At 48.1% G+C, this 69,929-nt stretch overlaps 3 protein-coding genes across 3 annotated transcripts in view; all 3 read right to left on the bottom strand.

Annotated features, from left to right (window-relative positions):
- IGF2 (insulin like growth factor 2) overlaps window positions 1-7,334 on the bottom strand; it is a 7,786-nt gene extending 452 nt beyond the window's left edge. Inside the window, exons 1-2 of the mRNA XM_062495008.1 lie at window positions 7,172-7,334; window positions 259-425 (exon numbers count right to left, since the gene is read on the bottom strand). Of these exons, the coding sequence (XP_062350992.1) occupies window positions 259-425; window positions 7,172-7,325 (321 nt within the window). The 5' untranslated portion in view covers window positions 7,326-7,334. The remainder of the gene's footprint in view (window positions 1-258; window positions 426-7,171) is intronic.
- A 27,457-nt stretch (window positions 7,335-34,791) lies between these two features.
- On the bottom strand, window positions 34,792-37,952 carry INS (insulin). Its single transcript, XM_062495590.1, has 3 exons — window positions 37,880-37,952; window positions 37,164-37,367; window positions 34,792-34,928 (listed from the first exon to the last, which is right to left on the bottom strand). The coding sequence occupies exons 1-3, from the start codon at window positions 37,950-37,952 to the stop codon at window positions 34,792-34,794; spliced, it is 414 nt and encodes a 137-aa protein (XP_062351574.1).
- A 15,208-nt stretch (window positions 37,953-53,160) lies between these two features.
- On the bottom strand, window positions 53,161-69,261 carry TH (tyrosine hydroxylase). The gene is made up of 13 exons (XM_062494605.1): window positions 69,172-69,261; window positions 64,572-64,775; window positions 61,536-61,710; window positions 60,661-60,749; window positions 60,378-60,445; window positions 58,604-58,654; window positions 57,636-57,781; window positions 57,135-57,270; window positions 56,935-57,004; window positions 56,577-56,633; window positions 55,904-55,999; window positions 55,607-55,740; window positions 53,161-53,320 (listed from the first exon to the last, which is right to left on the bottom strand). The coding sequence occupies exons 1-13, from the start codon at window positions 69,259-69,261 to the stop codon at window positions 53,161-53,163; spliced, it is 1,476 nt and encodes a 491-aa protein (XP_062350589.1).
- Window positions 69,262-69,929: the final 668 nt, after the last annotated feature.

Raw genomic sequence — 69,929 nt, 5'->3', positions numbered from 1 at the left:
ATGACCTTTAAAGGTCACTTCCAACCCAACCCATGCTACGACTCTGTGACCCAGCCCACCTCTGGTTCCCCATCTTACTGAGAGCTGACTTTTGTCAGGTTACTTGGCACGACTTGCCAATGGTGGCTGTCTCTCCAAAGCTCTGCAGAAACATCAGACCTTGCAGCTGGGGTTTGCTCTCTCCACCCACCGCCTTCCTGTCTTTTCTCTCTCTGTTTATTTCAGAGGAGGGCCACCACTCCTGCACAGCCTCCTCACCTTGCTGAGTGCCGGCAGGCCCGCCAGGGAGGTGGCAGAGAGGTCACGCTCCGACTTGACGGATTTGGCGCAGTACGTTTCCAGCAGCGCCAGGTCGCAGCTCCGGAAGCAGCACTCCTCCACAATCCCCCGGTTGATCCGCCGGTTATTTCGTCCCACCGGTCTACCTGCAACAGCAGAGACCCTGGCATTAGCCTCCAACCTGGGCTGGACCCTCTCCCCAACTCCTTGTAGACATCCCTCCACCACCAGCTACCAGAGACTGGTAGCTTCAAACTTCAAACACAGCAGCGCTTCTCCCAGGCCAGCTGACACTTGCCTGCAAACCAGCCAAGGCTCATGTTGACTTCCCCAGGCAAACACTTGATGCCAACACGTGCCTCCAGCAGCAGCCTAAAGGCACTTTAAATGATGGGAGTTTATCTCCCTCCTGTATCTCTGGCAGGGGTGGCCTTCTCAGGCACAGCTGAGGCTAGGAAGCTGAAGCCTAACCTGACCACCAGCACTGTGTCAATTACTGTGACCGTCTCTGATATTGATCCTGGCAAGCGAATTTTATTAGAAAGAAGCAGCACAGCATTGTGGCTGCCAACCTCCCTCTGCCGGATCAACACTCAGGTAGGTGAAGCAAACCAAGGCAGCTAAATTTTACCAGATGGGACAGCTCTGAGACAGCTGCAGAAAGAATACAGGCTCCCACACCCGCCAAGAATAGCTATTAAACTTAATCTTTTAATAAGGGTTCCTCTCCCATTTCTGTCTGCAGAAGGATGCAAAAGCCCATATCTGGTGCAGCAATGACCAAGTGCATTTCATATCACTGCTTAATGATGGCCAAAGTGCTCCAGGGAAAAAGCTTACATAAATTTTGCCATGTTTCTTCTCCCTCTTGAAATAAAAGAGACTGGTGAAGTTGAACATCTGATGCAAAGCAAATTTGCTTGGGAATTGTGCCTTCCAGTATGTAAACTGGCCCAAAACAAGTGGATTTTCTCCATGCTTTTACACATAACATGTTATGCTTTTGTGCTGTTGTGGGGTTTGCAGCCAGGCTTCTGCACACTGCCACGAGCACCTCTTCCCAGTGCAAGGTGCTCCGAGGGAGGGAAACAGAGGCCTGCAACAGTGGTACCACATCCCAGCCAGGAGATTTTGGACACAGGGAAAACTGAGAGCAAGTGCTGTAAGTGCAATGCCTAACGCTGCTCACTATGGCATGCTGAGCCCTCACCTCCCAGCTGGCCTGCAGGAACATACACGACTGTCCACACTGGCCCTGTGCATGACCCATGATCCTCACCCCCTGAACTCCTGATGAAGCAGGCACTCAAGTCTTAGGCCTTGGTGAAGACCTAAGGCTGACTTACATGGAGTTGACTGCTGTTCCTGGAGGGTATCCCACCACGGATGCCCACCCAAAGTGCCTCGGGACAAAGTGCAAAGCACAGTTCTCTATGGATATGGTGTAACCCCACATGTGAGAAGCAGCCCTAGATGTGCAGTACAGATATGCACATGGGATGCAGTCCTGTGCATTCAATGCAGCCCCACATGTGCAATGCAGACATGCATATTCAACACAGTTCACCACGCACAACGGAGCACTGTGTACACAATGGTGACATGCAAAACACCACTAAAATGCCTCACTGCTGCCTCTGTAATAGCCCTGGAGGCAGGGCACCTGCTCTCTGCTAAAATCAGTCATGTTCCCATAGGTCAGGAGCCCTCTGGTCGATGCTGGTGCATTTCCACCATGCTCAGAGGTCACACAAACACAGCATCAGTGTGCTGGCTGATGGGGCAGCTGACCCATACCATGGCACCTGAATTTGGCAGCCATTCCAAATGCTTTGTTTTCCACATCTATCCCCCTTGTGCCACCACCTTCCTTTTCTTTTTGTCTAGAAGAATTTCAGCCACAACCTTTAACCAGCCCCACAAGGAGATGAGAAGGGTGGTTCCCCCTAGGCAAAGATTCATCGAAGAGAACATTGTTAGGAGTTTAATTTTCTCTCTTGTTGTCAATAAACACACTGTATTGGACCCTCCCCTGAAAGGCAAGGCAGATGTGAGTGCTCACAGCTCAAATGATGCCAAAGTAGGCAACCTGGGTGTTGATGGCCAAAGGAGACAGGGCCAGGAGCCAGCTTAGTGCCAGCTGCATGTATTCTTCTCTGCATGCGATGCCCAGTGAGATCCATGGGAGAGGTGCACTCCAGCAACACCCTGCACCACATTTGCTCAGCTCCTATCAATCCCAGTGCCCAACTCAATCCATGGCAGGCTGCTGAAGCATTAAGCTGCTCCACAAAGGCATCCTGATATGGGCAGAAGGATGAGTTTAGAAGGGAAAGAGAAAAAATTCAAGTCACCCCCTCTTGCTAGCACATCCCCTAAGGGCTACATTCACACTCCCGCTGAACAGAAGGTTGCACAAGTGATGACACACATGGTTTGAGGAGAAGTTGAGGTTTTCAAAGGTTACATATCTCCTCTCAAAAACAGAAGTTTCCCACTTGCAGTTATGTGTTTCTTTGAAAGAAGAGGAGAGAAGAAAAACAATGAGGAAAGCAGGACTACATTCACCACTGTGCCTTCACAGGCAATTTCTGGCATGGGTACACCTGGGGAGATCATGTTCAGCGTGTGTCTGCAAATGCCCAGGTATGGCACCACCAGGGTGAGCTCCCAGCAGGGACCACCACAGTGACACAGCCTCTTCCTCCCTGGTAGCTGCCCCAGCCTGGCCATCAGGCACATGTATGGCCCCCAGCCCCAATGTGCTGCCCTTCCTCTCCCGCAAAAAGCTGCTGCAAGCTGTTCCCCTTGCTGGCACCACCGCCGGCTCCACCGTGACTCTCTGATAGGGCACGTTTCCCATTACATAATTGTCCGTACAGACCTCGCCAAATGCCACTACAACCCTCCGGGGGAGAGTTACTTTAGGAAAAAAAGTAAGCAAACATAACAAACAGGGATTTAGTCTCAGAAAGTACCTGGAAACTACAGGACATTGCTGGCAAACAGCAATATTGCTGCTGACCTGGATTGGGAAGAGCGTTTGTTCTGTAACACAATTTACACAGGGACTAAAGGTTGAATTTCCTGGCTTTTGCCCATGGGTGGCATCTCACTCTAGCGGCGCTGCCAAACCCAGGGAGAGCTTTGCCGCTCTGTCCCTTGCCCGCAGGGGAGAACTGTGTGGGCAGCAGGCTGCGGCATCGCCGGGGCACGCGAGCCACTTCCCATCACAGCAGCGACCGCTTCCTCCTGAGGAAATGCGCTTCCTCTTGGCCTTCAATGAATGGCTAGGCTCCCTTTTTCCCAAACTGCTTCACCAAAACCTTCTACAATGCTGCTCAGGGGACAAGCTCTGAGATCAAAAGTCCTGTGATGCAAAGCCTGTCAGTGAGAAGCCCTCCAGCTTCCTAGGGTTATTCCTCCCTAGGTATGGGCTCTCCTGACAGGGCATCCCAGAAGCGGCACAAAGCCGAACGCCTTCCTGGGAGAACCCAGAGGCCACGTACCTGCAGCTCAGCTATGCCAGCGTGCCAGAGGCAGTGGCACTGCCAGTGCCATGGGGAAAAGGAGGGTCCCTTCCCTGGCATAAACACCCCACTGCTCCTGGCTCCCCACTCTCACCAGGGCCGAACAGATGCTGCAGAAAGGGGTGCGTGGTGCTGGTGCCACCCTGGCTATGTCCCCATCTCGTCCGGTCAATCAGACGGCCAGCCGAGTGGAAGGGGACTTTGGGTGTAAACAGTCCCCATGCCCCTGTTGCAGGAATGTTGGGAGCAACAAGGGGGCCTTTGTGCAGCACCGGGCCCCGTCCCAGTGCCCCCGGCCTGGCCCTCCCCCACCCCGGCACCACACTTTCCCCCCTGCTTTTTCCTAGTATTATTCGGAGGAGCGGCGGGTGCGCAAGAATGTGCCCCGTCAGCACAAGCGGCTGCAAAGAGCTAAATTCTTATCAGCTGTTGGAAAGGAGGAAACAGGAGCTGTTGTTTACAGAGAAGTCGGCTGCCTCTCCCCCTGCAGCCCCTTCTCCCTCCCTGCCAGCGCTGCATGACAGCAACTTCAGGGCTGAGGTTTCCTCTCGACCTGCCCTGCTTTTCACTCCAGGCTGGACTCAGCATCCCTCCGTGGGCTGTGCCACTGTCCCTGGATGGGTGCTGGGGAGCAGGGCTGCCAACTTTGCCACAGAGCCACAGCAGGAAGCCACCTCCTTGACAGCAGCTGCTGGCCAAGCCAAAACCCTTGAAAGTCACAGAGAGGAGGCATCACCAGTGCAGAGCAAAGCACACTCAGATTCAGCCGCAGCTTGCCTATGCATGCCTGAGATAGATACAGACCCGGCATCACCATGCCCACCATGTCCCATGGCTAGGTAACCCCAGTGCTGCCAGCCCTGCCCGTTAGTGCAGCTCTTCTGCAGCCCCAGCTCTTAGAGGCACTTTCTACATGCTCAGTCCCAAGCACCTGCCAGCTGTGGTGCCTCCCAGGACACCATCTGTACATGCATCCCCCTTTCACTGATGCAAAGATTGCTGTATTTCACAGCCAGCTTCGCCAGCAAAGTGCGCTCTTACAAGAATGCAGAGCATCACAAGTTCTTAAATAATTGCTTCAGCAAAACAAACAAACAAACAAACAAAAAATGGATTTTCATACCATTTTTGTTTTTTCCAATATTACCAGTCATATGCTTCAAAAACCCTTGTCCAGCAAGCGGGCCCCTGGATACGCATAGGACAAGTCTCTCCAAGTCATTTATTTTCTGTGTGAACAGCTGCCTCAGCACAGGCTGCTCATCAGGTCACAATTCCCATGCTGTGAGGTGCTCAATACAAACCCAGGCCCGGTTTCAAGGCATAAACCCACAGTGGTGCAACATAATCGTGCCCTATTGGATCTACATGGTGACAACTGTGTAGCCATGTGGGTTTAGGAGCGAAGATGAACATGGTCAGAAATAATTATAATCATTTATGAGGCCAACTGATGGAGGTAGACAGGGAAAACTTAAGTGAAATAGGGATGCCCAAAACCTCCATCAAGTAAAGGCATGGCCCAAACATCTTCAGCCCTGCATGGCACAGGCCGGTCAGATCCTGAAAGGGTTAAAATACTGGACTATGCTTCATCCTCAGTACCTGGGCTCATCAGAAATATTCAAAAAGGTGAAGTGGAGAAGGGGGATGGGAGAGCACAAGAAGAAATAAAGCAAGAACCCCCTTGCAAGCACCCGACTGGCCAGTTGGCACCAAGAGACCTGTCTGCCTTCAAAAGTGTTTTTATCTTGGCCTGGGCAGCTGGGTTATTTGAGGTGAAAGGAGGTCAGTTTGACCTTAAAACAAAAGCCCCATTCCCTTTCATCCCCAGAGAGAGGGAGGAGGGAAGAGAAAGCAGGGAGGGAGACAGATGCTCTTCTACATGTAGAGGAAGAGCTGTGAGAGCAAGAGAGGCACTTTCCTCCTTGCCATGCTGGTAAAGGAAGGGGGAGATGAAAAGAGGAAGGACAGCTGACATGCAAATCCTTGATGCTTGGCTCCATCACAGCAAGGAAGTGCACCCAGAGCATCCCAAAAGCACCACCTCCCCTCTCAGCACCCAGGGAGACACGAGAAGATCCCGCTGCTCAGTCAGGATGGGGCAGGGGAATTGCCCCCCCAGAGAGCTGCAAATCTACCTGCAGCCCGACCACCTGCCCAAAACTGAACCTGAAGCCCTTCCCAACCTGACCCCTGCTGTGGCTGGATGGGGGATCCCCGTGCCTCTCTTTACCCAACATCAGCAGGCAGCAGGAGACAAGTCTGGTAAAGCATCCTGGTTGGGAAGGACATCCAGGTTGGAAAAGGACATCCTAAGTCGTTTCCTAACTTTGCAGCACCCCATTGGTCCCTGCACAGGCAGACTGGAACAAGAGGGAGGCTGGCTCTCAACTCCACTCCTCAAAAAAAACCACCCTGTTTACTTGAAAGTGAGTTTTTATTTCCTTTTCCCAAGGCAGAGGCAAGACTGCCAAAATCACCATGCACAGCTGGTATCTCCATCCTCTTCCCTCTCATTTGGCATTGTAATTTTCCTGTAGTTGGTCACCCTGTGGCCCAGTCCTCAGTGGGGAGCAAGACAGTGTTTTCCCATTCCCAAACAGAGGAGGGGACCAAAATACCAAAACAAGGTATCACACTCGGGGCCCATAGATTACTGAGCATCCATTGCCACTGATTTGCTCCTCATCCTCCCTGTTTACCAGCTAATCCATCATACTGCCAATGGTCCAAAGACCCAAAGCATCATGGTGGAAGGCTCACTGCAGTCAGCTGGCCTGAAGCCATCTGCACGCTGCACACAACAGCAGTGCTGAATTTCTTTGCATTAGCTGCACTGCAAAGGGGTAAGACATCACTCTTCAGCAACAAGTTCACCAGCAGTAGCTGGGAGGTCACGAAGCTATGTCACAAAGTTTTGGGAGCAGCCTAGAAGGTGCTGCTATACCAAAGGAGCGGAGAGTGCTCAGCTTCCTGCCTGCTCTCAGGATGCAACACTTAGGGAGCAAAGTCTTAAAACAAACCAGGACCCAAGCTCAGCAAAGTACTGGCTGCAGGCATCCTCATTATTGTAAAGACTTGCCTTATCACTCGTGAACCAGAATCACGCGGTGTCCCAAAGACATTGCAGTTTCCCGAGCATCATAGGCAGGACCCAGCTTCCCCGTGGTACCAGACAGTCCCCAAAACCAGTGCCAAGTGGATGCATGTCACCCTGATCATGCCCATTTTCCTGCTCCTCTCCTGGCCTACTGCCAGGAGAAATCATGAAAAGCACCAGGCTGGGAAACCCCTCCTTTCCCCGCCGTCCAGCTCTGCTGAGGCAAGGCATGGAGTGGGGGGCAGCATCCTGCACTTACTGAAGTAGAAGCCTCTGTCCCCGCAGACGAACTGCAGCGTGTCCACCAGCTCCCCGCCGCAGAGGGTCTCCGCCGTGCCGTACGCGGCGGCCGAGTCCAGCGCATAGGCCAGGAAAGCCAGGAGCAGCAGCAGCATCCGCCTCGCCGCGCACATCCTCGGCACCTGGGGACAGAGGCACAGCGTTAGCACCGCGGGACAGACCCCTCTCTGCCACGTCCCCCAGCCCGCAGCACGCCCGGGAGCTGATGCCCAGACATGTCGGGATGCTGCTGCTGCAGGGAAGGGCCGGCAGCGCTGCGACAGCCGCTGGGGTGAGGCCAGCTCCCTGCGCTCGGCCCGCCGGGCAGCGGCTCCGGGCAGACAAGGTTTGCATTGAAGAGGTTTTTCCATTGGAAAATCCCACTTCAGCCTACCTCTAAAACGCTTTTATTTTCCCTGCTCTTTCAACAGTGTCTTTTTTTAAATTTTATTTCGCCCCCCCCCCCCCCTTTTAAAAGGGAATTCATTCAAATTATTATCAGTAGGTTTTTTTTTTCCCCTCTTCTGATGACAGGTTTTCATGCCCTGTCTGAAAACATGTCCATACAAAGCAAAATCAGGTGAAGCTTCAACCTGTCCTAGAGCTGCTTTTGAGGAAAGCTGGGAAGAACAGTTTTTGTCCCGGGCATGTGAGAGAGATGAGGCTCAAGCAATCGAGAGGTTGATTGCACAAGCTGTGTTTGCTGGCAAGAGTTGGGACTGAAAAGACATCCCTCAGGAATAATGCGGTCCCATGGGAAATGCACCTCAGGCACCGCTAGGGAGGGTACAGGCAGTGTCAGACAGTGCAGAGCATTAAAAGAGAAACTCCCTGGATATTTGCTGCCTAGCCCAAAGACTCGCTCCAGCAAACAGCTTTAGCTCCATGTCAGCCCCTGCAGATGTAAAGCAAGGGTGCTATCGCCCCTCTGGATGGGGCCAAACCCATGAATTATTCCAGGCATTATAGTCCCTCAGTGATGAGCCTCACAGTACATATGCAACCAAATAATGCTGGGTTTTGACCAGACAGGTAAGCTCAAAATGAAGAGAAGCATGTCGAAATAGTAGACAGTGGGTTGCAGCCCTAATCTCAAGCAGAGCATCCTTTCTCTTTGCTAGTATTCAACCAAGACAGTAGGTTTCACATCCAACATTCATCACCATAGCATCTGAGCAACTCGAGAATAATATCAGTTAATGAATATTACCTCATCCCCCCGGGATGCTCGGAGATGGAACCGAAGCCCAGGATAGATTAAATGACTCGCCCAAGGTCACAGGGGAAGTCTGCAGCGCAACCAGGAAATTAGCCCAGCTCCCCCGAGGCCCCGCTATGGTCCTGCCAGCAATAAAGACACCCTTGCTCCCAAATTTTTAGTAGCACGTAGCTCAAATTGTCACCGCTAGAAATGCATCATGCTTACAAGTCATGAGCTCTACTGAGAAGCGGGAGGACAGGGATCAGCAGCAGGAAAAGCCAAAACAGAGGTTTCAAGGTCTGGGTGGGCTGGGGGAGGGGGGGGGAGGGGGGGCATTCCTTCTGCTTGAGTTTTGACAGCCCTAGTATTGCTCAGCCTGCGTTGGCAGAGATCAGCAAGACTGGCAGAAGCCCTCCAAAGCTCTGGACAAGAGAGGCAGCAGCCCCAGGAACAAACTAGTCTCAAATCAGCAAGTAATGGGACCAGGAGCAGCTTTTCCAGTAGCAATGGTCCCTCCAGCACACTGCAGGGGCTTTGCTCTGTAATACAGTAGGTGCAGAGGGATGGCAGCAGGCTCTGACACCATGCTGCCAAGCTGCAGTGTTTTACCAGCAGCACCTTTTTACCTCAATTTTTTTTATCGAGTGGTCCACAGGTGTTTTACTGGGTCTCTCCAACATGAACACAGCATTGCTTTCACTGCTGGAGTCATGCCCCTGGTGCTGCAGCATCAGGACCCAGCTCTCCAGCTGACAACAGACCAGCCACCCTGCTCCTGTCCCTTTTTCAGCCCTTTATTTTACGTGCAGATGCCAATTGCTGGTGTTGCCAGGTCTCAGGCTCTCATATGGGACTTCAGGGCACTCATATGATCGTGTCCCCAGACAGGCTCATGCTGGCTGTGGGCACTGTGGCTAATGAGCAGGCTGCATGCTGGCCTCCCCAAGGCAGAGCCAGCCCCGACATGAAGGGGTTGATTGGTGGCAGAGGTGACAAAACACCATTTTTCCTCCACATTCAGTCTAAAGAAAAGGTGAGACACTCTGAAGCAAGGAGAGAGAGAGATTTTGTCAGCAGATGATATTTGATGCTGGTGAGACCTGATACCTTTTGTGGAAAAACACTTGTGCTCCTCAGAAAATACCTGCTCCTGCACAAGCCGCACTGCAAGCCCCTGGCAGCCTTCCCTGCCTCCACTGCAAGCTCTTCCCAGGTGCCCACACACCCCCTAACTCTGGCCAGGAAATGCCCCTGAAGTGGCAGGAACAGGGAGAGCCCTGATGCTGTCATCCAGAACACGGCTAACGTGTAGGTGTAAAATGCAACTAAGTCCACCTTTGCCCACACACCAGCCACCAGTCCTTCCCTCTGCTGTCACCTTGACGTCTCCCTGCTCCTTCCAACAGCTGTGTAATGAGAAACCAGACAGCAAAGCAAAGAGCATCTTTATTTACTACCCCGGGCAGCAGTTTCTCTCCAGCTTGATGGAGCTGCAACCCAACCCCATAAGCCCTTCCATCTCCCTTTGGCCCTACTGACTCTGCTAATGAAAAGCCCCCAGACTTCACAAAAAGGTTACAGAGGCTCCCAGTGTGCCACCACTGACTAAAGCATCCCAGTAACCTCTCAGCTGGTCTTTCCCTCACAAGCAGGGATGAGCAGACCCATGCAGAAGAGCTCACACCCACCTTACCATGGCTGCCAGGGCAGGAGCTGCTCCCCCAAACAGGGTGTCATGGCACAGCTGGGTACCTGGCAGCCCACAACCTGGTTGGTGAAAGCATCATGCAACCATTAGGTTGCAAGAACTGAATGGATGTTCCACATGATGTGTCTAAACCCTGTGATTACCCCCAAGACTTCACTCTCCACTGCAAACATGGGACAGCACAGCTTTTGGGTTCTAGTTCCAAGCATTAGGACAGGCATAGTCTCCTCAGCTGTTGAACAGGAGAAAATTCACATCAATTGTTGGAAGAAACTTTCATATTTTATTAGAAAGCCTCTCTTACTCGAAACAGAACAGGAATAAGGCAGCATGAGGGAAGTGGGCGACTTCCCTAAAGGACAAGGTCCTGTCTCTGCTAGAAGAGTCTACAGCTACCACTGTCCCATTCTTGCCAAAGCAGGTTCAACCAGCCATGCTGACTGCTGTCATTCCTCAAGTGCCCAGGAAGAGCTCAAAGGGTTTAGGATGCAGTGGGAATGGCAGTGCAAGACATGCAAGATGTCCAACACCCTGAGCACCAAATTCTTCCTGAGGAGGGCTTGGACCCCACACAGTGTGCAAGAGGGTGATGCAAGAGGGATTTCTTGGTTGCGCAGGTGACCTGTATCATCCTGGGAATCACAACTGAAGCTCCTCTGAATAACCCTCCTCTGAAGCAGCATTATCAGTGCAGAACACGCTCAGACAAGGTATCAGCACAAACTTCTGGTCTCTCCCTCCCTGGAGAGGGTCTGCTTTTCTCTCCATCCCCAGCACCCCACACAAAGCCAGGCTGCCACTGGAACCATAAGCTCAGCCGTAAATTGCCATGTGCAGGATGCTCCTGTCTTGGAACCCCTGTGTATTCCTGCCTTGCAGCACACGTCACTGCACCCATGGCCAGGGACTCCCAAACACCTCCTGGCAGCTTCCAGCCAGCAGAAGTCCAACAGAAAGGGTTCTACCTGAGTGGCTGTGCTGTGCTGGGAGTGAGCCTGAGGGCAGGTCTGCAGTGGAGTCACCCTCCCACCCGAGACCACTAAAGGGTTTTTTTCAGGATCTGCTGCTAAATCAGCTGGATTACAGTTTCTGTCCAGCTGCTGGGGAGTCGGGGACCAAGAGGCCACAATGTGCTAAAAGGCCCAGTTGCCAAGTCTCAGAGTACAGCTCAGGCATTCCTTGTATCCAGGCTTGTGCTGAGCAAACCAAACCATGATGCCTCTTGGGCAACAAATATCTCCCCAAAAGCAGAGACAAAACCTCCTGTCTGACCTAATTCCTTCTTCAGTCTGGCCTTCATTGCAATTTAACATGAACAGAACAACGTAGGAGGGAATTGACAGATGGCCCAGTCTGTAAAATTTGGATTTGGACAGCAAAAAGAAAAAAACAAAAAATCATGCTTCTTTGTGGAGCAGTGCAGCACTTAAAAGGGAACATGGCAAAAGAAAAGTCATCAGCCCAAAGCCAGTGGCACGTGCCAGAGGGGAAAACCCCAGTTTACACATCCCAGCATCCCAACACTCCACCCCTTCAAAACAAAAAAAGGAAAGACTGATGTTTCCGTACTCTGACTATTGCCTGTGAGAGATGCTGAACATCTGCCTCTCTGCATTACTCCTCTCCGTGGACAGCCCCAGGAGAGTGGGGAACTGACCCGGTTCTGAGCACGGCAATCCTGAAGGAGCAGGATGTGGGCATGCGCCAACCTCACAAGTGCCAAGTGAATGCCAGCCCTGCCCACAGGGCAACCCAACCTCACACAGGGCGCTGGGCCATGATGCCCCAAGGTGCCAAGAAGCAAAGAGATAATAGAAGCCAATGTGAGAGGCAGGTGCCTTGGCAGTTGAAAACCACCCAGGAGCTGCATCTTGGGCAGAGGCATGGGGATGAGGTGCCCAGTAGTACCTGAAGGCAGAGGAATCACCTCATGTCGTGCCACAGAAGAGCCTCCCTTTTAACCTGAAAGACAAAGGTGATTTCCAGCCACCCACATCTTGGAAGAAGCAAGCTTCAAAATACCAAAATACAAAACTTCTGACCAGTGAGTTGTCAGGCAAATAGAAACTACTAAGGGGGACCAGGGGTTTTACTGTTTAGCTCAGGCTTGAAAAAAATAAAATACCTTCTGACTCTTGGCACCTGGCTTGCATGACATTCATATGGCTGAGGTTGGCAATACTGCTGCTATTTTTAGCCCTCACTTTTTTTGTCTTCACTGCTCGTCCCCATCAGCAGCCCGCTCCTCCCCACACCGGGGGTCACCTTTCTGCCTTCCATCCCGTGAGCCCAAGAGAGGCACCTGCCTCCTCTGCCTGTGGGACAGGGGCTGGGGCAGGCAGGGAAGCACTGTGCACACCCCATCTCTATACGTGCTGCAGGAGAACTACTGTGCCTGTGGAAAAATCAAGCTGAAAAAGGTGAATGGGGTATTCAGTACCATTTACTCACCCCACTGGGGAGTAAGAGTGTATTGCATAAATTTTGGTATGCAGCCCAGAAATATTTGATTTATTATATTAAAAAAAAAAGGAAATGCAATCTTGCTTAACTCTTCTAAAGACAGCTGGCAGGACCCAGGGAAGGGATTTAAGTCCGTTTTAGTAGCCTCACTTAACTCCTTTCTTTATTGTTTCTCTCTCCTTTCTGCATTCCCTTCCAAAACCTGGAGTATATCAGGGAAAGTTAACAGCAAGTTAAGCTGTTAAATCAGGAACTGTGGTGACTGGAGTCTACTGGCAAGTGATATTCCCACAACACGTTGAACTTGCTTTATGTCTTGGCAGAGCAGCTTTAACCCTTTCAGAGCCGGGCTGTAACTCCAAGGCAAACTTCCTCCCCTGGTGCCCCCCACCTCTCCTGACCCCTCACACAACCATGCCGAGGGAGGCCGATATCGCTTTCCCCGCGAAGACACTCATCAGCTTTTAAAAGCAAAGTCAATCCAAAGAAGGATCAGAGAGGTCAGCCCCAGGACATGAGCTGGGAGAGGGTGGGCCAGTTACAGTGCTCGTATGCACTGCTGGAAACACACCAACTCTTCGGTCCCTCTAAAAATAAGACCTCACCTGCTGTGTTTGCTTTATTTAAAAAAAGAAAAGTACAGAAATGCTTTTCTCTGGTGCTCCGTGAGGCAAGCTGGGCTCGTGCTGAAGCCTATAGGAATCAAGGGGAAGACACACACTGACAACTCCTGGTTGACTGGTCAAAGCAGCAGCCCTCCAACCAGGCTGAAAAAAATATCACCTGTCAGAAAGAGCGCTGGGACACACACGCAGACACATTTTGGCTCTCAAATTTCATGCAGTGGTGGGAGGGAACCCACAGTGTCAAATCTTTTATCCCTTAATGAATTTTCACAGGAGCTGGGATAGCCCCTTTGAAAGGCTGAGTGAACTTGTGTGGGTGTCAACAACACGGAGCAAGATTTACAGCTCTGACCCATTCACCCCCACCAAAATTGTCAAGTTGGGTCCAAAACAGCACAGTGGAACTCAAATCAGAAGTGTCAGTCAGTTTTATACCTCCAGATGTCCTTAGCACAAAGTCATCCTTAACAAAACCCCGCAACCCAGGCTCCTCAACTCCACTCTAAATCAAGGCAAAAGGAGAAATAAAAATCCCAACACTTAGAACCCTGTAAAGTAAAAGAAAAAAAAAAAACAAACAAAAAACAAATCCACATACACACACAACCTGACAATAAACAAACACAAAGAAAAACAGGCCCTAGCCTCCCAAGCACATCCCAGCATTTGGAAGAAAACTACAGATTTTGTATAGGAAGCCTGGGTTGAAAGCAGAGGCTCTCCATAGGTGCCTGTTTAAAACCACCCACACAAACCTTGTTTTTACACTTGATTGCTCCACACCACCCTAGCGAGACCTGGCTTATCATCAGCCCTGCTGAAGTACCCCTGGCTGGAGGCAAGGCAGCCACATCTGCTGGTACAGTTACGCTAAATCCGAGTTCCCTCGGATGTGCCCTAATTCCTACTGCTCAACAGAGTGCTAAAACCTTTCCAAGTCGCGCTCTTAAAACAATTACTGTAGGGAAAAGCAATTGGGAAGGAAGAAGAAAAAAAAAGAATTTTTAAAATCACAGAAAGTCGAAGGCTGCACGCCAACCATTAACTCTCACTCCATTTTGGCTTCACTTTCTTGTTTTTCCTCTCCGTATTTTTATCCCTCCCGAGACCAAACACACCGCAGTGTTTTGCAGAGGAGAGTTTAATCTCTCTCTCTCCGGAGCCGGAGAACCGCCGGTGACCTCCCCGCGCCTCTCCCCGCTCCCGCAGCCGCCCGGCGCGGAAGGAGCTCCGCGGGCAGCCGGGGGCCGCGCAGTCCTGCGTGACCTCGCATAGCCCCGGTCCGGCCCCCGCACGGCCCGGGCCGCCCGCACACGCGCGCTGCCGCTGCTCCGCCGCTCCCCACACGGGACCCGCCGGCAGCATCCCCGGGCGGCGGGAGCGCCCCCGGGAATACCCCGCGCACCCCAGGGCAGCGGGGCCGCCCCGGCGGCCGCGGCTGGGCCGGAGCTCGGGGTCCCTCTAGTGACACGCGTGGGGACGGCGGGCAGCGGGGCCGGCGCGGCTCTGCCCGGCGAGGCTCGGGATGGCTTCAGCGGTGCCCGGGGCGGCACGGCGCGGCGCGGCGCGGCACGGCACGGCACGGCTGGGCTCTGCCCGGCACGGCACGGGGAATCTCACCGTGCTCTGCTCGCGGAGCGGCAGCGCGGAGCGGCGCTTACCTTGGCACTGCCGCTGCTACTCTCAACTTCTTGCGGCGGCGGCGGGCCGGGGAGGAAGGCGGGCTGCCGGCAGCGCTCATCCGTGTGTGCCCCGGCGCTTGACATGCTGCTCTCCTGCCCTGGCAGCGATCGCGGCTCTGGCTTGCCTTCCCCGCGCCCTGGCACGTTCTCCTCGCCTTGCCTTTTTGGTATGTCAAGTCCCTGCTGGATTTTGTCTGAAGGATGTTATTTTGTTATGATCAGGTATTTTGTTATTCTAGATAAAGAGCGATCGTGCGCTTTCCTTTCCTTTCTTCCTTTTTTTTTTTTCTGGGTGGTTTTTCGCCCTTTTTTTTTTTTTTTTCTTCCCTTCTCTTTCTCTCCTGCTTTGGCTGCCCCTTGGGTGGCTCTCACTTTTGTGTTTACTGAGTGCGTCCCTTTGGTCGGGGCGAAGGGGCTGCCTGCCTCGCTGCCCGCTACTCCCGGCTGCTGCCCCACGAGCGAGGAGACAAGCAGGGCGCTCGGGCTTTTATACCTTTTATACACCCCCAATGGGCATGCTCTCCCGGCGAGCACCAGCCCGGCCACGCAGCCAATAATGTTGCAGAGCGGTCTAACCCCCTCTCTTCCCTCCCTCCCTTCCTTTCTTCCCTCCTTCTCCCTCGTAACCCTCCGGAGTCCAGCTCGGGAGGGAAGAGGGGACGGAAAGTTTCTGCCGCACGGTTTCTTTGCGTGCCGCTACCCGGGCTGGGGGCTCTCCCCCCTGTGCCGGCCCCGGGTGGGAGGGGGGCTACGCGCATCCGCGGCCGCCCCGCAGGTGAGGGGAACAGCCGTGGACTCGCACCGCGACCCTCTGCCCAAAATACCGGGGGACACCCCTTGAGCGCCTCTCGCTGCGAGGTGGCGAGCCCCGAGTCCCGGCGCGGTGGGAGAGGGGAGATCGCCCAGTCCGTCCTCTCTCGGGTCCCCCTCTAGGTGCACACGGGCACAGGTGTCCGCGCCGGCCGCCGAACAGCTCGGAGGAGCTCCCCGGCAAAGGCACGGGCATTCCCCGGCCGCCGCGCCTGCCCCGCCGCGGGCAGCGAGCCCCGCCTGGGCGGCTGCGAGCCCCCGCGGCAGCCCCTGAGTGTCCGTGCGGACAACATGGACGCTGCCCCTCCGCACCCGGGTCTCGCACCTCGCACAGCACCTTCCCGCCGCGGTTACCGCTAGCTGGGTCGCCTCTGCTTCCCGCCGGCTCTCGCAAGCGAGCACTGCTGCCCCTAAAGCCAAGGGACTTTTCCCAGGCTTTGCCGTGCGTGTGCAGCAGCGCGGGCAGAACGCGCTCCCGCTGCTCTGCGCTGCTGCGTGGCAGGCACACCGGGCTAGAGCTGCCAGCGCTCGCCCGCTCCCGAAGATCTGCCTTCCGAGTGTGGTCCGGGGAAGGAACCCCGCTGGCTTCCAAAAGCAGCCCCCGGGCAGCCTGCGGTGCCCGCGCCCTCACCGCTGCCCCGGAGGGTGCCCATCTACAGGGGCACGCGTGTCAGGCTGCGCCGCAGGCGCGCACCCTTGTTGGAGCAGAGAGGAGCAGGGCTACCTGAGACCTGAGCGGCAGGTTGGCCCACCTCAGGTGGCGCTTGCCGTAGCTAGTGGAGCGAAAGGGCAAGGATGCAGCAGTATTCACCCCAGCATGCAATGAAAAAAAAAAAAAAAAACAAAAAAAAAAACCAAAAACCGCACACCTTATTTTTTTGCTTTTTTCCAAGTTTGTACTTTACTTTTCCCCTAAGTATGGGAGCCTTGGTTCATCTCTCAGCAGCCGGAATTGCCCTAAACGAGCCCAAGAAAACGTGGGCAGGATTATCCTTTCTCACTATGCTTTGGGCATCCTTTCCTCCCTAGCATCCTTCTGTTTGCTGTGCTGTTCTCTGGGATGTACCGCTGCACATCACACCCAGCAATCCTGGTGTCAGGGCTGCAGGCTGCAATCGAAACATCGGCACGTCTGTGAGATGCTGAGGAAGCAGTTCCGTGCACATCAGACTCAACCACCGCCATCAGTTCTCAGCTCCTACACTGATATTTAAACGTGTAAAGAAGTAACCTGGCCGTCAACGAGACTGAGCATCTGCTGGCATGTGGCAGGGCTCCAGATTTCTCCTTACCTTGGGCTTTTGGACTTACATTGGGTTTTTAGGCTTTCTCCTAGATAGCCAGGACTTAGTAAGGACTAAGTTGTGTGTCCTCACAAACTGCTCAGCCGAGGTGGTCTCAACAAAGAGCAAGTCACCTTTCCTCCCTGCAAAAGCAGAACCCCATCAAAGGAAAGGACCCAACCTTGGCAGGGGGGTCAGCAGGGTTGTAAGCTACTGTTAATAGCTGAAGGAGCCCAGCTCCCTTCCCCCAGCTCACCACAAGGACCTCCTGAGAGTAGACAAAAGAAAGCTTGGAGGGTTAATCTCCCTGAGAAAAACAAGTGATTTTCCAGTAAACAACTGCAACAGCAAACAATGGGGGTGAAAAATAGCGATCATAAAAAAGTCGGTTTGGAGGAAGAGGCGACCCAATAAGAGAGGTATCCTTTGGCTGGGGGAAAAACACGGCAGCAGTTTGATGAAAATTCAGCACCAGCAGCAGCAGCCACAGCAAAATAAACCCCACAAGTTGCCACTGGATCTACTTGTGTTTGTGCCTTTTGATCTTTTAATTGCTTCTTAGTTATCCTTCAGTGCAAATAAATAGTGCATTGTGTCAAGAAAGAGGAGGGGGGCGGGGAAGGGAAGAAAAAGACACAAAAGAAAGAGCTGTCGCCCAGAAGAGAAGAGGAACAGGTTCTTTTCCCCCACCTTTAAAGGAGTGACTATATCTATATTGGGGGGGAGGAAGGGGATAGGATTAGAAATCAAAGCGAAATTGGAGAGAAGCACATTAAGCCTCGGGCATCCCTACAGTAGGAAGAAAAGAGTGAGGTGATAAAACCCTTGGGGAGTTTCTTCGGTGAGTTATGAGAGGATCCACGAGTGTAATATTGTTAAAGGTCAGCCGAAACCTAATTTAAACTAGGGATGTGTGACCTCCGCCCTTCATTTAATACAGTCATAAGGAACATTACACTGCAGATAGCTGGAACAATAGCTGCCTCCACCCCAAACTCCAGCCCTTGGCATTGCCTGCGAGGAGGGCCAGCAAGGGGGAGCAGGAGGAGGACCAGTGAAGCCAAGGATACGGCAAACCTGAAGAGAGGGAGGCAGAAAGAGAAGGATAGGAAGAGAGCTGTAGAGCACAGCGCTGACCACCAAGGGTCTTGCAAAATCCCAGGAAGCTATTTGGTTTGAACGTGGACGGGGCTGCAACAAAGCATCACCTGAAAACATTGAAAATACAGTAAAAATAAACCACTGCCTCTTGCTTTTGTCTGACTCCGTGGTCGTCGGTGCAGTTCAGGAGAGAAATTACAGTTGTGGGTTCCCATTAAATTTGCAAGGAGCGAGAACAGTGTTCACAAAGCAAAGATAACCAAAGCAAGCTGAAACTAAGTGAAGCTAAAGTGGGAGCTGAAATAAAAGCAATGTCTGAAAGGTGCCCTGAGAAGACCGGAGGATGTCAGGGATTCAGAGGGAAAACCTCTGCTGCTGCAGTGGCTCGGAAGGGTTGGGGCAGCCTGCAAAGCCTCCTGGCGGCATTGCCCATATGAGCTGATCAAAGCATCTCGTGGGTGGCCACCAACACGTGGCATGGGGCCGGAAAGCTTTCCAGGGAAAGGGGGAAGAACCGGAAAGTTTGGGCCAGCCTGGACCTTGCAGAAAGGGATGTGAGCTTCAGCAAAGGCAAAGGAATGTAAATAACTGCAGAAATGCAGTGGTCCTGGGCCAGGATGGATGCTAGAGATGCTGCTAGGGAGGTGAGCCAAGCAGATACCTTCAGGGAAGGGAACATTTACATTACTTTTCCCTTCCTCTCCCACCTAGAATCCAGAGAGAGACGAAGTTACCTAAGCCCAGCCCAAACAAGATACCTGTGATGCTCATTTGGTTTATTTCACAGTTACAGCCCAAATGACAAGGTGGGCAGAGCAGGGATTTGCAGTGCGTGGTTCAGGTGCTGTGCCTGCAGCACTACAAAGGTACCCTAGTTTGAATTCTCATATGTCCCCCTAAATTCTCCTGTGTCATGAGTGTGGACAGCCAGGAGAAACCAGACTGCTTTACTGACATGCCCCTCAGGTCTGGGCTGAGATGCCCAAGATGAGCTGAAAGGAAGATGAGGGTGGGCTGTGGGTCACTGAGGACTGGAAGTCATCCCTACTGGGACTGGAGAGGGATTAGCCAGAGTCCTAATGCAGCTGTTTAATGGCTGTGGAATAACTGTACTTGGCCCAGAGCATCTTTCAGTGGCTTTAAGAAAGTGAAACCTTTTCCTTTGTACCCAGGAAACTGACAATAACATTGTGTCCTTGCATGCTGAGATATATTGATTGTGGGGCACACTAAACTGTTGGGACAGGAAAGATTCACTGGCAAAGGGGGATGTGATATATGGAAGGTCCCTGCAAAAAATTGAAGTGAAAGAACTAAGAGTGAGAGAAATAATTTACCTGGGGCCCTGGTCAACAAGGAACAAACAAAAGCAGAAGCTAGGCAGGTCTATTTTAGGACTCCTGGCACTCCTGGGTAGCAAGAATATTTTGAAGCCATGCTCCCAGCCCAGAGAGTTTCTGCTGCAGGATTGTTTTATGGGCAGTTAAAAAGCCAGTTACCCTTAGGCATCAGCAGTGCACCTTTTTTGGCGTGTTCAGAGAGAAAGAGGGACTCTTATATATCAACTCCTGCCCAGATCTACCGAGGCCTTGGAGCACTTTCTGGACTAAGGTGTTCAGGAGAGGTGTTGGCATTTGCTTCCTAAGGACCTGGAGGTTGCTGAGCAAAGCAAAAATGAAGTTATTCCACCATAAGTTATTTCACCATGCCAGAGGAATTTGTGACACTGCTAAAAGGCACTGTCAGTGAAAACAGGGTAGTGTTTTCACCCCTTTTTATATGGAGGACAAACTATGCATTTTTTTTTTTATGGGCTGGACAGACTTGATATTCCTGTAATGTCTTTTGAAATTCAATGTCCCCAATGACTAGAGAAAAGCTCCAGTGTGAGCAGCCTCACATGGCTCAAGAGACTGTGGGAAGGAGTATGTGGGGTAGAGAGATGTCCCTGTAGCCAAGTGTGAGGGGGGAATTGAAAAAGCACAAATGATGTTCAGCGAGTGAATCTCTGTGGGTCTTTTTGTTGGGATGCTGTCTGCAGCATGGCCCAAAAGAAGGACAAGGTATCCCAGGGTCAGATGATCTCAGAAAGGGAGAAAAGTGTCTCCTTTGTCTCCATCACCTCTGGAACAGCAAACATCTCTTGGTTATCCTTGGTTACCAAGGAGGACTCCAGCTCAGCTAACAGATTCCTGAATGGAATTTCCAGAAAGGGTAGAATAGGGTAAAAAAGGAGAAATGCCTGCCCTCTCCCCAGCTTCTTTTCATTGTAGAGGGAACCCAGAAGGCTCCAAGTTTTGTCTGATTATTTGTGGCAAAAAAATGTGCAACAAACAGAGTAGCAGAGAAGTAAGATATGTCTGTGCCTATATTAACAGCTAAGCACATCATAATTTCCTGTTTTCCTTATTTTTTTTTTTAAGCATGACCATCAAAATACCCATTGGAATGTCATGGGGAAGAAGTGGTCCAGGATTTTTTAATGACCAATAAAAGTTCCAGCAGGTACAATTAGTTCTTCCAAACATCAGGGAATAAAGTTGGCTCTTTACAGCATTGTACAAATATGGATCTGTCTACAGAGCAAGCTCAGAGTCAAAACATCCTGCAAATGAAATATGTTACAGGAGATGGCAGGAAACCCTTTGGACTAGGAGTTCTTTGTGGTGAAGACTGTGACCCATTGCTGTGTCTCTGCAGGGATGGCCTGATGGCAATGTTCTGGGAAGGCAGCACTAGTAGGAGGTATCCCTGTGTTTCCCAGGAAGGAGCTGAGCAGTGGGAAGGTGGTGTGCCCGGATGCCACTTGTCTCTGAGAAGGAGCACACCATGTCCTTTCAGGGTGTCTGTGTCTCATCTTCCAGCAAGGCACTCTCATACACACCACTTTGCTCTGTTTCCACTTGGAAAACTCAGGGACTACCCTTAAAAATGTTTTATCCTGCTCACAGGGGTATCAGTATGAGCTGGTCAGTCTGGCTGTATACTGCTGGATTCATGAGAGAAAACAAGTGAGATTTTACTAAAGTCTTTCCCAAAAAAGGAGATGCAGCAACAGTTTCTGAGATCCTCTCCAGCAGCTCCAACAGAGCAGCCATCACTGAGTGGCCAGTGGATGCCAGTGATGGGCTATGCCAGAGGTGCTTGCAGTCCCTATGTGGGCCAGTATTCCCTTGGTGCAGCTTCTTGAAGACATTTCCCTTGGCCTCAGTTGTGCAATCAGCTCAGAAAAGCTGCCCAGGTGATCAGGGTGAGATTTCCAAACCTCTACCCCTATGGATGCAGCTCACGCACTCCAGATGCACCCTTGGGAGGTGCATGGTTTGAGCACCCTTTCAATACTCCTCAGCCAGCTGCAAATACCACCATGGGATGGGTTATTTTTCCAAGTGCCCAAGGGAGCTGATGGCATGGAGCACAGAGGGTGATGCATTTTAGACAATGTACGTGGGGCCCTTATTTGCTGCAGAGAGGTGGAGTGGTACAGATATGTCTCTGTTGTGTAATTAATGGCTTTGAAAAAAAAAAAAAAACGAGCCTGTTGGCTAAGCCCAAATACCTCTGAGGGGTTCTGGAATCCCAGCTATGTATCTTTCAGGCTTTTCTTTCTTTTTTTTTTTTTTTTTTTTTTTTTTTTTTTTTTTTTTTTTTTTTTTTTTTGCCTTGCTGCTGTGCTTCAGTTCTGGTCTTTGTTTGCAGCTCTCATTGTGTTCAGTGGGAGGATTGGGTGGCAGCATCTTCTCCAGGCCTCACACCTTATCAGTGATCACTTCAGGCTGGGGTTTTTTTGGGTGGGATAAATGTGCTGCCAGGCCTAGTAACTGATGCCCTCATGTCTGGGCTGAGCAGTGAAGACCCCAAAGCTGGATGTGGGGATGGGGTCCCATGGGCAGGTGGCTGTGGACATGGGGACAAGGGTCAGTATGGGGCTCATACAGAGCCTTTCTCTGCCGCTGCATCCACACATCACTTTGGGCAAGGCACTTAATTTCTCTCTGGTTTTCATCCCCATGCACCAGTTCACGACAGGGATAAGTTTCCCTGTGTTGCCTTGTTGCCTTTGAGGCTGGGACTTCCAGCACCTACAGCTGGCAGGGGCTGTATGGGAGTTTGCAATAACTTACACCCTCACCTCATTTCCATTCTCGATGCGGGTGACACAGGGACACCCTGTGCTCAACCATGCTGCCAGCATCCCCTCTGGACCACACTGCCCTTGCCCTGGGTGATGGATGGCCAGTGGGGAGGGAGGAGGTGTGGACAATTTGTTTTCTTGCTTAAACAGAGCTCTGTCTCATAATCATAGTGAAGGAGGGGAGGCAACAGCTCTTGGCAAAGCAACTCACACTAAGTGCACTTCACTAGAAATGTTTATGTTCTGCTGCTGAAAAATTCACTGAGCGTGGCAATAGTGTGGCATGGTGCTGGCAGAGCTAAACTGGGTATTGTGTCCTGAGCCATACCCCAGCCAGGGTGGGCCTGGGGATGTCACCAGCTCATAGCTACTTCACCTTCAAGGACAGGTGTATAGCTGCTGGCATCTCTGAGTAGTGTCACAGGGCAAGTAGGTATAACACAATCCTGTGTGATGGGGAGGAGGGCTTTTTATGGCACCAGCTGTGTTTCAGAAAGGCTCTGGTGTGAGAAGCAAGGATTTTCCCCAGATCCCAGCCCTTCTGCAGCAGGAGATCTCACACAGGGTAGGACCCGTGAGACTGCTGAGCTAATTACTAATTTTTTGGAAGGTATCCCTCCCCAAAAAGCCGTGCATGTAAGCTTTTCAAAACAGCAGGTGGTATACTTGCATAGCACGTGCAGGCCTGTGTGTGTGTGTGTGTGTGTGTGTGTGTGTGTGTGTGTGTGTGTTTGTATGTGTGTGTCCAAATGTATTTTTGGGCTGAGGGGGAAGTGACTGCTTGTCTGAGTAGGTAGAGCCAAATGGCAGGTGATTCAGATGCTACCCCCTATTTCCAGCACCACTCTGGTGGTGTCACTTGAGTCCCTGTCTCTTCACCAGCCACAGACGGTGGGCTCCAGATAGACTCTCTGTGAAGCCAGCATGCAAAGGGTTAACTGAATTCCCAAGGCAGGTGGGAGCACAAGTCAGACCGGGTGATATCGCAGACATGTTATTTGAAAAGCTAAGAAATTGTGGAATTCCTCACCTAATCCAACTTCCCCACAGTTTAAAGAAAACTGCAGAGAAAGATATCAGTACAGCCAGGGGAGACCCCCCACGAACGTTTCCCTGCATAATCCATGTGTGGATATCAGCTCTGTCAGCCACCTCCCGTGGCACTGGGATTCTAACCTCGATGAGTGTGTTCCCGGCGGAGCTCCTGGGATGCACACCCTCGGTGCCTTGACCTGGATGAGCTGGAGATGACTCCCTGCCTGCCTGTGACACTGCTTGTGTGCAAGGCTCTCCCTAACCCCGGGACAGCCCCTCTGCCTCTATCTGAGCCGATTGCAAGGACGTGCTGCTGAGGCAGTGGTAGCAGAGAGTAATTAAAACACCTGCACGAGCAAATGTTCAGTGAGACAACACAAAACTTATTGCGAATAATGCTTTTGACTTCAGCTGGTCCCAGTTTAGGGCATCCCTGATTATGAGAGCTGGCTGTAGTGAGCCCTTGTAGTTATGCAAATACCTGGATAAATCTAATGGTCAGCAAGTGTAATGACAACGATGAAAACTGTGTCCCTATTCCAAATCTGCCCACCTCTCCTCCCTTCATTTCTCCAGGTGGGTCTCTTGATGAGCCATCTCAGTCTGGCAGGTAGATCTTCGTGCCAAAGAGATTTTTGTTTTGCCTGAAAGTAAGTTTCAGAGATTTTTGTTTAGATTTTTTTTGCATTAAAAACAATCATTTCAAATATGTAGAGATCACACAGGTGTTTTTTAGTCAAAACAAGCACAGTAACCACAAGAGGTGCCAGACTGGAACAATTTCTTCTCCATGAACCTAATCCAAAGCGGAAAAAAAAAATAAAAAGATGTTTTCCAGAGATAGAATGAATTCCTTTGTCTCTACATGTGATACAAGGAGAGAGAAAAATCCTGCAATGGATAGCAAGCATCCCCTTTCCTTTTAGTGGAAAGTTGCTCTCCCTCCAAGAAACCTCAATGTCCAAGGTGGGGAATTATTTCTGTTCAGACCTGCTGGGTCCCACTTGGAGCTCCTGTCACTGGAGATGATGAGTGCCTGCGACTGCTGATTCCTACGAGCTGCTTTGGTATCCCTTTCTGGGGGAACCTCACTGTTTCCAGTGAGTCAGCCCAGGGGCTTCGGGCTCATTTGGGCAGGCTGAGTATTACCCTCGATCACGAATTAACTTGCATCAGCATCATCTCATATTTGTCTGAGTCACTGGGGTGTTTCAACAGCTCCCATGCCAATCCAATGAGACCCCCCTCATGGAGGGCAGCAGGTCCTGCCTGCCCTAAGCCAGAACAGTGCTGGGAAGGGCAATATCTCTGGGGATGCCTCACTGATCCCCCTGCATGCAGCAGTGAAGTTGGAGTGCAAATCCACTCTGGTGGCTGATGCTTCGTGGCTGCTTTCTCCCACCTGCCGCCGCCCTTGCCATTCCCAGAGACCCACATGAGAGCAGTAATAGCATTGTCGGGGCACACAGAGTAAAAGATGACTCACTGCTAAGCCTTTGCTCCCACCTTTGGGAGGCAACCAGATAGAGAGTAATCTCCTGGGGAAGGGGGGTGGAATTTCAGTCAGACTAATTTTTTTTTCTGAAAACCTTTCATTTAGTCTAAACAACCAGCTTGGGATGTTGGCACTTGGTTTTTAAATTAAGCATGCTTTTCTGGGCATGATTCTGCCAGGATAGCAATGGCTGCAGCCAGGTTCTCGTCATCAGAGTGGAAGCAGCCCCAGATCCCTGCAATAAAATGGAAAACAGCCCTTGAGCTTCGGTAACTGCTTTGAAGGGTCTGCCCTGGCTGATGGGTAACTCATGGGGGGTGAGATCCAGGCAATGCTGATAGTTTGCCAGTAGGCTACGTGACCTGCACAAGGCCACTGGGAAAGCTGGGGCTGAGGAAGCCACTTCCACCATGATTGGAGGGTTTTGGTGGTGGTTCCCATCTTCTGTGCTGCTCTAATCCCTGCCATGACCACATGGCCAATGGTTACATCATGCCAGCCTCTATGTGCTACCTCTGTCCCCAGTGGTTTCCAGCACCAGGATTGATCCTGCAGTGCTTTTGCATGACCATCTGATGGGTACAAGAATCTCCTGATGTCTTAAGCCCTGATGGTGGATGGAACTCCCTTGCATCCCAAATCCAGCTGCTCCAGACACAGAATTAGATGTGGGTGGGAAGTGCAGGTACAGGGGGCTGCAAGAGCCACTCAGACCAAACACAGTGGGCCACTTCACTTCGTTCAACCTGGCTGTGCTCTACATTCAACACCTGCCTGAAAAGACACTGCTGACACACATTTACCCAAACAGCATCTGCTTTTCCACCTGCTTCTTCTCTGGCATGGCCACAGCAGAGGCTGTGGGGAGCCATTCTCCCAGACACAACCTTTTTTTCTTAATACAAGCTGGTCCAGGACTCTCTGACAGACATCCCTTTCCCCCACAGGCTTTTCCTGAACTCTGCCGCCCTGCTGATCTTTGTGACTTTGTCAGGGAGGTAAAGCAAAGCATGCAAACCAGGGTCCCAGATGGAGTGGGGAAGAACAGCCCTGCTATAAAGTTGGGGGACCTGCAGCCCTGACAAGAGGTTTCTGTCAGGACAGCCCTGGAGTGTTGAACCTCACTGTGCCCCAGTGAGTGCCCAAGCTGGAGCCCACATCTCTGCTGGGCTGCCCAAGATCTTTGGCATTCAGACACATTTGAATAAAATGGTTTGCAGCACAGGTTGCAGGGGCAAGAATGTGGCAGTCAAGAGGAAAGGCACCACACCAGAGCTCCCCCCACCCTGCAGGATAGAGTTTTGTCCTGCTTCTGCACCAGCCATCAGGTGTTGTCAAAAAGGGGATTTGCAGTAGCACGTGTGGAGGATATTACCAACTAAGACTGATTTTAGAGGGCTGCTCATATCTAAAATGGATTTGCTGACAGCTTGGTTGTTCTCACTGATTTTGAGTTAATCATAATAAAAGTCCAAATGAATCCCTGCTTGAGCCATTTTGCATTGCCTTTTTTCCCCTATTCCTTCATTGAAGCTATCACAGGATTGACCCTTCCATCTTCATGAAGGCTTCCCAGTCCTGGTTTGCTGTGAATGAGACAGGCTCAGCTTTTGAAGGAGTAATCCACATCACAAGCAAGTGATGTTTTTTCTTCCAGATTTATTTTGAGCAACTATAACCTGGAAATACAAGTCTTTTCTTGGTCAAGGCATCTCTATCTAAACGCTAGGACCAACTCACAGCACATGACAGAGTTGGTGGGACAGACAATGTCTTCTGCTGCAGAGCTGCATGAGATTTCTCCTCATCAGGGAGGAAGATTGGATTGGAAAGCAATTGCAGTTAGGGGGGAATATTTCCTTTCTATTAATTTATTCTCCTTGCTTGATCTTGGCTTTGAGAAGGGAATAGTAAGATCGACAGGCTGCCTGGGTTAGTGGCAGGGTGGACAGCCACTTCTCAGCTGTAACGGGGCATGGCTGAGGGGTTTCAAGAGCAGACCTTCTCTGGCCTTGGCTCTGTTCTACTGAACACATGTCATCTTCCATTAATCAAACACTACAAATCTTTTCTGTTGAGAGCTGGACTATCCCTCTGAGTAGCTGCCTCTCGCCCACCAAACACCACTCCAGTACAGATGGGCTTAACTGCACCTTCTAGATGTTCAAACTCAGAAGGCACTTGGCCACTGTGCACCATCAGGACTCTTCTCAGAACTATCATCTTGGCTGCCTCCAAGTCTCTCTCAACTTTTTACTTTTCTTTTCCAGATATATAGAGCAAGCTTCCTTGCTCTCCAGTAGAAAAAGCAGGTTTCAGACAGGTCAGGTCATTCCTGCTGATCTTTTCTGCTTCTTTCCCCAGCTTCCAGCTCCCTTTCATCCCTGATGTATTTAGTGGTGAAAATGTGTCCCATTGTCTTTTATCAGGCTTGCAATAGGGTTTGCATGCAGTGTTAATCAGTCCGAGCTGGTGCTCACTGTGCACAACACCTTCCTAACAATCAGTGCTAGGCTTTCCCCACTTAAACCTCAGCCTGCAAGTGATCTAATGACATTTATCTCATCCACATCAGAATCCTCTCATGGGCTTGTCCTAACACAATCCAGAGACACCCGACTTCATTACATTGCTTTTAGTTATTGATCTTCTTAGAACAAGTTGCAAAATTACCCATTCGTGCTTAAAACACCTTCATTTAAAAATCTGGGGAATCCACACGGTTAGGACCAGGCATGAGTCTTTGATGGTGTACATTTGGGAAACTAATTATATGTCTAATATTGTGTGTGAACGCAGAGCCCCTGCCATGACTGAGGCATCTCACGGAGAGTAGTTTAGACCCTTTCCCTAACATAAGAGACTGCTACAGATATTTCCAGATGTTAAGTCTTTAATTCACTAAAGTAATACAAATTGCTCTGTTTGGCCTAAAATCAAATGAAGATCTGCTTAAAATGTTCGTTTGGTGGGCAAAGTCAAGCCTAAGCTTCCCACAACTCCCAGCCCACAGACTGCCTCCTGATTGCAATACCTATGTGAGGCACAAGGACAATTGCTTTGGAAATAAAATGCTATAGGAGCGATTCCTTACTGATTGAGATGCTGCAATGACTTCATTTGGAAAGCCCAAAGCCCAAAGTTAAGAGCCCAAGCCAGAACTGAAAGAATGAAGGGATTTAACTTGGCAGTTTAGAACAGGGTCTGCAAAATTCCTCAAGTCTAAGAGGCTCAAGCATGTCTCTCCCCGTGGATCCTCATCTCTGGCTCATCCAGTACCCGAGGTTTCCAGGAGGGCTCATGGCAGATCCATTTCCCCATCTTCTCACAGCTGAGCATCACCAGGCTGGCAGCTGAGCCAGGGAGAACCTGTCACTCCCGCCTTGGATTCAGTTCATTTCTCGGCACTTCCCAAGCCGTCCCTGCTCGTCCTGAAGCTCTGAGCACTCCCTCTGCTGGCTGTAGCATCATTTCATAACCCTCATTAGCGCCTCATCCCCCGTGAGGAGCTGCTGGCTGGGGTAATGGCTGTCCCCAACAGGAGAATGGCTGGTGAAAGTTGTGTCACGGCCAAGGATGAAGGCCATGATCCCATAAAATGTGACGTGTGGGAATGAGGATTTGAGCACCAGCCCCGTGGCAAAGCTGGGTGGGGAGTTGTCCCAGTTTGAAACTTGAATGTTTCCATTAAGGACATTTATCTATGCTTTGGCAGCCCTTCAGTGCCAGGGCAAGCCACAAGAGCCCAGGGTGTTATTGCATAGCACAGGTTCTTTGCAGCCAGAAGTTACTGCAGACCTCAGCCTGGCTCTGCTCAAAAAGGTGATTTGTGACTTGAAAACACAGGCCCAAGCAACCCAAAACAGATCCCAGGTCCCTGCTACATCAAAGGAGATGTTCGGCAGAGTGCACAGAAAGGAGGTGGACTGCGGGGTGACAGTGGACTGGTGCTGAGGGTGGCCTGGACAGTGAGAGCCAGGCTGGCAGTCCCAGCTCCAAGGAAGCTCAGAAAGGCAACCAAAATCTTCCTTGAAGGAATGCCACCTTTAAACGAAGAGAAAAGCAAGAGCAGCATCGGCGGCCCAACCCATGATCACTGCAGGGCTCTGGCCATGCCAGGAGCAGCCTGTGGGTTGACAGGCAGTTTGTTTTCATTGCTCCAGCCATCTCCTCTGCTGGCCCCATGGCCTTGGTGAAAAACCTTACTCCAGCGTCACATCTCCAGGGAGTTTTCCCCCGCACGGGCTGTATTTATCAGTTTTTCTCCCCTGTTTTTGGGGGTCCCCGATGGCCGTGCCACCGTGCCCTGCCCTAGACGGTGTTGCCAGGCAGGGGTGCGGGATCCAGCTGTGGGCTGACCTGCGCTCCATCCCCTGGCGGCAGCTGGGACTGCAGGAGAAGGGAAAGCCAGGGAACTGGCTTTAACAGATTCCCAACGCTTTTGTGTTGCCCTATTTCAGTGTCAGAGCCATGGATAATTGCCTTGCTCTGAACAGATATGTGAAACCTCGGGATCTTTTCCGGGTTGTGAAGACTGCGAAGCCCAACAGGAGAGGATGAATTCCTCAGGAAAGGTTCCAGAAATGTTTGGGATGTTGAAGTCTTTTTGGAGATGAAGAAAGCAGTGATGTGAGGTTAGAAAGGTACAAGGCAACCGGCTTGGAAGTGGCTCCCAGTTCTGTGTTCTTAAATGGGATACACAGAGAAAAGGGGCAGTCAAAGCAACAGCTCCACAGGGTGAGGAAGGGCAAGCATCTTGGGAATGATATCCGGGCTCTGTAGTCCAGCCTTAAAGGAAAAATGGGCATGATGTCAGTGCTCAGTACTGCTCACTGTTCCTGGGGTGAGGTCAGGGATCCTGCAGGGCAAAAGAGCTGCTGCTGAAGCAGTGCTTAACAAGTGGGACTTCAGCCTTTGGTGGTCCTCCCACAGGCTTAAGGCGTAAGCCAGGCTGAGCCAGGTGACCCCTCTGCACCCTGGATGCAGGGGCTGAAGGGTGACCTCGTCCCCTCCCTGTCACAGCTTCCACACCTGAGAGAAGCACCCATGGTTTGGTGAGCCAAAACACTGTGGGGGAACAGTTTTGCACATTGAAACCTGCCTCAGAACATCTGCACCAGGAGCAGGACTGAAAAATAACCTGTCCACATTTCATCAGAATTTCATGGCGGCAGGGTTTTTCCTTATTTGGGGTTGAAATTCATAATTTTGGGACAAAGTGCCAGCTTTTGGAAAAATGTGGCCAAGTGTAGGCTGCAGACATACAGCCTGAAAAAACAATTTCAGGAGCAGGAGAGGAGCAGGATGTGGTGTGCAACCTGGGCATGCTTTGACTAGATCTGGGCCTTTTTCACTTGGTGATTTCTTTTTCTTGCTACTGAAATCAGCAGAAGCCCAGGGGCCGAGACACCATCTATTTGAGATAAGTTTTAAAATCTCCCAAGTCACATAGGAAAAACTTGAAACTGGGGTGTGCAGGACCTGCGGACAGGCAAGTCTGCAGAGCCAAGACCCTGCTGGGTTGCAGTCTGCCAAGTGGAGAAGGTTTCTGATAAGTGGAAAAAAAGGTAGAAATTTTTCCATTGAAACTTTCACAGGATGGTTTATCGTCGGTGTAGTGTGGGTGGTGTCATTTATATTTGATTTTCCGTTTTCTGATTAGAAAAGAGGAAGCCGCATTATTTTCTGACAAAAAGTTACATTTCAGAAGTTGGCAGTTATATAAAACACCCCCACTGCCAAAATCCAGCATTATAAAGCCCAAACAACAACAGCCTGGAAGTCAAAAACCAAATTTGATTCTGTTATCCATTTTCTTCCAAAATTTGAAAACATTTGTGGGAAGTTTTAGTGTGAGCAACCACATGCATTCTGGAAATCCTGGCAATCCTGGCATGAACCAGGCATGAAAAAATAAATGAAAAAGTGGTATTTTGGCTGTGGTTTTCAGCAACAGAAAGGAGGCTGGAGGAGTTCAGGAGGTTTGTCCACCTTTTCTTGACAGTCCTGAGGATGACTGGGAATGCAGAGAAAGGATTGAGGGATGGAGGGAAATGATTGAGGCTCAGATCATTTCCTTGTGTGCTCCTACGGGCTTGCTTCACTTCCAGTTATTGTCCTGGGTCTGCTCCTGCCTGCTCTGCCCAACAGGACTGGGGGGCATGTGACAGCCAGCCTGGCATTGGGCTTGGAAAAAAACAGCCTCCTTCCTTCCCACAGCATGCAGGAATAATTCAGCCAGAGACAATGTGCTTCCAGATCAATTTATAGCTTGACATAAAGTTTTCTTCCTGCCCAGGGTGAAAGGAGAGAAGGACTATTTTTTGTTCAAGATAGGTGTCTCTGGTGAAGTCAGAGTGATTTTGAGGTCTTAACACAGAATCTGCTCAGTGCATGCTTTCCAACTCAAGTCATTGCTGCAAGCCTGTTATTAAGGATCACTCTGCAGATAAGGAGAGAGGCTGTAAGCAGGTTTAAAATTTCCTAAAATGCTGATAAGATGGTTTGAAAGAAATAAATCCCAGAGTATAGCCTGACTATTTCTTAAAGTGAATCTCTTAAATTCCCAGAATAACAGAGAGCTCTCTATCTGTGGTTTCCCGGAAAGGAAATAATACAGTCGGATTAGCTCCGGGAAAGTGGCAGCCTTCCCTTCCTCTCCAGATAAGCTGGAGCAGCAGAGCCCATCCAGCAACCTGGAGGACATGATCTGTCACCCAACCACCAGGGACCCCAATGGCCAGTGCCCTGCAGAGGCTCCCCTCCATTCCCATTTCTGTGCACATCATTCCCCTTTCTTCGAAACTATAGCACTGCCCTTTTGGAGGAGGGTTTGTGCACGCAGCAGACGGGGCAACTTCGGTCCTTTCTTTTCTAGGCAGTGTTCACAACTCAGCAGCCCAAAGAATTTGCCTTGCAATCCCCTCTGCGGCTCAGCTTTCTATTCTCTATTCAAGAAGCATGAATGAACTGAAGCCTTTATTTGCATTCTCTTCAAATTGCCCTCCACCACGAGCATGAGACCTTTGGAAGTTTGTTGTAAGAGCAGCAGAGCCAAGATATTTTAGTCAGGCATGATGCCCCACCGCTACTGCAAAAATTACTCCAGAGCAACTGCTGAGTCAGAATAAAGGGGACTGGATGTATTTTCTTCCCAAAGATCAGAATGCAAAGCCTGGCAAGAGGAGAAGCAGGGAGGGAGGTCAGTGGATGTGGCATTCCCTGTCCTTGAGTCATTTCTCCTGCAGGAATTCATAAGATCTGGCACCTCCCAAGCACATCTGAGCACAGGGAACGGTATGGGCAAGGGTACAAGGATTTGAGGGAGGCTCTATAAAGAAATTCTATCTTGTACCACCATTAAAGATGTTGGGAGGGACCTTAAGGACACCCACTCTTGGGTTTGGGTGGGATAGGGGACTAAAGCTGCCTGCCCTGCCACAACACAGGGTCTGCAAGCCAGCAGCACCATGCTTGCAAGCTAGGGAGCCATGTGCTCCAGTGTGGAAAATGCATAGGGTTGCCTTCAGGCTTTCTGCCCTGGAGTTCCAGAAAAAGGGGGAAAGTACCTTTGTTTTCCTTTGGCCTTCACCTTACTGCAGCTTTTAAAAGTGAAGAGTTGGCCTTTCATGTTATTTTCAGTTCTGGAAAGCAAAAGCGTAGAACCTTTTTCTCTTTTTAAGAGAAAATTTTTCAAAAAAATTGAAATTGCTGCATTATTTTCTCCTGCACCTCCTGGAGAGTAGTGTAGCTCACTGTAGAACACTTATTTCCAGGACAGCTCTTGCTTTGGGGTGGGGAAGCAATTAATAACATCTGCATGTGTTCTGCGGAGAGCTCAGACACTTGGGCTCCTTAAATGGACATGGGGACATCAGGGAGGACATCCCTCCCTGACCTGGGTGGTCACCTGCTGGAATCTCAGCAGAAGCAATCACCCTTGGGTAGCCCAGAGCCTGGTGGTTGGCTTGTGGTCTTGGGCAATTGGATGCAGAGGATGAAGAGCAGGCACCTGAACCTTCTACGTCCCTTCATTCTTTCAAATCCTGCCTTGTTAAAACCAGTCTGCTCCTGCGGGGTGTGCTGATCTCGATGAATCAACATTTTCCAGCAGAAAAAGTGGCATTTGCAATTTCCCAACAAGTCCTAATTGAGAGCATTCAGAAAAAGCAAGCAAACAAAGGATCAGCCCAAACAATGGCAGAGAAAAGGAAATGAGCTGGGCATGTCTGAAAAGCTGTCCTCACCTGAGCAGAGCATTGCTGCCAGGGCAGGAATGCCAGCAGATAAACAGGGCTGTGCCAGATGGAGGAACCACCATGGCTGGATGTCCTTTCCCTCAAGAACATCCAAGCAGACCTGAACATCACATCTGCCTTTTGGATTAGGGTGGTATCTCCTGGGCAGATGGGATTGCTGGTGGTTGCCTGCATGCCTGGATATGTTGGTGACCTTACAATGAGCAAGCAATAGCTCAGCTGCTTTTTTTTTTTTTTCCTTTTTCTTTTTTTTTGGTAGCACTTGTCCTGATCTCATGGTTCACCAGGACAGGTAGGACAATTGCTTCTAGGGAGTCCCCCTCTAGAAATCACTGGATCTATACACTGTGAGGTTTGCTGGGAGCCAGGTAGCTCAATAACAGAATATATCTTACTGTGCTTTCATAACCACATGGTTTTGGCCCAAAGCTGCTTGTCACAGTTGAAAGCTCTGCTGTTGGGAATATTCTGTGGGGCCCAGCAGAAAGGGTGATGGAGGAGGGTGGAAAAGTTGTCAGGGAGAGCAGGACTGGCTGAGTAGCACTACAACACTGGTGTGGCACCTGCAGGAAGAGGCCCCTGTCTTGGGCATTTGGCTGCATCAAGGGAATTTGTATGGAAGGTCACCACAGGGAATCATGAGTGCTTTCTGGTTTCATTTTTTATGTCTGTATCTTCTTTTCAGCAGCTCCTCCAGCTGCTCTTCCAGCCTTTCAGATTGTAGTGGTTTGGCCAGTTTTGTGCTTGTGATAGGATCGGGTGTAATGCATCCTGGCAGGGATGAGATGGCAGCTTCCATCTGTGCAGCTCCACTGGAGGCAGTCGGAACTGGTTTGGGAAATGAGGCTGTTAAAACCACAGGCTCCTCTCAGACCAACTTTCAAAATCTGTCACCAGCAAAATGCAGCCCTGGCTGCTGCTGTCACCTCTGCCAGGCTGAGCCCATGCCACAGAGCCCATCTTCGTGGATTTCAGTAGACTGCCACAGGAGTCCCTTGGCAGACACAGCCCTTCCTTACATGCTGGGACCCTCAGGAGAGCTGGCACTGCTGGGCAGATTTTCTTCACAGAAAGGGGCAATTCTGGGACCTCTTGAAGGAGGTTTGCAGCACCAGGAGCAAGGAGAGTGCCCAGGACATAGCCAATAGATTAAAACTCCTGGATTAAATCCACTTTCAGTACATGGCTTGTCGTATCCTTGTGAACAAGCAGCATATCCCACAGCAGGGAGTCTCCCTGGGCCTCCCAGGACCAGAAATAGGAACGAGACGCACTTTCAGAATTGGCCACAGTGGTCATCCATGATTTTTCTGAGTACAATAAATAGGTGACATAATTCTTTGCTTAATCTTTACTGTTTCCATTATGTAGCTGAGGAAGTTCGGTCTCCAGCTGCCTGGCTATATTTGGGCTGTGAACTGCAGGAAGTTGATCAGCATGACATTATTACAGATGTAATGTTCCCCTAGCAAGAGAAGACTTGTTTAAACCTCTCTGCCTTCTCATTCTCCAAGCACTGAGGGTGCTGGATGCTCCATATACCTGCTCCAAAGCCATACAATACCCCTCCCCTCCCATGGAGTTCATTCGTGTGGCAAGGGGATAATCTGAAGTGATGGCTGAAAATTGCCTTACCCAAGCATGGACACTGACACACTAAAACAGATAAAAAGATGTGGACACATGAACCAGCACAGTCCTTCCAACAGATCCACAACATTTATTCAGTTGCTTTGAAGGTGCAGTAGCATAAGTGCATGTTTCTCCCCGCGGCCCACGAGCTCCCTGGCGCCAGCCCTGTTGCTAATTGCAGTAGTTTTCCAGCTGGTAGAGGGAGCAGGTGTTGTGGCAGCATTGCTCAACAATGCCTCGCTTCACTTTCTCAAACTCCTCCTGCTGGAAGGGCAGCTCTCCCAACTCACCATGCAAAGGACCGCTCACTGCCAGGGAAGAAGAGGAGAAGCTGTGGGACATCACACAACATCATGATGGGGTGGCATCAGCCCTGGCTCTTGAGCCCTGCACACACCCCCTTAGCAGGCACCAGATTTCTAAGCCAGAGTTGGCTGGAAAATGGGAAGGAAGTTGTACAGGTTTCCCCAGGTTGATGCTGCTGTAGCACCTTCAGGCTCCCTGTTTCCTCTCCCAAAAGAATCCAGTGGTTTAGAAGAAGTGTGAGGGCAGTGAGGAATAAAGGGATACAGGCTTTATTGGGGAAGCTGTATGGAGAAGAAGAGAAATCCTGCACCCTCCCTGCGGTGAGCAAAGTAAGAGATGATAAAATGGAATTGTCTGCTCTACAGAGAGTTTGGGACTGCAGAGTCCTCTTTTGGGACTGAGAACCTGCAGGCACTCACCCACTCTTCTGGAAGCCTGGGCAGACAATTGGGATGTTCATGGGATTGCAAAGATGGTCCAGTTCTGAGGGTGGGTGCATTTCCCAGCTGTTCCTGAACAGCCTGATTCAGTTGGCTGCCTGGATATAGCCCCAAACTGTCAGCAAAAGCATTTGTGTATGTCTGTGTTCACAGCTGGGGGCAAGTTTTTAGAAGTAATGATAAATTAGGGTATTTGGACACAAATAACACTCAACAGAATGTCTTATTTGCTGGTGAGAATTTGAAAAGTTGTGCACAGATCTGCTCAGGTTTTAGTTGCCCAATGAAAATATGGAAAATGGCAAATAAATCAGTGAGTTTTTTTCCTGCAGGAAGAAAAGAGCCCTTAACAACAAAGAGAAAATGCCTGAAAAGTGAGAATGAGATGTGGTTTCTAGGGCAATACAAGTACAGTACAAGATGCAAAATCCCCAAGCCCCCAAAGCTTGAGGCAATGAACAAGGCACAAGAGAAACACAAAATCATTATGCTAGTGTGATAGAAGGGAAATTTGGGAAAAATTTGGTCCAGTGTTAATTAGAAGAGGAAATAGCTAGTCAAGGTTTCATGATTTACTTGTCTTCATCATTCAAGGCAGCTGTGAGGGGACTGGAAACATAACCAGACTGTGTGACAAAGAGGTGGTGGCTCAAGCAAAAGTCCTGGAAAAAAGTCAGAAAACCCTAAAATACTTGCATTCTTGTTGGCATGATCAAAATTCTTTGTACAGTATTTAGGTAATTAGGCTGATGAAACCTCCAACACATTAGTAGTGGTCTCCAGAAGTGAATAATCAGAGAACAGAGCAAATCCCAAACAAATCTTGGCAAAACCTCTGCTAGGGCATTAGCTTGTTCCGCCTTACAAAGACCCCTAAGACTATTTCACAGGATGGTTACATATACAGGAGAAGGAATTGGATATAAATGAAAACAGTATGTAATGGGAAGAGAAATTGTGGGAGAGATGTATTGTACTCAGGGGATGTTAAGTAAAGGTGGATCTTGAAATGAGAGGATTGAAAAGGATGCAATTTGGACAGGGGTCTTTTCTTCATCTATTCATAGTCTTGATTAGAAGCTTGGAAGACAGAATGCTCAATGTGCTTCTCCAGGCCTCATCAACCAGCAAGGATGTAGATAAATGCAGAATTGCATGTTTAGAGATCTAGAAAATATGACCTAAGAAGGCAGTAGGGCTGTGTGTCTGAGGAGCATACATGGGAACAGTATTCAATTATTTTGAAAATCAATCATAAAGATGAAAGGACTAGACTCTTCCCCATGTCCACTATTGAGAAGACAGGAAATAATTTACAGCAAGGGATGTTCAGGGTAGATATCGGGAAGAAACATTAAAGAAAAAGACCAGTTAAGCTTGGAAATGGGCAGCTCCAGAATGCAGAAGAAGCTTCCTCTCTGGAGGTTTTTATGAACATGCCAGACAAACGTGGCTAAGAAATAGAATAACTGGTCCTGTCTTGGTGCAGGAAGAGGCTTCTTGAGTTCCTCCCACCTTTATTTTCTATGAATACTCCCAGGCTGGTGTAATAGCCACGCAAAGAAATAGATGAGTTTGAGCTTTCAGGCACAATTCCTTTTGCCTCATAAATCCTCTCTCCCTGCCCGCCCTTTCCTCTGCCTTTTTAACCTGAAGAGCTTTTCACCAGCAACACGATGCTGTTGGTATGCCAAAGGTATTCCTGGCATTCCCCGTGAAGGGCATTCCTGGTGTCACTGTCAAAGATAGGCGGTGGCTGCATCTCACATCACTGCTGTCACGGTCTGCCCCACTTACCTAGAGGCTGCTCAACATCCCGCCGGGCTTTGGGTTGGTAGAAGAAGCCCCGCTCCCCACACACCAGGTACAGAGCTTCCACCAGGTGGGAGCCACAGAGGTGCTGGTTGACAGCAGCGTGGCTGCTCCCGGGGCTGGAAAGGGCGAGGAGGGCCAAGAGAGGCAGCGATCGTATCCAGAGAGCCATGGTGGGCAGGCTGAGACCTGGGGTGAAGAGGCAGAGGAGACACAGGAAAAGTCTAGGAGGTAAAAATAGGTTGTAATCAAGCATCTTATGTCTTTCAGCTCCTGGCATGGAAATGAGAACGAAGTAGGAGATGGACCACCTAGTTCGAGAAGGAAGGAGAGCTTTCTGCACCAGGATTTACAAGTGACAGTAAATGACTACTGACTATAACCATAAGTCCATCTCCATGCTCCGTCAGTCTCAGGCTCCCTGCTGTATGGCCTCCAAAGGCTGGCAGAGCCATCCCACCAAGCCCTGTACTCATGCCCTTGAGAGCCAAGATCAGCAGACCCCTTCAGAGAAAAAACCCTCTCTGCCATTCAGAAGGGGCTGTGTGATGATGACCCAAAACCAGCACAGTGTCCTCAAAGACTGAGGAGGCCTCATTTTCTTGGGTCCATGAGGTATACTTTTCACTGTCTGCTTCACCAATTTAACAAGACAGGTCTGCACAACAGGTAGAAAGTGAAAGGGAAGCAATCCAACTTACCCAAGAGGTGGCAGCAAGAGGTGGAGAGAAGTTCACTCTGAGGGATGAAGATGGTTGACAGTAATGTCCCCATTCTCTCTTTCCCGTATTTATATGCTTTATGTTAACCCAAGTGACACAAGAGCTACCAAGAGCCCCTCCTCCTTGATGACACTCTAGCCAAAATTTTGCTACTTGTGCAAATTAATCTCCCTCTGCATAGCACCCACAGGTCTTTATGCAAGTTAAGCTAGAAGCAACTGTTTGCAGTTTCCATCTCATTTAGTCTGCTCTTTTCGCTTCCTGAAGCTCTGTCCTGAGCCATCAGTGACCCTTTTAGCAGGAGATAATGGTGCTATTACAGCTGCAGTGACTACTAATGACACTAATGCTGGCAATAGACACTGTTGGCATTGAGGTGGTTCAACAGCTGTTTCTAAAATGTAAAATTAAAAGCAAACATGTTAATCTGTTTGATTTATATTACCTTGGAAAGTATGCAGCAATGGGACCAAGTGGTTGGTGAAATCATGCTACTGTCAGGTGTTAGGAGAAGGAAAACACATTATTGTGCTCAGGCTCACTGGCCATGCGGTGCACAGCAAGAGACACGCGTCCACAGATTGGGCAGGGGGAGGAACAAAATCTGCATTTTGCAGGAGACCTCGGGAGGTCGTTTTGCTTCAGCACAGGGCCAGAGTTTGAGCATTCGAAATTGTGGTTAAAAAAAAAAAAAAAAAAAAAGCCTTTTCCCCTTCTTCCATTGAAAGGCAGGTTCCCTCCTTCACCTGCCGCTTCAAATTCCTTTTTTTTTGCATTAAGCAGAGTAAAGGCTTAGTCTCTGCCCTTTGCGGGTGGGAGCTCTGAGTATCTCAGCTCTTCTCTCTGGGGCTCTGTCCAAAATGGTGTATTGACCACCAAAAAACGTTTCTGGTAAATCCCAGTGAAAACTAGGAGATATCTTATTATCTCCATTCTGGCTGGTAAATTTGCTTTTAAAAGGAGATAGATGGTGGGTCAGAAGGGGTTCACTGGCTTTTATGGGTCTGATTTTGGCAACAGATCTAGCTCTTGCTCTTTTTCACAACATTATCCAGTTTCTGAGTGCCTTTGTGCTCAACTTTTCTGCCACCAATAGTGAGCATGTACTTTTTCTGCTTAAAGTACACTTTCTTTTTCTTTTCTCCTTTTATATCATTTTTTCTGCCTGAAAAGGTCCATTTTAAATGCTGGGGATGAGATCATCTTCAAACTTCCCATTGCTCCGACTTTAGAGACTGCAAGTGCTCAGCAGCACTGAGCTGGAGACGTTTTCATCTGTTCAAACTCTCTTGCTTGTTTAACTTAGAATAAGCCTGATTCTCCAGGACACAGGATAAATCAGAAGTTCACCGAAATCAACGCAAGGCCTTGAGATTCAAACCAGGCCTTTGATTCCTTGAGTGGTCAAAGTAATTCCATCCATCAACATTTAGGAGGTAGGAAGTGCCATATGCCCCTGTCATGGCTTTGAGTGTGAAGTATCATATGTTTGCTAAATGACTGTGATTGCAAAAAGGCTCCCGAGGAGCTCTAAATCTCTGATGAGCCACAGGGACAGGACCCATTTGCTCAAACGGATGCAAGACAAGGTTATCAGTTACATCCCCTGCCATGTAGGTCTTTCAGCCCCCTGCTAATAAATCCAAGTTTTGATGCTCAACTACAGCTAGTAGCATTTCTGCACAATGTGTAATACTATCTCTGCCTCTCTTCCCCTCAAAAAAGATATTGGATGTACTTGAATGACCTAGTGGTACACCCATGGAGAGGGGCTCAGGTTTCAGCAAGATAGGGGTTCAGCGAATTCACTTAGTGAGGCCTTCTTACTACTGGGTAATGGTGGGTAATTAGCAGCTACACAGGAAAAAAACTGGTATTTTACCCCAGCTGAAGTAGGTTGCCAGAGCAAAGAGCAGAAGTCTTGTGTGTCTCATGCTTCCTCCTCAGCAGGGACCTCACACCTGGAATCTCACACAGAGAGGACAACGCTCAGAACTGCCTTCCAGATCCCCCTGGCCATCATTTGCCTGCAGTCATCACACTGCTCGAGGTTCAACAGACCTCAGTCAAGTGATGGCCTTGGAAAGGCTCCTGAGCAGGGTGTTCCCAGGTTAACCACATGCTGAGATTTGCCATTTAGGGCTTTCCTGCTTGCACTTTTGAATTTACCTGAGCTCACCTGAACTCATGTTTTATTGACTGAGGGACTTTTTAAGGAGGCTCCTCCATCCACTAATGTGTCCCTTTCAGGCAGCTTCCCTGCCAGACTCTCCCCTTCCCTGAGGCTTACATCACTGATGTAGCAAAAAAAGCTGCTTTATTTGCTTCAAATGTGCCATGTTCTTAGCCTGATGCTTCTCTTACTCTTGGCTAACCGAATCTTGGAGGTAGCTTCAAAAACCTCGTGGCATTCCTGCAGCATGCCGCAGCAGGGGAAGGGCTGACTGTACCCAAGTGTTCAGGAATTCCTCTTGGCTCACTGTAGTTTGGGTACAGAAATAAGCCAGAAGATTTATTGGAAGGAAAAAAGATATCATGCAGGCTCAATGTTCAGCACAGGCCAATTATTTTTTTTTCAGAAGTTTCCTACTATGATTTTTTCCCCTTCCAAAATATGATCACTTTGATTATTTATTGGAAAACGTATTTTTTTACCATAAATGGTCCTCTGGAATATGAAAAATGCTAGCAGTCATATAAATGGATATAAAACGGATACAAACTGTGGAAAGACTGTGGAAAGTTTTGTCTTAGAGGGAAAACTCCCATGTCAGCAGCAATCTGAGAGAGGGGGCCAACTGGGGAGCCCATTTCTAGATGGAAAAGACTTTTCTACAGAAAAATCTCTGCTTACTCCTTCCAGGCTGGGCTTCCCCATGATTTTCATGTCATTAGGCAGTGATGAGCCAAGCGCTCATCCATTGTTTCAGCTATGCATGCCTCCTGTGATGCCCCCAGATCCTCAGGTCCACATTGGGCTCACTTGGCTGAAGGGTGGGAGCAGCTGCGGGAGTGGGCTGCTCCTGCCCTTCATGCTAAAGCACCTCCAGACGTGACTCAAAACCACCTCCCTTCCTCACATTCCCCCCCAAGCCTGAGCAGTTGCATCAGTGGGAACAAGGTTTAGGCAATCCCCAGTGTCATGTAATCGAGTTTTACAGTCCACTGCCAGCACAATAAAATCTTTACTACTGTAGATGTCTTGCATTTTCAAACCCTGTCCCGAAAAAATAACAAGCCCACTACAGGGGAACTAGTTAACAATTACAAGTTTGTGCAAGTCTTAGTGACAGCAAAGGTCAGGGCTGGAGGCAAGAGAGTTCTCAGCACCCAGGGACCCCAAAATGCCACCCACATCCCCCTTGCTGCTCTGATGTCCTGTGGTCACTGCCGCTGTCTTTCCCATGCCTGCATGTGCGTTGTCCCAGAGGAATAGCAGGGTTCCACACAGCAGTGACCACATGATTCCTCTTCCCTGTGGGGTGAATTCAGTGGCCTTTGAAGCAAATGGCCCCAGTGCTCATCTGTGCTGTGCCAGCAGCCTTCTGAAACACAGCCCAAATCACTCTGAGGTGTCTGCATTCCCAAGAGCAGGTTTTGGGGGTGACCGGCATCCTTGGTGCTCCCCATTTCCATGTGGTTTCCAGCTGCTTTGCTCCCACTGATGTGTCCAAGCACATGTGCAATGGCACTGGTGTGAGATGAAGGGCAGGGAGGTGAACCTGGCACTAAGGAGGGGGACTAATTCTGGGAATACTTGCAAGGATGCCCTCAAAGGTACGTGGCCTTGGGGAGAGAAGGGGTTGCTATAGCAAAGGGTGAGGCTTTGTCTTATCTGGAGCCACACAATGGGAGATGCCCTTGCTTCAGAGGGGGCATTGTGCAAGCAGGGCAGGGGAATGCTCTCTGGGATACAAGTAATCTCGGCTGCTTCCATAAACTAATCCAGGCAGCCTCCTGGCTGTAGGGCATGTGAGCCACCCCCATTGCCCCACAGCCACCAGGCTCAAGCAAGATGCTCCTGCTGGACTGTGGACTTCACAATGTTCCAGGTTCTTCCAGCCAGGTACATTATCCTGCTGCTTAGAGCACAAAGGATGGGTTTATAAAACATCAGGGGGTATTCCAGTGTCCCAAATCTCAGTGTAACCAACCAGGTCTGACCCATCAGTTCCCAACAGCTCTGAGCTGGCTGCAAAGAGCAGAGAGGGCTGTGAGTACAGGCACACCGCTGGAGATGCAGCTCACTGGCAGAAGATGCTCCAGGGAGCAATTCCAAAGAGACAGTAGCTTTCTTTAGAGAACAAGGGAGGTTCCCAGGTGTGCTGCAGTTCTGAGAACATCCTCCTGAGCCTCAAACCCTCTGGCCACCCTTCCTGAGTATATATAATGCCTCTCACAGGGAAGTGGTGGCCTTTAGCAAACCCAGCTCGCCAGGGACCACAGAATTTGCAAATTAGTTTGGCTGCACCTTGCTCAAGTCCCCCTGGCCTCTGCAGGCTCAAACCTCTCCACAAGTGCAGCTACCTAAGTAAGCTCAACCAAATTTAATTATCTCCAGAGTAAAGCTCCCAAAATCTTTCCCATCTACTTTGGGAAGAGCATATGCAAGGTTATAAATAGAGATGGAAAAAACAGCTATGCTTCTTTTAACCCTATGAAAATATTAAAAGCCACATGTTTTTTGAGAAGGTAAAGAAGAAAATAGCACCTGAGAGCTGTTATTAGTTCCTAGAAGCAGCTATTAGCAGACACAGCAGAACAAATTAGTTTGTTTATCAATGAGGAGAAGATTAAATCTGTGGCTTTTAATGGCCCAAAGTAATCCTTGGTGGAGATGGAGAAACATTAGAAGAGGTGATGACACCCTGCCAGAGGACAAGTACTGAGAAACAAAAGTAACAAATAACTCCCATTGAGTGGAGGAGCACCGGAAAAGTAGCCTGATCAGCACTGATCTAAAAATACCCATTTTCAGCACTGATACCACGTCTGTCCTTTGTGTCCACGAGAACAGAGAGGATCTTGACCCGGTCCTCAGGAAACAGCTGTGAGAGGGGCCATTGAGTCTGTCAGGGAGTTTTCTCCAGCGTCCAAAATTGTAGGCACTGAAATCTCATAGTGCCACCACCATGGCTTCCACAGCAGGTGGCATCACATGCACCCTTTGGACCTGGAGAAGCCTTTGGTGAAACAGAGGAGAGGATGAGCTGGTCCTTGGTCACAGTGCTGGAAAGGACAGGCAGAAAGTACTGGATGCTAAAACTGGGTGCTATAAGCAGTCAGAGCAGCAAGTGGGTGATGATGGAAATGCCAAAAAAACAGAGGAATTTTTTTACTGGCTCAGACTGATCTGTCCCAGCTGTAAGGTGGTCTCATGGACTGAGAATAAATCGTTATGTCACATACTTCTGTTTTTTGTCATTGCACATTGACCCAAAACCCAGTTTTTCTCCACGACTTCTGGAGGTGCTGCTTGCTCCTTCCCCTTCACAGGGTGTACCTTGAGCTTCAGCACTTCAGGTTCCTCCAGCTGGTTTGGGACAGGAGCTGTGATTTTTTTTCCCCCTCCTTCTCCCTTACCACTACAACATCATCCACGTGGCATTTGGTGTTTTGCTGACCGGCACAGCTCTGTGCCAAAGCACCTTTCCCAACACTGCATCTGGTAGTGAAAAAACATCCAGCTCACCATTGCTCTTACGAGCTGTGTTTGCTCCCAGGTATCCATCTTCCTGGCACTGTCATTGCTCACTGCCAGGATGCTTCCACTGGGGCCAGGAGGTGCCCAGGACTTGCAGAAGGTCTGCCCCTTTCCCTGCTTGTGGTCGGCTGGACCCCACTGTGGAGTGTTCTGATCTCCCCTGCCAGGGAACGGGAACTCCCAGGTCTGACACCATTAATTATCGCTGGGTAAGTGGATTGTTTTGAGCACTTAAAGCTACTTTAGGGATTTGGATGCACATTGGTTACTAGTCCGTAGGCTTACCTATGGGTTCCTAGACAAGGAGGTGTAAATCCTGATGATAAGGCTTGTTAGTGATAGGGGGCTGGGGAGGGGAAGAAGGGGGGTGTTTGGAGCCAGGCACAGGGATCTCTGGGGCCAGGAGGGTTAAGCCCACTGCTGCAGCCCCCTCCTCCTGCTGGAGAGCCCCTGGCTGGGGGCAGGCACTGGGGTGCTGCGGGCAGTCGGGGTCAGGCTGATTTACAGCAGCAGAGGAACCGGGGCTGTTAATTCAAAGTTGCCGCTATCGGTGTTTAGAAAGCAAGCTCCGATCTGTTGGTTAGCGATTTGGCCTTTGCTGTAAATAGAGGGGCCCCGTGCTTTGCCCTGACATTTTTGTCTTATTATCTTGTCTCAGCCTCCGAGGGAGGTGGGAGAGTTATTTAAGGCTGACCTTAGTGGAAGGAAAATGAACAACTCCCTTACCCCACCCTGTTTTTCTCTCACAGTCCTGAGTAACAACTGTTGTATTGAAGTATCTGTGCAGGATACTTAATCCTCCACCATCCTGGAAAATATTTTGTAGATCAATTCACCCTGCTGTGTCCAGAGAAAATAATCACAAAGGCACCAAGTAGAACTAATGTCAGAATTAAAAAAAAAAAAAAAAAAAAAAAAAAAAAAAAAAAAAAAAAAAAGTCTTTCTGCCATTATTCCTCCAGAAAAATCAATAAGGATGGGCCTTGAATCCATCAGAGAATGGAGTTCACCACTTAGCCTGTTCAGTCTTGCATTGCTGTGGTTCAGGTTTAATTCAAATCTTTTTATCATGAGTTTGAAAAGCAGTTGCTTAATCCCGAGCACCTAAAGATAAACCTCTGAACGTAATATACAGAAACACATATACAGTGGCTGATTGGAACTGGAGAGAGTATTTTGGATTTGGGAGAATTGAGATTGAGACCCAAACCCTCTACAGCTCTGGAGCAGAGCATTCAGGGGATGCACAAGGAGTCTGTGTGGGTCCCATCCATCCCTGTTGGGATGTGCATGGGTTTTCAGAGGTTTTCTGTGTACAGAAATAAACATGTGCATGTGCTACAGCTCCCCTGAGTGATTCACACCTTACACAAGATGTTCAAAGTGAATTGGTTAAGAGACACAGGCAGAAATCATCATCCATTTGGAGCACAACACTTGCTAGACTGAAAAACATCTAATCTCCAAACTCTTGTTTTATTGACCTGTCACCGCCAGCCCCACCAGCTGCACAGTCAGAGTGCTGCAAGGCTGCAGTAGCACATCTGGGGTGCGGAGAGGTGGGGTTTTTCAATACCTCACCTGCTCTTTGCAAACCTCTCTATTCAGTTAAAAACAACAAAAAACAGAACAAAACAACACAAAATTAATCACCACCCAAACTCCCCTCCTGATCAGTTTTCAAAGCATTTCAGATACTTTCTGCTTTCAGCTGTGCCAGAAAAATGTCAAAAGATCATCTTTCCACCTAGAAAACCTAGCGTTCTTCCAAACACTGTAATGAACAAGTGCCGAAAAACTGAAAACAAATTCCTTGCAGTGGAAAGTGCAGTACCCATTCTGGTCCCTGGGGGAAAAACCAAGTCTGATTTGAGCTGGATTAGCAGCACGAATGACAGCTCAGGTCAGCCGCAGCCTTATCCGAATCAATTCCCCTCTCCGGGGAGGCGGTGCGTGTGTGCGCGCATACCTGCGGCTATAGGATTTGTAAATAATTGAGTTCTTCTGATCCCTACCACCACAGCACAAGAAGAAAGATTTGGTCCTGAGGGGGCTGACAGAGGTTCAAGCCCCAGATCTGCCACTTAGGCGCTTCTTCCCAAAGCTGTTTAGGCATGTAATTACTTTTCCGGCTCTGCGCCTGGTCTGAGTCTCTGATTCTCTGCCTCCTTTTATCTGTCAGCTTTTTACAGGGACAAGAGTACTCCTCTACCTCCCAAGCATGTAATGAAGATGAATTCATTACAGCTGTAACACTTTAACGAGCACTGTTGAAGATACAGGGTATCCTTACAAGTCCTAAATTAGGAAACTCCTTCTCAGAGTGCGCCGGGGTGCCTGGATGCATGGCCCAGATCCGTGCCAGCAATACATTAATCCACCTCTGTGCATGATTCTGGAAGGGATTTTAACAAGAGAAGGGGTATGGCTCTCATGTAAAAGCCAAGCTTGCAGTACTGACTGGAATTAGTTTCCTTTAACATGAGGATAACTCTGGAGTAGGAAACACTTAAGTGATTTGGCATATGAACTGGTCTCTGGATGTGCATCTCAGTTCCTGGGCATCCTATACCCCGTCCATTTGGATGCAGCAGGCACAGAAACAGTGAGAAATGCTGGGAGAAAATGTATTTAGTGAAGGGCAGGCCCCTGGCATTTTACTGTTTAAAAGAGACCTCCCAACTACTGTTTCATGCATAATTGTGCAATTGGTAATATCCTGCCAAAGAAAGGCTTAGATCATCTCGTCTGTAAAGCATTCTCCACCTCCAAATAAGCATTTTGCACGAGTCCAAGTTGCAGGTCTTCCACCATAATGTGCCCCAGGCTGGATTTTGCATACTACCCACAGGCAAGGCAGCCGACCTGAATCTGGACCGCAGAAGGATGCAAGAGTCAAACTCAGGATGCTAGACCAGAAATATATATTTTTTTTATTCTTAATATCATGTGAGCAGCAGCACGATTCCAAAATGAAAAATAATTCTGTTTCATATTTCTTTACACAGACAGACAGATCCACCCACAGCAGCAGCAGCAGCAGCAGTGACAACAGTGAGATGCTCAGCGAGGCACCGAGACAGGCACACACCAGAGGGGGTGCTGGGGCCTGGCTCTGAGGGAGGCTTTTGCCCTTTCTTCCTCCCTTGCCAGCCCATGCTCCATCCAGGGGAGGTTTTAACCTGGGCTGACCCATCACTTTGGCCGTCCCCAGTCACTTTTCATAGAGCTTGCAGTCACATTTGGAGAGGTTTGGGGGAAGGGTGTGAAGGATCCCATGACACACCCAAAGGACATGAGCTCGTGTTAGCTCTAAGCAGCCACATAAGCCTACAAATCTGCTCCACAGTTAGGAAAAGGGACTTCATAACATCTTTTGGTGAAGAATGTGACTGGGTAGATCCTCAAAGTCTTTTTGTCTGAGTGATCTCAAGGCCAAGTTGTATGGAGCTCTGAGTAACCTGGTCCAGTGGAAGGTTCCCTGCCTGGGGCAGGGGGTTGGAACCCAAATCATTCTGTGGTTCTATGATCTTGTTCAAGGCAGCTCTGCAAACCTAACCAGCCTTGTGGACAGTACTTGAGGGATACCTTAAGGCAAAATTGAAAGCATGGGAAAAATCCAAGACAATTCAGGAAAAAGCTTAAAACCAGGAATACTGGAGGGCTGCAGGAAATCCCAGCAATATCAGAGATTACAGCAGGGGCTGTGGGCGCCTCTCTAGCCCACAGGAAACCGATGGGTGATAGAGACCAAATGTTTCCTGGTATGAGAGAGTGGGTGAAAAGAGATTCAAGGATTCACTGCTTGTGTTAGTGAGACTGTTACGGGAAACAGCAATAATCTATACCAAGGCAACATCAGAACATCAGCAATGGGAAAATTTTGTTTTGAAAGGGTCTATCCGGTGACTTGAAATAAGCTTGTCTTTAGAAAAGGAATACCATCTAGTGGCCCAAAAAAGCAATAAGGATGTGCAATGGCAATGAGGGAGTCGGATGGATTTCCAAAAAAGAGAAGGAAAAACTACAGAAGTAAAGGAGGGTGATTAACATATATAGTGCAGTGATTCACCCTGGAGCAAGGGAGAGCTCAAAAGGGACCTGATCATAGTAAATGCAAAGCTAAAATTAGACACTTGCAAAAGCAGATTGGGATGCAAAAATTAAAAAAAAAAACTGCTGGAGCTCCAGAAAGTGGTGTAGAGAACTGGATCGGGAACCATCACAGGAAGATGATTTCAAGGATGGCATGGGCAAATGGGAAAAGAAAGAGAAGTTGAGAATAGCAGCCTATCCCACAATGACTCCAAATGCTGTCCCGGGGTAGATGGGTATGACAGATCAAACTGATGAAGCTGTTAAAGTGAAAAAAAAAATTGCCCCAAGGCAGGTAGCTGCAGATATGAAGCCTCCGAAAGGAAGCACAACAGTAGAGAAACTGCTTATACTTAGAATTAAATGGGGATTAAGTGGTAAATTCATTAGAGTGTGTGCTCCACCAGCTTTTATACATTGTACATCAGCACCTCCTTGATAAACCTTTAATCTTGCCACCATGGGCATTTAATCAAATTGCCCAGCAGGACAGTAAGACAAGGATGCAATTGGCACAATCACTACCAGTCCACAAGCTCGAGGAAGATGGAGAGTCCTTAATAAACTGATAGGGATCTGCTTGGATGTCGCAGACATGAGCAGCAGGACATGATACTATGCACCAACCAACCACTCCCAGTGGAGCACAGCTATCTCCGAGGTCCCTGGCAGCCCTGAGGCTGAGTCAGGCTCCTTGGACAGAGGATGAATTAGGAGAGGTAGTGGCACAAATGCACCCTCACGATTCACGCTAAGCTTCCATATGGCAAAATGCAGGGTAAGAAGCAATTGACAGAGTTGCTTTCACATTAGGAGATAAACAATATACCTTTACTTGCATCCCACAGGGCTGAGCACCTGTCCTGCTGCACATGCTTATGTGAGCAAAGTGTTTGAATTATGTGTGCAGGGGACAAAGAAAGGAGATTGCCTTATGTGATGATATTCAGGGAACTGCAGCTACAGAAGAAGAAGTATCAGAGAGATGTAGCTGAGTTTTAAAATTAATAAAGCAAAAGGGATTTAATGTCAACTTGAATATGGCACAATTAAAACAACCTCAAGTTAAATGCATGGACTCTGAAATTGGTGAAACAAGAAGATGGATAAAAGCTGGAAAGGTTAAGCTTTCTATGAAATAAAGACTCCCACTAATCAATCCCAACTCTGAACAGTGCTGGGAGAATTTAATTTCTTATGGCAGCATATCTATAGCTGTGCTAGTATCTTATGGCAGCGTATCCATCTCTGCTAATAGCAGCAGAGTGTTATGGAAATGACAGAAGAAGCAGGGAGGGACCTGGAGCAGAGACCAAGACAGTGCTTTATCTGACATGAAAGAAGCTGCTTGAAAAGCTTCTGCACTCAAATTCCCAGTTAAAGGAAAATTATTCATAACAAGAATTTCAACACGAGCTGATACTGTGGTAGCAGTGCTGTTACAGAGAAATAGTGGAGGAAAATGGATACCAGTAGCATATGAGTCATCTCCAGTTGCTGGACCAAAATTTCCTTGGCCATGAGAAAGCCTGGTTAGAAGCAGTCTGGGCTGTAATGGAGTTTGAGGCTTTTCCCCTCGATAGTGCAGCTGTACCCCAGTCTGTTCATACTCTGCTCTAACACACAAAGGGAAGAAATTGATATTAGTGTGGATATCCTTTGAATGGAAACCAGGAATGAACCAAAGGTACTGCACTCTCATGGGAATGCTACATTTGAACAAAGAGGAAAAATAACCCAAGATACTCCTATCAGTGGAATGAGAGAACAAATAGTGGGCAAACTAGAGAAAGTTTAATGCCAAGAATCATGCCAAGGAGCTTACAGGCTGTGAGTAGAAGACAAACCCTTCTACCAATATCTCTCTACAGATAGCTACTGTCTGGTAGTAGTACAAAATACTGGTTGCATAACAGGGCAAAAAGCAATAGCAAGCACATGGTGGGACACCTATGAAGAAAACAGGAATTCTATTTTACAAGCTTAGAGGTAGAGTGGGAATAAAATATATATAAAGGATGTTAAAGTAATGTGAAGACTACAAGCAACACTGAGAAATAATTTAGCAAGCACGTAGCTAAATTAACTCAGACTTTTTTTACTGCAGCCCCAGCCAGGTGTCAGCTAAAAGAAAAGATGGTGTGGCCAGTTGAATAAGAGCATCCTACACTTCTTTATGTAGCTTATTATGGCTGTCTAAGATAACTGTCATAATGAGCTACATAAAAATGTGTAGGGTACTCTGAAAAGAGTGCAAAGAGTTTGTATTTGGCCTCAAAGGAAGTAAGAAACAAGAGACATAAATAAAAATTGCATAAGGTGTGCAAAAGTGGATTAGTGAAAGGAAGCTGCCAGCTCCACTGCACTGGATAAAGACTGCAACAAATACTGGCAAGGCATCACCCCAATAAATGTCACAAACTAAAGAAGGGTATCAGTATCTGTTTGCCACAATAAATACCTTTCCTGGACAGGCTGAGGTTCTTCCACCTAAAAGGAATAAAACTGCTGAATCTGTAAAAGTGCTATTACAGAAAATTGTTCATAGGTGTGGAACAGCACCTGAGACAGGATAAGATGAACAGAGAGGGTTGGGAAGGAGGAGGTTTTAAGTGAAAAATTCAAGTCTTAATAACTAGCCTGAGGATTGAGCAAGGACTGTATAAACCCTACCACCTGCAATCACCCAAAATGGTGGAAAGAAATTAGTCAGACTATTAAAAAGAATCTAAAGGCGATTGTAGGAAAATATCCAAAATGATGGACTAAAAAGTTAACCTCACTATCAGTAGCTTTAAAACAGTGATAGATTAGGGATTGGTTTACCATATTTTGTTTGGATAGCCTGTCTCTTAGTGGCCCTATCTCTAAGAGCCTAAAATATTACAGCAAGATGAAGAAGAAATCAATGCTCTGGTAGAATAAGCAGCATGAGAAAAACGTGTCAAATGAGAGAGCAAGGATCCAATTCATATATGGCTTATGAAATAAGGAGCCAAGTAATATATTTGAGAACAGATTAAAAGGAGTAAGGCTTAGAGACTGAGCAAAAGGGGACCCATTCAGTTACTAATAAGATAAATCCTCTAAGACATTCAATAAGTGAGGGCAATAGTAAATACAAAAATGGGTTCATGTTTCCCAGATGTCTCCCTAAGGGGCCAAAAACATTCTGGAATCTGTCACGAATTTGTCAAGAACAGAGACACTGAAAATGGCCCAAAGAGAGACCTCTGGTGCCTATGCAGCCCGAGCCCCCACACTCAGAGCCTGCCCCAGCTCAGCTTCATGTCCCAAAAAGCAAGGGAGTGCAACCCTCTTGGTGCTCACCTTCCCCTGGCTGCAGCACATCTCTTTGTGTGCTTGCTTACTCATGGTGATGGGTTATGCTGCAAGTTTTGCTTATTTGCTATTTTTGCAGGACAGCAGATTTTACTACAGCTCGTCAAAAAAGCAGCAGCTGACAGAGTCGGGGAGCAGCAATGCAAACTCCAAGGCAAGGTAGAGGAGTTTTCTCCTGCAGTTTGAAGGATTTCTAAATTGGCTTTTCACTCTATATTAATGAGTTTGGTCTTTTTACAAATTGCATTAATTTTAGATATTTAAGAAGGTGGATGATGACTTTGAAGTGCTTTGGAGACCTAGACATGATCACCTGCAGACCTTTACAGCTCTGGAGGCCAGACCAGAAAGCAAATGCCTCCACAAGAGATTCCCTGCCCGGTCCTGATCAGGAGCCTGGCATTGCTGCAGGGTTTGGAGTATCCTTGCTGCTTTCATGGGCAGCTAGCCAGGAGCTGGACACTACCAAAGGAGAGGAGAAACAGCAACCTGAAGACCAGTAAAGTAGCATTGCTCTTGTTAATAACATCATAACCCATATATTAACTATACAGACACAATTGTTACAGCTTGCCTCTTTGCTTTATATTTTTTTGTTTGTTTGTTTGTTTCAGTCTGTTTTACTGAACTCACCAATAAGATTTTCATAGCTAGATAGTCAAACTGTGGCCTAGCCTGCCTTAGTTTTGCATAGCTTGCTCCATCTACTTAATCTAATAGTAATAGCTGGACAACCCGAATGAAAAATTGTTACAGCTCTTAAGGGAGACTTGAGAGTTACAGCTCATGATCTGGATCCACCCAGATTGGGAAATCATAGCTGCAGCTTTGGAAAAAGTGCTCTAAAATGACAATAACTGAATGAACTCTGTAATTTTATCAGTTTACAGGAAAATCCGAAGAGAAGGAACAGCTTGAAGAAAAGCAGCTAGCCCAGGTGTCGAACTGCTGATTTCAATAATGGCCTTTTAAGCAATTTAGGAGGTATTTCGGAGGAAGGGTCAAATGAGAAAAGAAACAGAAAGGAGAGACTGAAGCAGGCAGGAGACTAAGTGCTGTCAGTAGCTAAGGAGTTAAAATTTGAGGGAACTGGGGGTAAAGCACATGTATGTGGAGGTCTGAAATAGGATAAAGAGTAATGGATTGTAAACTATTATGACTGAGCCACAGTAGAAGTAACACTGGAGAACAATGTTAGCCGTGTTAATAGCCAAAACTACACTGCCAAGTCTTGCAGTTCTTTAAAGAGGAAATTATAAATATCATATATCGTGGATAAGGATGGCAAAAGTCGACACAGAAATGTTATAAATGATCATGCAAACAACTCTGTGTAATTCTCCCCTTCGCTGTCCCCCACAGCTGTTTAGCAGCCTCCACACATCCCAAGCCCAGCTCTGATACTGCACAGCTGCATAACCTTGGGCCAAACTTCTGAGCAAACCACTAAGTTATGAGACAGTCTGCAAGAAGATAAGAAGGGCAAAAGCAGTGGGAGGAAAACCGAGAGCTTTGGGTCAGATCAAGCCGTTAATATCTACACTGAAAACTGCATGAAACTGGGTTTGAGCATCCAAACCAGACATTTACCTTCCTTGGAAATGGCCAGCAATAGCATTAGTCACACACCTGAGCTACATCAGGTGATGGTAATATTAGGATAACTAAGAACAAGGCTCATGGAATTGTTTCGGGGATATAAAAAGGCAGATTAAATTTTTCTCTCAAATTGCAACTTAAAAAAAAAAGTTTTTCTTTTTTCTTTTTTCTTTTTTTTTTCTTTTAAAACAAAGTAGATTTTTCTCCTCTTCCTTGCACCCAGGAGCCTAGCACACAGCTCTTGACTTCTACTTTTTAGTTTGGCCATGCTTTTTGTCTCTGCTAAGCCTCCTCCAGCAGTCAATAGTAAAGCTACCCAAAAAGCCAGCAGGGCACACCCCGCTGCCCTCCTCCGAGCTGGCCCTACATACAAAAGTGAAAAGCTGTTGGGGTCGCGTGGTGCCAGGCAGCAGTGCCAATGTTTGGAGAAGACAGGTAGGAATTACCAGCTGGGAACCAGGTGAGGGCAGGGCAGGCACTCTGGGGGCTGAGAGGGGACGGGAATCGCTCAGTTCTTGTATTAACTGATAACATTGAGCGCGTTAACCAGCGAGTGAAGCTCATCCCTTACGCTCTCCAGGGAGTGGCAGATCGTCTGGGGGCTGTCCAGGAGCTCGATGCTGTGGGTGTAGGGTTCGTATTTCACCGAGAAGGGCCGCTTGATGTGCGCCGCGTAGCTCCTGCAAGGGAAGGGTGCCAAGGCTGGGTACGAGAGATGGCTCCCGAGCCTCCCTCCTACTCATCACCATTTACCCAGGAACACCACCACAGGTTAATACTTCCTTTAGGCAAGGTTTCCACCTTTCCAGCTCCATTGTAGCAGTCGTTGAGATCCCCTCTGTTTGTCAAGGAACACCATGAGTTTGACTGTGGCTTTCTGTGGGCTGTATCAAACAGGAGGGTTCATCAAACTGGACACCTCCATGGCCACTGCCAGGCATCCTCTGCTGCAATTCCTTTTTCAGAAAATGCCAAGGAGATTGAAAAGCTAATTGCAGGGAAAGCCTGTAGTATTATCGTATTATATTTCTAAATCCTTTCTAACATGCATTTATTGACTAATCTCTGCTTGGGGAGGGGGGAACTAGCTGTGTGGCGTATTAAGGATAGACTTGACAGGCAGTGGCTCAGACCTGAGCTAGAGGATGAGAATAGTGTCACCAGAGCCTTCAGCCAAGCTGCACTTCTGTAACCAAAGCCAAATGCAGCCTGAATCTCGGTGGTGAGCTTGACTTTACCTGCTATATCTCAAGAGCAAGACCTTGTTGCTGCTTTTCTAATGGAGAAATATGTGGTCAAGTGAAAGCAAATCAAGGGCAGGGTTTCCCCAAAGTTGCCCACACTCACTTCCAGCACTAAGATTTGTATACTTGACAAGGCAGGGTTTCTTCGTTTGGGGGTTGTGTGAATATGGAGCTGAAAATCTATAGTTAGGTGCTTATGGCTGCAGTCTCATGCTGGAAAGGTTTGGGAAAATGAGGGGACAACCAGCGCTAACATCAGGCATGCTCCTCTCCTCTGCTGAGGCTTCACCCTTTCGCTCCTGAATTGCTTAGCTTAGGCTACCCTCTTGTGGCTACCGCGGGTCTGCTCCGGAGCAGGGCTCGGGCAAGCGCAGCCCTTTTCCAGGTGGAGACAGATGCTCCTCTAGCTGGTACTTCATGCCTAGGCCGGAATTGGAGGGATCTGAAGGAAAACACAGCACAGAGGGCCAAGAGGAAACACGGTCCAAGGCGCAGGCTGGCGCTGGCAGGGAGCTGCGATGCCATTGCAGGAAAACAACAACAAAAAAGTGTAAACAAAGGAGGTTTCTGTGTACTCACATTATCCTCCTCCTAAAAGATGTGGCTCCTCTCAGTTCTACCAGGCAAAGTCCTGCTCATGTCTGTTGCTAATGTCATCAGTCACAGCGATGGCTCATAGCACAGCTGCTAGTGGCTAGAAACCTGCCCCCCAAAACGGGTGTGCTCACCTGGCACCTTTTGAATCAAACAGATACAGCATGGCTGCTTGGATGGGCACTGGGGGAGTGTGTCCTTTCTGATTAAAAGGGCTTTTCTCCAGGCATAACACTGATAGTCAGGCCCGTGGTGGCAGCTGCCAGTAATGCAAAAGAGACCATGCTTTAATGTTTTCATCGCATAGAGTAGCATCTGTGTGGTCTCTGAGCTCTTTAAAGAGGATCATTTACAGTGCTTGTCACAGTCAAGACTCTCTAGCCTTATCTTGGCTGTGTATGTGGTGTATTTTCCCTTTTTAAATACAAGGAAATGACTCATTAGGCAGCAGTTGGGGTTTTTTTAAAGCAGCCTAGTATGTGTGTATGTGAGAACAGGCTTCCCCAGTGCTTGCTTTTGAGCAGCTGGACTGCAGGTTGTATGAACAGTGCAAGTGAGGGTAATAAAAGCAGAAGTTGAAATATAGCAGTCCTCACCACGTTGTTTATGTTAAATACCCCTCTTGCAGGAACTGTAAAGTCATGTACGTCATGTTCACCTCATCCTGTCTCTTTCCCAAGTGAAGATAAAAATGGTATAGGCAAAGTTTTCCTCTGCTAATCAAAGCAATCCAAGGACTGAACTTTCCTCCTGTGGACAATTCTGGGTATGACCAAGAAAATGCGCTTCTAAACAGATATCTGTGGTCGAGCTGACTCTTACCATCCTGTTAGCAGTCCCATGGGATGAGGAAACCCAATTACCATGGTGGGATGGTGTCTGGGGTCCACTAACACATGTTAACCAGTCTAGGAAGCAAAAGTTCATTTTTTCCCCTGGATAGATCTATTCAGGTCAAGCATGTTCTCTCTAGGAACTGGAGAACTGCTTCACTTTGGAAGACCTGATCAAAGTTTTCAGAGCAGTTCTGAGAACTTGGACTGAAAGCAGCCATAATGTCAAGCCCTATTTTAACATATAGCATCTTAATTTCCTATTGTTTGGGTCTCTCTCATTGCCCAGTCTTACCTCAATTTATTTTTGGCATCACTGAAGCTTTCAGACACAAAATAAACAGGCTGGTAGTTCTGGTCCTGGTAGGGCTGAACAGCTGCAGCATCAGGGTCGAAATCCCGCACCTCTGGTTCATCTGACAAGGAGTGCTATGAATAGGAGAGACAAAATCCAGTATGAAACTAAGGGGACTGGAGAGCACATACAGGGTAGGCAGAGGTGGAGAACAGATTGAGGAAAGTCATTGTGCAGAAGCAGAAGGTGTTTTTCTCTACAGGGTCTAGAGCAGAGGCAAGTTACGGTGGGACTTACTATGAGCTCCCCGTAGGAAGAGAGGAGCCCAGCTCCGTAGGCTTTGACTATTCCATTCTGTCTGCAGAGCCCAAACTCCACTGTAAACCAGTAAAGCTGTGAAAAGAAAACAATTCCTGAGGGACACAGGTCCTTATCCTAATCTCCCTGTCACTTCTGAGCCCTTGCACCCTTGCCAGGGTCTCGGGTTGTTTAAAGGAACAGGCACCTGCCTCTTTGTCCCCTTTCCACAATTTGCTTTCAGAGAAAAGTGCTAAACTAAGTTACTGCTACACCAGGACAGAGTCTGTGTCCCTGGGCTTGTTCCATCTGCTTTGAGATGCTTCTGTTTTGTGTCCTTGGAGCAGGAGAGGTCACCTTGCTGAGGGACAGCCAAAGGAAGCAGATGCCATTTAATCCCATCCCAAAGAGTCCCAGCAGTGCTGCTGTTGGAAATGCGATGCTTGACGATACTACTGGTGCCTGAGAAAACTGGGGTAATGTGCATGTGAGCTCTGCTGTTTAACTGATATCTGCTCTGCACAGTCATCATGAAAAGAGCGGGGCTGGGGCAGCTTGCGTGGGAGCTCTGAGCCTTCAAATCTTGGAATACCAGGCTGGATCAATCCCCTTGATCCCACAGAAGTACTGCTGGAGGTGTTGTGCCCACCATGCAGCAAAGGGGAAAACTTACCGTTGCTAGTTTCTCAATTTCTTCATCGGTTGCTCCCAGAGATGCCAGCCCAATGTCCTAAGAAGAGAAGGGAAGGGGCAAACATCAGGACAGATTTGATCTGAGGGCCTGAGACATTGATTGCTCTGATTTATTGCCTCAAGACCACACATATTGCTGCCTTGCAGTGCCAGGCATCTGCTGGGACTTCCATCATGCTCAGACTAAAGCCACTTTGTTGCAGAGTCAGTATTAGGGTGTTGGTCCATCACTAGAACTCTGGAACATCGTGGTTGACAAGAGCAAGAAAAGTTTATGTGGCAGCACCGGGGTTTGAATTCCCACTTCTCAAGGGGGAGAAAGCAGATAACCACCTTACCTGAGAGAACTGGGCAAATGTCTTATCAGCCAGCATCGGGACATGGCCCAGCAGCTCGTGACAGCAATCCCTGCCGACAGGAGGGGGGAAAGGAGGAAAACAGTCAGCAGCAGACAGAAGCTGTCTGCTGGGGGGAAAGGGCAATTGCTGGCCAGCTGGGGCTTTGCTGCAGGGAGGCCACGGGGCCAGGTGATACTCACGGCTCGGGGGAGTGCATGGGTGAGGACGCGTGGCGGATGTACTGCGTGCACTGGAAGACGCGGAAGGCCAGGCTGGCCAGGAAGTCCCGGGCTGACAACAGGCCAGCCACTGGCCGGAGCTGGAATCCAGTCCTCTCTGAAACAGCACACACCGTCTGTGCGAGGTGCACGGCCCTCAGGCTGTACCACTGCTCCCTGTGCTGGGACCTAAAGGGCTACACCAACCTAATCTACCTGCTCCTACTCCGGAGCACCACTTGCTCTTCAGGTGCTCAGAGGGATCATTTGACCACGGGCTTGCCCTTCCAGCCACAGCCCGCTGTGTTTAGCTGCAGTCCCCACCACCTGGGCATCATTCTGTCCTCGGTGGGTAATGTGCAGAGCCACCAGCTCTCCTCCCAAATCTCAGCTCACATACTACTCCTTTTGGGTTCAGGCTTCCCATCTGTAGCTGTCCCCACTGGCAGACCCTGAACCTGGGTTCCCTGGGTTCATACCAACCTTTCAGGAAGCGGGAAACTTCCTCCAGCTGAGGAATATTGTTCTCATTGTAGCCACAGAATTTCTCCAGTAGACTGAAAGCTTCAAGGTACTCCTTGCAGGCATGGGTGGGGTACAAGCTCTTCAGGGTGCTGTACACCTCCTTCCTTCAGGAGGAGAGGTAGCACACATTCAGTGGTTAATGTGTCCAGTCCTCTCCTGTGCTCTGACTATGCACTATCAGAAACCCATTTCTTTAGGCTCCATGTCCTTTTGCCTTTCTCCACCTAAGTCTATGCCCCTGCACATTGATAGAGGTATGTAAACATACAGACACACATTCAAATGAACCTGCAAAGGCAGCAACTGTGTCTGCACAGACCTATTTCTGCTTGGAGGTCAGAAGACTGTATAAAAGGTATTAACTGGAATTAAAATATTCCCAGTAGGTTAATTCCTGAAGTTGTACTGTGAAGACAGTCAATAGAACCAGGAGATGACCTTGTTGAGAAGCCTGTGTACTCAGCTCACGTGAGCTGGTCTTGTTTTCAGAAACACTCCTGTAGCAGCACTTCTGGAATAAATCACATTCAAAGGGAGTGCTTTCCTAAGTGTGGCCCATGGGGTACCATACAGATATTCACTGTGGGCCTCATACTTCTTCCTGCAGCTGTGATAGCTGCTCTTGGTTTGGAGGCTGCAGCTGAATCAGGACCCTTACAGAATTGGGGATCCAGATTATCTACCTCACTCTCTGGGGAGGCTCCTTTGGAGGAAACTCCTGGAGGCTGCAGGATGAAAGTGTTTTTTATAACAAGACACTGAGTAGGATGCTTGCACTCCTGATGCATTTTTCAAGAGGCCATGCCCTAAATGTTTGGGTTTTGATTCCCAGCTTCTTGCGGTGAAGCACTAATAGTGAAATCAGCAGTAACAGTGAAATCAGCACTACTAATGAAATCAGCACAAGTAATGAAACCAGCACTCACCAGGTAGCTGTCTCCTCCGCCGTGTACTCCACATGAGGGATCGGGTCACCACTGCAAGGCAAAGGCACCATTACTGAGCAGAACCCCAACCAGGCTCCTCTCCCCTCTGAGAAGGAAGCACTTTGGAGAAGCTCTGCGTGATGTTCATAAATCTTCTTTAAAAACCAAACAAGGGGGTGACAGGAAAGACAAAGCCTTAGTACTAGGTAATTTGTAGAGGTGCAACAAATACAGAGATGCAAAGAAAAGCATGGGTCTAGTCAGAGATTATGAATGAACAAGGGATGAGCAAGAGTTTAGCAGGCATAATACTTAACAGGAAAAAAGAAAGTTTTCACTGGAAAAAATTCAAGAACTTTTTGTGTGAAAATAAATTAATTTCATGTGTCTGTACTTCAGGGAGCTGATGGCTCCAAGAATGAACTAGTGGCTAGGAAATAAAAGCATCCAATTAGGAAAATTAATGCATTTGACCTGCAGAAAAATGTATTGTGAGCAAGGTTAAGGATTGCAGGAAAATAAAATTTCAACATTGATGTAAATGGGCATTGATGAAATTACAATTTTGCTTTTTCTCATAGTTAGAAATTGTATTTCCTAAATCTTTCTTTTCTGTGTTTGGACAAATGAGATATTCGTATATTGTAAAGCACAGCTCCTGAAGGCATGCCTGAAGGGATGCTACACAGTGGTTCATAAATGTTAACCTGCAGATGAGATGTTAGAGAAGACCTCTTAAACTGGTGCCTCATCTTAGGACAGTATTTGTCCCTGTGTCATTTGAGACTCCCTCTGGCACCGTGACTTTCTGTGCATTTAGTATTTGTACAGGTTAAAAACATCAGTGTCCATATTCTCGGCTTCCAATTGGCAAAGTACATGAAACCAGCAGCAGAAACCCTTGCTGGGATCACACCAGTTGCAAGGGTAGCTCAAACAGGTGATCCACATAATTTCTGTAGTCTGCTTTCAGCACTTAGAGTCCTGCTCAGAGAGAGAATGCTGTGGTGAAAGGTAGCATCACTGAATAGGATCTAGGGAATATTTTACAAACCTAACTGAATATTAGACTCTGTTTGATTCTGTAGTGAACACACTGAGTGGTATCACTGCATATATCAGAACAGAAGTATTAAGTAAGCGTACAAAACATAGTAGTCCTTAATCTACATAAGACAATGATAAGGACTTTACTGGAATCTATCTAATTTAGCAGACAGAGTTAGGAGGCGAATCATTTAGCCTATAAATACCCTCATAGCAAAACAAAACAACAACAAAAAAAGATAGCAGTATTTTATCTAGTAGATGAAAGGCATGTGTGATCCACTGGGCAAAAGCTATAGATATCGAAGTCCAGCTTAGAAAGAAAACCCACATTTTTTCATGACCAGGAAAATGAGCCCTTGGATTAAATTTTCTGGGCATGGAGTTGCTTTTCAGTACTTGAAACACTAAAGCAAAAACTAGACACCATTCTAAAGAGATGTTATATTTCCAAATGAAGTCTGAGGTCTGATGGATATATATCTGGCTTTTGTTATGCGGGTGGTTTATTCTTACTATACCAATGTATGAATTAATGACAACAGATATCTTTAATTAAAGAGAGACTGGAATGCAAAGAGAGGGAGAGACACAAAAGGAGCTGGAAAGGCTGAATGGGGAGACAAAACATAAAGGAAGGGAAGTGTCATACAGGTAGCACAATGACTTCCCAATAGGTTCACTAACATGTCATTATCCCCACATGAATATTAAGAAGGAGACTTACTGCTTATAGTGAAAAGCAATCTCTGCTATCGATTTCCTTCTCTGGCGATACACTTGATCAGAGTAGCCCTGTGGTGACAAATAGGAACAGAGACGGGACTTTTCATCAGTTACTAAAATTTCTCAGCCAGGAGATTTCATCACTGGCTAGAGAGACATCTCTCAAGGTGGCAACTGCACTCCAGTGCCCTGATCAGCTGCACCAAGAGATACTCTCACCTCCCTGCTTCTGTGGGACAGCTCAGGAGTTCAGTGTCAGGGGGTGCATGCACAGACTGACTCACCGGGTGATCCAGATCCAAGTCAGGGTCAAATTTGGTGACCAAATGGTGGCACTTGTCCAATTCACAGATTTTTCTGGGAAACCAGTGAACTATGGGGAGAGAAAAAGTCACAGTCTGTCTGTGGAAGTGAGGATCCCCTAAAGAGAAGGGGCTCTGAGGCCGAATAAGATACACCTCATCTGGTGTACAAAGGCACACATACAACATGGCACAGCTATTTCCAGGCAGTAGTTTCACAATCTCAGTGCTCTTTTCCTAGAGTCATGTCTAATGCCATGATCTGCATTTCATAACTTCCTTGCCCGCCTCTCAGATTATTTTGTAACAAAAAAAAAGAAGATGAACATTACATTTTAATGTATGATTCACATTTAAAAACACCCAGAGATCCTTCTGGTCACAGATCTCTAGGGATTGCTAAGGATATTCTCCTACAATATTATTCTCCAATAATCACCCTATCTTCGGAACAGGATGGCACAAGGAAGTGTCTTGTAGATCAGTGCTGGAATTTGTACAGAGGTCCTAACACGTAGGTAGGAAACTATGTTGCATTTATAATATAAAATGCTGGAGTAAGGATGGAGAACTCATTAGGAGAGGTGTGAGCAAAGCATGAGATTCAACCTCCTATTTCTATTTTTTCAGTCTTTTACTAGAAGAATGGGCTATGAACAATGGGTTATGTTGAGAAAGGGACAAGGAGGGAAATTACTTTCAGGATTCAGGTATCCCAGAGGCAATCCCTTCTGGTTTGCTTAAATTCAGCACACAGCAGCCCTTTCCCTTTACTGGGAATAACAAAACCTCCATCCTGTTTCTCCAGGGTGAGCTCAACCTCTCCACACAAGGGAAAATGTTTGCAAGCTCCTTACATTTGTCCTCCTTAGTGGTCCTCACATCTTCTGCCACCCTCTTGATGGAGCTAATGAAAGTATTGAGGTCAGAGCTGTGGACTTCACAGCGCACAAAGTATTCCAGTTCAGCGGTCCCTTCACGGGGCTTTCGGCTAAGCCTGGTCTCTAGGTGTTGAATTTTAGCTTCAAATGTCTTTTGAGACATGGAAAGGAAGAAAAATAAAAAACAAACCATTAAACAACATTTGTAACACCTTCTGCTACTACCCAAAGGTGTCCACATGGACACAGAATTACAGAATGGTTTGGGTTGGAAGGGACCTTAAACATCATCTCATTCCAACCTCCCTGCTATGGACAGGGACAATTTTCACTAGACCATGTTGATTGGAGCTCAATCCAACCAGACCTTTAACACTTCCAAGGACGGGGCATCCACAATTCTGGGCAACATACTTCGTTGTCTCATCACCCTCACAGAAAAAAGTTGTTTCCTACTATTTGCCTTAAACCTACTCTCTTCCAGTGTGAATCCATCCCTCCTGTCCTGTCGCTACGTGCTGTTTTAAAAAGCCTCTCTCCATCTTTCCCCTAGACCCTCTTAAGTTACTAGAAATTAGGTCACCAAGAAGCCTTCTCTTTTCCAGGATGAACAATCCACATCTGGGATGGATTCCATCTTGCTGTTTTCTTCATGCCCCCACCTCCCACCCGTATAAACAAACTTACCCATCAATTTCACATTTTTTCCTCCTGCACAAACACCGAGCCTGTTCAATAACTACCAGGAGAAGACTTCCACCGTGGCAAAGAAGACCAAGAGAAGCAGCTTGATGTGGCAGAGAGCCGTTTTTCATTTTCCTGCCGAGGTGTGCCCTGGGGGGCTGCGGTGGATGGGGCGCGGCTCGGCGGGTCCCGCGGGGCTGGCGCTGGCCGCGGTGCTGAACCAGCGCTCGTCTGGGTTCGCTGCCAGCACTGATGTCACTTGGGCTCGCTATCGGAACTGACCCCCACCCCCCCCCGTCCCCCTCCGCCACACAGACGGAATAAGGGGACAAAATGATGTCTGTGGTCTCCCAAAGGGCGCTGGTAGATTTGTGTGTGCTTTCTCTAGCTCAGTGAAAACTGGCAGTACAAGCCCAAGGCCTAGGCAATGATCCAACCTTCCCTAAGTTCCCGCAGGAACTTTGATAGAGGAAGGGAAATGACTTCTTTTGTTAATCAGAGGCAAAAAGATGAGAAGGAACAGATGCGATGCCACAGGTAAATTAAATTTAGGACAATGTTTTTTAATGTACCTACCAACTTCACTATTACATTGTCCCCTCAACAATCGATACCTTTGCATTAATCTGACAGCTGTGATTGCATTACCTATGCTTCAGCTGCATGTAACACATACAGAAGAGTGAAACCAGCTTCCCTGCAGCCTGTTTCATGATGAGGCAAATGTCATTATGCCCGTCTGCTTTCATATCTTGTACCTGCATTGCCAGAGGGATCTGGGAAATGAATCTTCCTCTGTTGGGACTTGACATGCTTGTCTTTTTATTATATTTAAAGCTCTCTCTGTGACAAGCTCAAAGAGCTTTTTTGCTCCGGGAAGAACAAAACAATATTTGAACATAAACTGCCTCAGCTTCTCATTTGATGCTTTAAAAATTGTTTAAATTACAGAGTTTAAATGCAGTATAACATAAAATCTACCAAGTACAAGAGCTTGCACATCTGTTTCATACCCACTGAGCAGCCTGAATGTTACACTGATGGATTCGTCATGCTTTGTCTGGCATCTGTGTGCTTCTGGGAGGGAGATCCCAGTCACCACAACACATGGGCGCTGTCTGAAAAGTTTGTTAGAAAGGTTCTTTCAGTCTTGAGACAAGAGCCATATATTGCCCAGAGAACAGCTTTTCGTGCAACAGTTCTCATAGATGAATTGCAGCTGCTGAAGATCTAAATGTTTTTCATAAAATTATCAGAGGTAATACTAAATGAGCAATGAATAATTAGAATGCCCTACAATTTCAGGGAAATACTTCTCCCCCAAACACACTTTTTGTTTGTTTACAGTTTTTAAGTGGCAACTTTACTATGTAGTGTGCATAGCTCCAAACAACCTGCTGTGGCTGAGCAAGAGGCTGGACCAGAGACATCCAGAGGTCCCTTAGAAGCCATGTGACTGATTAACAGGAACAAATTGTCCTCTCCTTCCACTGCTGAAGTCAATGAAATTAAACTACCACAGATAAAATGCATCTTGGAACCTCAGTGTGAAAAACACTTTTGAACCATTCTGCATGAAAACGCACTACGTGAATTCAAGCTGTCATGCTTGGGTTACTGTTTAAATAGGCAGCACTTATCTCAGTCTTTCCATTCATGGCACTCAGTTCCTATATAATGCAACATTACATTGTTGGCTAGGGGGAAAAATCTCAGTTACCAGTTTTCCTTGGTATTAGAGGCATAGACAGGATGCATCTCTGAGGGGAACCAACATAACCTTTAACATGTGAATCAGAATAATCCTTGAAGTAGAGAGGTAATTTTGAAATAAATATGCCAGTTTTATACCCAGGGCAATGTTGTTTCTGTAACTATTTGACTGAGGACCATTGTGGCAATGACCGACAAGGTGAGGTGAGTTAGGTCTGTAGACAGGCAGGGCACACAGCTTGCTCTGAATGTGGGATCAGAGCCCCCTGTGCCTGAAGCTGAAGTGCTGAGCAGCGGGGAGGGCTGTCGGAGTACACTACAAGCCATAAGGGTGTGGAGTGGAGTGTGAAACTGAAAATAATTAAGCAAAATTCAGGCCAGAGCTTAACAGCACTGCAAGACAGAGGTACACCTCCTTCTTAGGGATGGCAAGTGAGGACACAATGGGGCATGAGCAAAGAATGACTTCAGAGATATCAGACAATTAACTGGTAATCTGAAGTAGTCAGACGTAGTCTGAGTCTTCTTTATTACACTCAAGTGATGCTTCTCACAGCCCCTGTCATGAAACCTGAAGTGTGTGCCTTGAGTACCCACAAGAGGTTAGGTACTCACCTCAAACACCTTGAGGACACGGGAGAGTGGTGAAGTCTTGGATCCCTTGAGCATGAAGAAGAGGTTCAGCATGGCTCTGCCATCCTTCTCCTCGAATACAATGGTCTCTGTAGACTCTGCAGCATCAGTGGCTGCAGCCGCAGCCTCTCTTTCCTTCCTGGCATCTTCAATGAGGCTTTGACGTCTTCCAATGAACCGTGGAGACTGAAGGCAGAACAGAAATAAATAGCATTGCTCACAGAGATGTAGGAGACCAGAGGCATTCCCAGTAGCTGGATGAGATGTGACTGGTGTGTGCCAGCAGAGGAAGCAGGCAAAGGCTGGACTGACTTGCCTGGATTTGTAGAGGAAGATCTGCTCATGAGGACTGAGGTTTTAGAATTGAACTTTCAGAAATGTGGGGCTTTGGGGAAAAAATAACTTGTGTAAAATATCTTTTTAGCATAACTGGGGAGTGGGCTTCTCCCCTCACCTCCCCTAGCAACAGTTTTCAATATCCTCCAAAAAACACAAGACCCAGAAACAATCTTATGCAGTTTTCAGGTGTCTGGTGAACTCAAGCAGAGAGACATCAGATAAGCCTGAAGTCATCTGAGAAAAGATACTTTGTGAGGGACAAGTGAAGCCCACAGCTGTGGCCTGGACAGTGAACATGAACTGTTTGCAGGTGTATTAGTGGGGCATCTTAGCAAAACTGCTCCCAGGATCCAATATGACATTTACTTTTGACATTAAGTGGATGCTTATCCGCTGAAGTGTAATTGAAACCACAACCGTATAACCCAGAAAATAAATTCCTCCTACTTATCTGTAGATTTGTTTTGTCTCAACAAACCCCTGCAGATTTCTGTTACTTGGAATTGAACCAAAAATGCAACTCTCTGCCTGAGGTCATGTTAGGACACCTGTTTATATTTAAAGTGATCTACAAACTATTTCAATCACTGCTGTTTCTTTTGTTATACAAATAGCTCATATACCAACTTGTTCATTCTTGGTCTTTTTACAACCAGTTTTCTATTTTGAGGTAATGCATCTGGCTCCAGTTTTCTGTGTTCAAGACCCAAACCAGATGACAAACCTCCAGAGCTTGCTAAAAGAAACCTGGGACAGCACTGAAGAAGGACACTGTGGGACTGGCTGCAGTTTTCCCTGTGATTACATTGAAAATATTTAGAATATGCTAACATGCTAACAAAGCAGTGCTATCCCTACCTTGTTAAAATTAAGAGTGTTTTCCTTTTAAAAAGACAGCCTGATTGACTACTAACGTTGTTTTTTTTCTCTCTCTCTGATTTTCAAAGCCCGCTACCAGTAACTTATGTTTCCTGGGAGAATCCTCTTGGATGCTTTAACAGTATAAAGCTGACATTTCAAACGCAGCCTCAAAAACCCAGCACATTGGGGCACCAGCCCACACACCTCTATCTGATCCTGTTTCAGTAAAGATACCCCTTTGAAATTCTATTTTCTGACCCACCCTTTATTCCTCAGGGCCCAGAAAAACACCTTCTAAGAAATAAGTGCATGCTGCTGCTTGTCTAAATTGGTGGTATTCGTGTCCAAAGAGAGCAGACATCTAACAGACATCTAACAAGTGACCTCAGTCCTGACTTTAAAAATCTTGTGAACACGAGCTCGGCTTTAAGCATGTGTTTTCCATCACTGCAGTCTTTTAAGTTAAATTGGTGTTTACTTTAAAGTGCCTGCAATAAGCAGGGCAAACAGCCCTGTGCCAGCCACAGAAAATGAGCTCCACAGCCATCCCAAGCCAGGCAGTGCTTTACCTAATGGTGCTTTGTCAGTCACACTCTGCCCCAAGGCACAGCAGGATTTTACTTCTGGGTTGGAGAAGGGGAGAAGTGGGAAATTAGAGCCCCATATTTAGGCTGTAAATCAGGTTAAAATCCAGCTGGGTGGGGTTTAATGTGCCAGAGTTGGGTGACTGGAAAACTGCACCAGGAGAAGCAGACTCAACCAGTCCCACACGTGTGATGGGACTGGGTGGCCCCTGGCAGACAGGAGTGGGGGGGTTTGGTCCCTGTCAAGGGGTCCTGGAAGTTTCTTAGCTGCATGATGGCATAGTTTAAGTGGGTAAATTGAAAAAAAAAATCAAAACAAAGTAAAAAAAGGCTGGATTTTGTTTGGGAGCATGTTTTGCCCAGCTGCATGTTTTCCACCTCACTCTGCCCCTCACATTTATGTTCATTGGGCTATTATCTCCTTTTGCTGGAAATTAAGAATGTGGCATATATAATAACCAAATTAATCCCATGATAAATGCCTTCCTTTCTTCCAAAGGCACCATTATATGGTATTTCTGAATTGCCTTGCAGACTCGCTCCCTGAGTACATATCTTGGCTACAGTGAGAACTGTAATTTGATTTTGCAAAGCATTTATTTACCTAACCAGGGCCTGACTCATTCACCTCTTCTGAAGGTTAGTTTGCACCTCTTCTGAAGGGTTTGTTCATTTTTCCTCCCTCGAATTTTCTGCAACTCAGAGTGCCCAGCCTGCACATTGTCATTAAAAATACTGTGTTATGAGCTATTTTGTTGTTTTTCTCCCCAGCTCATTATGTGCAGCAATCAGCAAGGATTGTAAAGACTAGGCACATTAATGTCCCACACTGCTTCCCTGGGTGCTTTTTTTCTGCTTTTTTGCCTCTAATGGCTGTCGCTGTAGCCACACTCTGCCCCAGCTCCCAGGGTCTCTTGAAGAAACTATTAGCAGCAGAAAAACTTCATACATAGCAAAGGTTTTTCCATGGAGTTTGATGTCTGGCTGGCCCAGCTGACATGTAAAGCACCTGCTGGTGTAGAGGAGTTCTGGGATTGCAAAGGTCTGGATTTCCCCCCCAGTTTGCAGTTTTCCCTGTCAAGGGAACCCCTCAGACATGCCAGAGGTGATGCAATGGTGGGTGACAGCTGTGTGCCAGATCACCCACAGTCACAGTGACAACACGAGGGCCACAGACATGGCGATGTCACATAGAAATGCAGAGTCACGCCTCTTGCCTGGTACAAGCCAGGGTTGTGGTGAGCTGTGCTAGGTGAGAGCGAAGAGAAAAGCTTTTCATGCATCCAGCTCTCAGAGCAATCCTCAAAGGGCGAAGTTTTAATTTTATTTGTTTTCCCTTTTCTGAAAGCTTCCATTCAAAAACAAACTCAGACCAAAGTTTTATGTACCCTCCAGGCTGGAGGAGCCACTCACCCCAAACAGGTTGCCTCACTCTTGTCAGCCCACCTGTTGAACCTGAACTCCCTTGGCCCCTCTGTTCAGTGGCCCATTTTTTCATAAAACACAGAGCAGCACCCCAGAGGGTGTAATAACCAAACACTCTTCACTTCTCCAGACACTGAGCATCTCAAATAATGATTTTACAAGTGGCCTGGAAAATATCAGGTTTTCAAGGGTCACTCGAGTATTCATTATTTTGCCAGAATGAAAAGGACTGTGTGAGGGGGAAGCCTTCTCTGATTTCCATTCATTAGAGAAAGCAAGCTTACCTCCTTGCTTTATAAATGTTTCTCTTCTTTTCCAGCCAACTCCACTATCCAAAACACCTTTCTGCCAATGTAGTGGTTGATTTTAGCAAGGCAGAGCATTGCACTGGGTTAAGAGGAGAGTGAGTAAAAAAGGCAACAGGTATAAGGGAGGGAAATGGGGAGCTTTAAAAGTGCCCTGCTGGAGTCACACTGCAGACATCTGCCAAACACATCTGCTACCTAACCCATCTCTATTCCTAAGTTTCCTCCTGCCAAGCATCCCAAGGGGGTCCCTTCCTGGTGCACCCATTGTCACTGGCTGCCCTGGCTCCTGCATTGCCATCTGCTGCCTATCCACATCTTTGGCCCACAGGGCTGTCCAATACTGGGAGTCTTCAAGCTCATCTTGCCTGGAAAGACTTTGAAGTTAAAAGCTGAAATGTCCCTGTCCCTATAGCAAGTCTGATGGGTTGGCCAGGATTGGCTTTCTAGACACTTGACAACTCAGGGGAAAGTTTTCCTCTCCCTTCCCTGGCACGTTCAGATCTGGTGTATGCAGAAACTTTCTCTGGGCTAAACACAGGGCTGAGAACACATCAAGGAGTACTGGGAGCAGAAATGGGGGAAGGATGTTCTGGGAGATAAATTGCATACAGCAACCATGAACAAAGAAGTTAAACTGCCTGTGCCTTGAGTGCTGTCTGAGATGACAGCCCCACTTTTTCATTATCCTAGGAGAGGTGAAATCTCTGCAGTTTAATGCCAGTTTAAACCTGGAAAGCATTAAGATCTTCAAATTGCCTTTCACAGGGGGATTCCTTGCTATTCTTGCCTTAGATCTGTGGATTATTCACCTTACTTTTGGTAGAGGTGGTTTCATTATTTCAAGTTTTCACCCCCTTAAATGTTTTCATTTCACATGTATCAGTGTGTAGAGAGGACTGTTGGAGTAATTTCCCTTTGCCAGCCTTGAGCCCGGGCGTGCCCATGGCGAGGAAGTCCCACAAACAAAGTATTGGTCCATCTATCCCTGCCTGTCTCTGCCTGTAGCTATGGAAGAGCTGTGGTTTTTGGAGAGGGAGGGAAAGAAGTGGGGTAGGGTTGTCTTACCATGATGGCCTCGGCTTGCTTGGAGTCCAGCTCCGACACCGCCCTGCGGAAGCCTTTGGCTGCAGAGGTGGAGATGTTCGGGGTTGGCATCTTTGCTCTTCCACGAGCTCTGCTGTCTGCTATCCAGCTCCTTGCCAGCTTTTTATAGGGCAGGGCTGACGTCAAAGACTCTTTCAAATCTTCTCTTCCCCTGCCACCTCCCCATCACCACCTCCCTCCTTTCTCCCCCTCGGGCTGAGAGGAGGAGGGGATGTGAAGGAGAGAAACGTGTCTGTCCCATTAAATCTAATCGCTACAAAGATTGCAGACACCCTGCCTTCACAGACCAGACAATCCCCCACCTGTTTGCCTGCATCCAAAAGATTTCTCCTCTAATTTGCCCCTTCTGTCCTTTCCCCCTCCCCCCCACTTCTGGATGGAGCTCATTCTCATTACATGTTTCAGTCCGACACATTTGCTTCCCCAGCTTGGGAGTTGCATGAAAGGATTTCGATCTGTGAAAGGAAGAAATAAAAGGAAGGGAGAGATGTAGCCCCCCCAAGCCTTTTTTCCCCCTTGTTTGCCTTGTCATGGAAGCAGTAAAGTAATAGGAAAATAACACTGATTCCCACAAGGCAGCTGTGGGACTGGATGCTGTTCTCATGCATTCCCTGGTGCCCGGCTACTGACAACGCCGTGCCTCCCAGGGCTCCCCCACCACCTCAGAGTCTGATTTGGCCGTGTCACTCTGACAGCAGGAGGGCAGAATCTGACTCCTC

This window comes from Cinclus cinclus, chromosome 6 (assembly GCF_963662255.1).
Source record: "Cinclus cinclus chromosome 6, bCinCin1.1, whole genome shotgun sequence".
Lineage (NCBI taxonomy): Eukaryota > Metazoa > Chordata > Aves > Passeriformes > Cinclidae > Cinclus > Cinclus cinclus.
This window is presented reverse-complemented; position numbering and strand designations above follow the sequence as displayed.

Excerpts from the sequence above, each read along its gene's own strand:
- INS (XM_062495590.1), bottom strand. The coding sequence starts at position 37,952 with ATGGGGACATTACTGTCAACCATCTTCATCCCTCAGAGTGAACTTCTC. Across the intron at positions 37,368-37,879 it reads CTCTTGCTGCCACCTCTTGG|GTCTCAGCCTGCCCACCATG; the intron begins GTAAGTTGGATT and ends TCTTCACCCCAG. Across the intron at positions 34,929-37,163 it reads GGATGTTGAGCAGCCTCTAG|TGAGCGGTCCTTTGCATGGT; the intron begins GTAAGTGGGGCA and ends CTTCCCTGGCAG.
- TH (XM_062494605.1), bottom strand. The coding sequence starts at position 69,261 with ATGCCAACCCCGAACATCTCCACCTCTGCAGCCAAAGGCTTCCGCAGG. Across the intron at positions 57,005-57,134 it reads CCCATGCACTCCCCCGAGCC|GGATTGCTGTCACGAGCTGC; the intron begins GTGAGTATCACC and ends TCCTGTCGGCAG. Across the intron at positions 53,321-55,606 it reads GATGCCAAAAATAAATTGAG|GAGCTACGCGGCGCACATCA; the intron begins GTAAGACTGGGC and ends CTTCCCTTGCAG.